General features: G+C 45.5%; 1 protein-coding gene across 1 annotated transcript; it reads left to right on the top strand.

Moving 5' to 3' along the window:
* Positions 1-8,958: 8,958 nt before the first annotated feature.
* BNIP1 (BCL2 interacting protein 1) lies at positions 8,959-28,488 on the top strand. The gene is made up of 6 exons (XM_088475813.1): positions 8,959-9,192; positions 10,975-11,067; positions 11,878-11,969; positions 13,692-13,793; positions 22,279-22,397; positions 26,761-28,488. Exons 1-6 carry the CDS (start codon positions 9,007-9,009, stop codon positions 26,952-26,954), a joined length of 786 nt encoding a protein of 261 aa, XP_088331939.1. The 5' UTR covers positions 8,959-9,006; the 3' UTR covers positions 26,955-28,488.
* The last annotated feature ends 39,914 nt before the right edge of the window (positions 28,489-68,402 follow it).

Raw genomic sequence — 68,402 nt, 5'->3', positions numbered from 1 at the left:
GTCGACGCTCTGTCATTAAAGTGGACCTTCCAGTTTGTGCATCGGTTTCCTCCAGTCTTCCTTCTTCGTCGAGTCATTTGGAAGTTCAAACAAGAGGGAGGAACGGTCCTGCTGATGGCTCCAGCGTGGCCCAGGCAGCATTGGTACTCAGATCTTCAGAGTCTCTCCATCGACACTCCGTTGCAGTTGCCTCAACGTCCGGACCTGTTGTCTCAAGGTCTTTGCCTTTACCCGGACCTGGGTTGTCTGTCTTTGACAGCGTGGCTCTTGAGACCTCCCTCTTAAGGTCCATAAGTTTCTCTGTCTCTGTGGTCAGTACCATGCTCAGAGCACGTAAACCAGCATTTGCTCGAATATATCACAGAATGTGGCATACCTATTTTCAGTGGTGTCGTCCCAGAGGTTATGGCCCTCTGGTATTTAGGATACCTAGGATTTTGGCTTTTCTTCAAGCGGGTTTGGATCTTGGTCTCCGCTTAGCCTCACTGAAGGTGCATGTTTCGGCTCTATCAGTTTGGTTTCAACGTAGGATTGCTCCTCTACCGGATATTCGTACTTTCCTGCAAGGTGTCCTTCGGATTCAGCCTCCCTTTGTCCCTCCCACCTGTGGCTCCTTGGGAATTGGCTGTTGTCCTTAAGGCTCTCCAGAGCCCTCCATTTGAACTGCTGGCTTCAGTAGATCTCAAATGGTTGACAGCTAAGACTGTTTTTCTTCTGGCCATAGCTTCGGGCCAAAAGGGTGTCAGACTTAGGGCCGCTCTCCTGTCGCTCCCAAATTCTGATTTTTCACCAGGACAGGGCGGTTCTTCGGACTCGCCCTGGGTTCCTTCCTAAGGTGGTCTCCACTTTCCACATTAATGAGAAAATGATTGTTCTGGCCTTTCAATCCTCAGATCTCTTGGCAGGTGAGGACTCACTGGCTGTGGTACATGCTCTCAGGATTTATGTGGACCCTACCAGTTTCCTTTGGAAATCAGACTCCTTGTTTGTCCTCTACGGTTTTCACAAGAAGGGATGGGCAGCCAGTAACAGGCATTGGCTAGGTGGATTCGTATGACGATATTTGAGGCTTACACTCAAAAGGGCCTTCCTGTTCCGCCTTCTGTTATTGCTTATTCTACTCGGTCTGTGGGTCCACCATGGGCAGCTCGCCGTGGCGCCTCCGCTGTTCAGCTTTGTAAGGCGGCCACATGGTCTTCTGTCCAGACCTTTTTAAGGTTTTATGCATTTGATACCTTTGCCTCCCAGGATGCTTCCTTTGGGCGCCGAATTCTCTTTTCAGCTCAGGAGCGTCCCCACCCTTAAAGGACTGCTTTGGGACATCCCCATGGTTTCCATGTGGAGCCTATGGACCCTGAAGAAGAAAATTAGAGATATGGTAAGAACTTACCTTTATCTCTTTCTTCGAAGTCCATAGGATCCACAGGGCACCCACCCTGACGCTCCTAGCTTCAGATGGGATTCGCTCTGGTCGCCGGTTTTTCCGTCTCCTTCTATGTGAGAATGTGATTCCTGTGTGTTCCAGACTTCCTTCTCTCTTTCATCCTCCTCCGGCCTTTGGCTTATTACGAACTGAGGTGCCTCTGGCTCGGGGGCGGGGTAAGGGAGAGTGGCCCAGTGCATCCTGGGAGACAAAATTAACTGCGTTTGTGCCCGGATGTCCAAGCCATCACCTACACCCCAAGGTCTCCCTGTGGACCCTATGGACTTTGAAGAAAGATAACAAAGGTAAGTTCTTACCATAGCTCTCATTTTTATCCCGCAGTCGAAGCACAGGAAAATGAAATTACCAGGTAAAGCACTTTTACCCGGTAATTTGTTGAACAACACATGGTTTTTTTCTGTGTGAAAGGGTCAACCCGGGACATAATTACCGGGTCTCCAACCCTGCAAAAACCAGGGTCGGAGACCTGGGATTACATCCCCGGTTGACCCTTTCACACAGAAAAAAACCCTGTGTTTTTCAGCAAATTACCAGGTAAAAGTGCTTTACCCGGTAACTTGTATTTCTGTGTGAAAGGAGTATTAGTAATATCATAGGTCACTTACCACTTTCAGACAGGAGAAGGCAAAAAACCCGGCTTTTACCCGGCATTTGCGTGACGGTTGTTTTGCTGTTCCATGCCTGTACCCCCCTACAGACAGTAGAGCATATTACTGGGTCATACATTTCTACCTGGTAATTTGCTGATCAACACTGGTATTTCTTCTGTCTGAAAGGGTCAGCCCAGGTCTCCGACCATGGTAAATTCCTGGGTCGAAGTGCCGGGACTTTCGACCCGGGTTGACCCTTTAAGACAGAAAAAAAACAAGTGTTGATCAGCAAATTACCGGGTAGAAATGTATGACCCAGTAATTTGGTTTTCTGTCTTAAAGGGGTATTATTAGGATGACCATCCATAGCAGCAAATTATCACTGACAACTTGTGAAGACGTATCATGAATCCCAGGCTAACACTGGCTTCTCAGATATGGAGCAGTGATGTCCACAGAATAATAATGATATATTTATGAATTAATATACAAAATCAAAAATGAGTAATCCGTTATTGTTTACACAGAAATCAGGCAGCTATTTTATGAGCTTAACTGATATGTGTTCACCCCATCAAATCATTAGAGTTAAACTACTAAGGTGCAAAATCATCCTATAAGTCACATAATTGCCATTTTATTAGGTACACCCGGAAATAGTAACGTGATCTAAGTTACTTTTGTTGGAGCCAGGCAGCAGGCTTTCAGCATCTTAGAAACTACTGATCACCTGGTGTTTTCACATACTACAGTAGCAGAAGATCACGCTTGGGATGACCATCAGTGTGATGTTCCATCGATGGCCCAAAAACCATCTATGGTGAACCATTGATGGTTTGCACCCCCTCAATGGCCACAAGCCAATCAATAATGGGGGTGGGGCTAAGCTACGACCTGGCAAGAAAAAAAAACAAAAACATTGGCTCCCAGTCATCCATTGATGGCGGAGAACCATTTGTTCTTGCAAATGATGGCAAAACTAGTTAACATCGGCCTGCTACCATTGATGTTTTGAAAACACTGATGGCCGACGGTCATTCCTAGATCACACTAGCATCAGGTAAGAACTGAAAATATACTGCAGAGTGGGGGCACATGGTCAGCAAAATGGGACAGATTAAGAGTGGAAAATGTTACCTGGTCTGTCAATTTACGATTCCTACTGCGACATGCAGATGGCATGGTCAGAGTTTGGGTGTAAACATGAATCCATCTATTCATGCTGCCTTGTGTCAATGCTTCAGCCTAGTGGTGGTGTAATTGTGTTTTCTTAGCACACATCAGGACTCTTAATACCAATTCAGCTGCATTTAAATATCACAGCCTGAGTGTTGTTGCTAACCATGTGCATCCCTTTATTGCCGCATATAGGATGGTACTGCAGCATCGATACTGGCTGCAGGGTGCCTGCTAACCAGTAGCTAGTGTGGTGGGGCAGCGATGGTTCTTCCCCATGCAACGTCACACTGCACACCCTAGGTACAGCCCTGCTTCTAGCAGGATAACAGCAGGATATGAAGCATGCCTAATCTCAAGATGGTTCTTTGAACATGACAACAAGTTTATTGTACTCTACTGACCTCCATTGTCATCAGATTCCAATTACATAGAGCACCTTCAGGAAGTGGTAGGATGGAGATTTAAAGATATAATAATAATAAACGGTCCGCTGAGGCAAAACTGAATAACCATGCTATTTAACAGCCTAACTCTGGAGATATCAGAGTAATCTCCCGAATTATGCAAATTTATGCAGAATACCGCAGTTCCCATAACACCAACAATCTTATACCCCTTTTACACCAGAGCTAAAACCCGGGTTATTGCAGGGTTAACCCGGGTAGCTCCTTGGTGTAAAACCCCAGGTAACTTGCAGGGTTTAACACGGGAATGACCCGTGAAACCCTGCAGTGTAAACTGCGCGATCTGGGTCGGCGTCGGCTAAATTCCGGGTCTGATCCGGAATTTAGGTATAAAAGCGGTATTATTGTCATCTGAAGATGTTGTTGGCAGGTCTAATCTGTCGCTACCGAGATCTTCTGATCACTCCCTAGCAGGCTGGACCATCCACTCTCTAATGTGTGTGCGCAAGTTCAGTAAAACACTGGGCCTGAACCTGGAAGTTTATTCATTCGACTCTGCAATCAGCCAGCAGAGAAAAAACTCTTGAGGCTCCATTTGAGAACGATCAATAACCCTTTTTGTCACTCACTGAAGGGGTTATGACATCCGTATAATATATAGCAAACTGCAGTAAGAACAACTTACCGCTGTTTGAGACTGTACCATATACACAGTGCTGTGCCATCAGGAATTGAGGGGCCCCCCTGGGTGCAAAGGTGTAGTGTGGAGTGCTGTGTGATTTAACAAAGGAGAACTGTATTTACCGGTGATCCTTAGATTGAACATGGTTATGCTTCCATTCGTCCATGCCTCTTCTGATTGGCAACAAATGGCCATGGTTCTCCTAAAACATTCAGAAGATGAAAAACATGAAGAAGTGGAAGCTGAGCTGAGGGAGAAAGGTGTGGTGCAAGAGGAATGTGAATGGTGGGTGGGGGTAGAGAAGAGGAGGAGGTTTGGATGAGAAGAAAGATTGAGTAATGTGACAATAGGAAAGAAAGTTACAAGGAAGCAAAGATACAAGTGGATTGGGGAGGCACAGACACGGGGAGGGTAGTAGAGTAGGGATGAACTTCAGAAACCTATGGTTAACAACCATCAATGTTCCTGATTCGATGGAAGTACTTTTTCCATCAAATAGTAGGTTTGCGATGGTTGTTTAAAGTCAGCTGCAGACACCTGGAATTGGTGTCCACAGCTCAGCTTATGTGCAAACCTCTGGCTGCTTCTGCATATGCGCACAGTATAATCATCAATGGTTATGATGCAATGGCTAGCATTGCATGTTTTGATGTCAAAAGCCCAGCAACCATTGAATGCCGAGCTTCTGATGTCCATCCCTAGGTTAAAGGCAGAGGCAGTTATGGGGAGTGGAGAAGGAGCAGAATCACCCATGTGGAGGAGAAAGGGGCAGGCACATGTATACTAAGCTACTAAGTATAGACAAACCAAGACAGAGGGTGAGAAAGGGACAGACAAGGGGGTAAATTTACTAAAGGTCGATTTTAAATAATTCTAAATCGATGTTGTGTTTCTGGGGTTAAATCACAAATTTACTAATACATAAAATACCAAATCAAATAGGTGTTATTTAAGGGCACATTTATCATTAAATATTTGCTGCATATTCACCAAAAACTCCCGTTTTCGGGGGGATACCCGCAAATACTAATTATCCCCTAAATGTACTATGGGGGGATCGCAGCAGATATTGGAGATATCTGCTGCGGTCCTTCCATTTTTGACAGCAGCAGCACCCCCATAGGTTTCTACGGGGGATGTAATGCTCTTAGATTTACCAAGCTTCGGAGTACGAAACATTACGGAGTTTGGACCTCGCAGCTACCTCCATCTAAAGATGGCATTGTGCTGCTGTAGCCTATGGGCTACACTTTGCAAAACTAACCAGAACCCTCCCCAGCAATAGCAGCTGCACATGCGTGGTTAGTAGACTGCAATTTAGTCACGAGAGAGGAGTGAATACACATCATCAGCGGTCACTTCACTCCGAGCACATCGCAGGGACGGGCTCCTTACGGAGCCCCTGTCCTTCCATGTGCAATTTAATACATATCAGTGGTATAATTGCATACGTTCATAGATGCTAATATCGCACCCAGATCACATTGAGTATGTGATTATTGATAAATGAGCCCCTTAGCCCCAGAAACACAACACTGATTTCAAATTAAAATCGACCTTTAGTAAATATACCCCTTTCAGTTTGGTGGGGAGGCATCATAGAGCTGTAGATACGGGGTGATATACTGTGCTGCATGTCTCCTGGGCTGTGTGCTTGTGGGTCACAAGAGTCTCGGCTAATGAGAAAGCTGAGTGGGAAGAGGATGGAACATAGTGGAGGAGCGGAGACTTAAGGTACCTACACACATAGCGATATTTTACACGATCAGGCCGATTACGACGCATCAGAACGACAGATCATGTAAAATATGCCCAAATCGTGAGTAAATCATGAGTCCCCACTCACGATCACGCTGGTCGTACATCAAATCGTCAGATCTGCCGTGCTGTAGGGCAGATCTGCCAATCTGGGACCCCATGCCCTGGAGAAAGTCTGGATGAACGATAGATCGTTTAAAGATTTATACACTGCAAACACCAAATCGTGTGCAGAGCTGCCGGGGAGAGTTTTCAAGGGAAATCGTGCACGATGTCGGATCGTGAGCACATCACATGTGTGTAGGCACCTTTAAGGAATATTAGAGATGCTGCGAGTGGAAACGCTAAGCTAGGGGTGAAGGAGGATGTGACGTCTGTGCCCCCCCCCTCCAGCATCGATTATCCAGGCGGCAAAGTACTTCTTATTCACGGGATGTAGTTATGAGACAAGCAGCCTCCGGTCTCAATCCCGCCGCTGGAAGGCCGACAAGGGACTTAAATAATATACAAAATACTGACACCTATCTTAATCCCGACGCCGGAATCCAGGAGGATGACAGCCCGAACGAAGTTAAGTCAGGGGCACCCTTACTGTTAGCTGTGGGGAAGGGGGGGGGGGTGGTGTTATGTTTAGGAAAGTTAGCGGGGTTAGCATTAAGATTTTGGGGGGAAGTTAGGGTTAGGCACTAACGGGGAGGGTTAGGGGGAGAAGGGGGGAGGGTAAGTATACTTACCTGACCCCTGTTGGGATACCAACCATCGGGATGCTGCTGTCGGTATTGTGAAAGGAGGCATCCCGACAGCCGGCATTACATACCGATTCCCTTATTCACATGTCTGTTGGGATTATCAGCGGGCCCCTTACGTCTTTAATCCCTGCACCCCCATAATGGTGGCCCTGGCAGTACGGTCCTTATTGCTGGCAATGGGGACCAAGCAAAAGTTTTTCCGGATATGTCTCTGCCAGGTGGAAGCGCAGCAGTAAGCTGTCAGAAACTCGCAGAGGACACTGCAGAGAAGGACCCCGCTGGACTTCGTTGGACAAGTAGTGATATCTGCAGTTAACCACAGGGTGTGATGGCATACCATATCTGTATTACGCATGGAACACGTCCATTAAGGCGTCAGCCTTAATGATCGTAAATTCATTGCTGTTTGAAGTTTGAGTGGCAGAAATTCAATAGGTTTTGTTAAATTTCAGATCATGTCTAAGAAGCCTTAATGGGACATATGAAACCATAAGTTTTTTTGTCTATAGTATATATATATATAAATATATATATATATATATATATATATAAGTCCCAATACCGGCACTCACTCCTCTCGGAAGGATTAATTGTAGGGGGTGCCCGCTGAATTACCAAAGAAGCTCCGGAATCTTTAGCAGTAGACTATAGCAGCACTCATCCCTCATCAAAAGTAATGCAATTATACAGTGCCCCCCAGTAGTAGTGTCCCTTACACATAAAGACAGACACACACAACACTATACTTACCTGAAGCTCCACTCCTGCGCCCACTGACATCCTACTGCTCCTCCCGCTCAGCACTATGGGATAGACGTCATGACATTGAAATTAATTTTAAATTAAAAGTTTGCTTTTTATAATTTTTTTATAAAATACATAAAGCAGACATTTGACATTTAAAAACCTCCAGTACTTTCATTATGCCCACTAACAGCCTTCTATATGATTCTGCTAAGAAGTTGTCACTCTTTTGGGGTCCTGGATGGATTCCCCACTTTTCATGCCCTTCTCCCAAGTTGTGTGCTATAGAAAATGTGCACACCCTCCCTGCTAGCAGCACGATTCGGCACTTCTAATTTGATTGAGCGTTTCTCAGGAGTGCGCATTCGTGCGAAGTGTGTGAGTACTGAGGGGTCAGTCTAATTAGGTGTGAATTTCGAGTAACAAGTTTGATTCATGAAACTCGCAAGACTTTGCACAAATGCGCGCACCCAAGAATTCTCCAATCAAATTAAAAATGCTTATTCATTGTACTCACAGCCTAGGTTTGCAAATTGACTGCCAAATGCAATGTGAGAGAAGTGCGTGAAAAAGTGGGGAGACCATCCTGGACCCCCCAAAATTGATAACTTTGTTAGCAGGACCGTATAGAAGGCGGTTTGTTACCCAAAAAAATGGCATGTAATTATTGGACTAATAAAGCTAATTGGAAACTTCCAATTGTCTAATTAGACATTAGGGGGGGTGTTCAAGGGCTTCAGCACAGTGGGCGGCATGCACTAACACTTACTGCCGGACATCGCATTAGTACAGATTGAATATGCACTAACATATACGAATCAGTACAGCAAAGGACAGCTCTTCTATAAGAGCTGTCCTTTGCGATCTCTCCTGCACAGTGGACTTCCAGGTTTATGACCAAAGTCCATCTGCGCATGCGGAGAGTGATGAGGCGGCCGCGGGGCATGCTGGGAGGGATCCGAGCCCGGCGGCCAGGAGATTGATGCATACGAAAAATGTGGTAAACGGGGAGTTTACCACATTTTTCGTTTACTGCATCCCGCCCAGTGTCCCGACATTTTAACCTTAAAATAAAAATTTTCCTTTCCATCGCTCACCCTCAGGGAGGTGCGATTGGAAATGACCGATTAAGTTGCTAATTGGATTGCAAAATGAATTCGCTATGCGAATTTGGAGAAAACAGCACCTCGCAATTCGCACCTAATTGAATTGACCCGAGTTTCATGAAACAAACTCACTATTGAAAAAAACTCGCACCTAATTAGATTGAACCTCATATTTACTACTATGCCCTAACTATAATTCATAGGTATCATGAAAGTGAGTTTGGGTGTGTCTAATAAAATGATAAAATTGCCTTAGGGGAAAGCGGCTGCCACTTTGCGTATGATATACGTGAGAAGACTCCAGCGTGTATGAATTTGCGGTGCAGCTCGCAAACAGCACTACTGAGCAGATGTCGTCAGAGGCTGGAGTCATTGTTGTGTCCCACGCCGGGTTCCGTAGCAGCCAGCAGCAGCCGGACGCAGCACAGACAGCCGCAGTAGGAGTTATGGCGGCGGCGTCGAACCGGGATGTACACGTAGCGATCTGTCACCAGGAAATAGTCAGATATGATCTGGAGATCAAAGCGCTGATCCAGGTACACTGGCGGCTCTTGCTCCGTGTCTGGCACATCGCTCAGTGCATACTACAGTATGCTGCCGGCCGCCAGGGGAATAGGAAATTTCAGTCTGAGCCCTGCTAGCTGTATGGTATTATACCAGGGGTGTCAAACTCGTGTCAGTCCTGCTGTGGGACTACATATCCCAGCATGCGCTGCCACAATTTTAGCATGCCATAAGAGCAAAACTGTGGCAGTGCATGCTGGGATGTGTAGTACCACTGCAGCTGGATGGCCAAGTTTGACACCAGTGCACTAATCTTTCCTTATCCAAACCACAGGGTGTGAGTAACAAGGAAAGTATTGTGGAGACTACACTAAAGGTGCATATCCACTAGGCGATTTTAATGAGTGATTGAATGATTACGACATTGTAATCGTTCAATCGCTTATTAATCGTGCACTATAATGTCGGAAACGACCTGCAATGCGTACTCCCACTGGTCGTTTCCGACATCAATCATCGCCTGAACATGCCGGTCAATCTGCCGATAACGACAGATTGGGCATGTTCAGGGATGAGGGAGTGTGCCTGCGCTGAACGACAAATCGTTCAGTGTAGGCACTACTATGGATGTCGTTACCCCATCACTTAGTGGATGTGCACCTTTAGGGCTCACTCACACATAGGGGGCCATTTATCATTGATGACATACTCGATGCAATCTGGGAGCAATATTAGCGCCCACGATCACAGTGCAGGATGCAATTATTATCTCAATGAATGAAATTCCACATGCAGAGACAAGGGCTCCGAAAAGTATCCTGTCCATGCTGTGTGCTCGGAGTCAAGTGACCGCGTCAGCATTCTCTTCATGCCTGTGCCAGGACTACCACACATGCGGTCGTGGCCATTGCTGGGGAGGGCTCCTCCGGAACCAATGACTTGCTCTCTACAATACAATGTTGTAGGAGTCGGACATTTGCAGAGAATATAATTTCGTTATCTTCTCCGTTAATCCTGTCTTACATAGCTGTGATCCTTAAAACATACAGAATTTTTCCTTTCTGCACGATTTATGTGACAGTGTGGCTTGCTAAGTAGTCCCCTTTTGTCTCCATACTGGGCATGTGCAAACAGAAAAAAAAAAATACTCACTTTTTTGCAATTTTAAATTGAACTTACTTCGCAATCCCGTGGAAGGCTAAGGTACAGTGCCATAATTGGGGGAGATCGCAGGAGAAATCTGTGATTTTTCTGCGATTTCCCTCTTGTGAAATAAGGAGAAGCAGTGACGACCCTTTTTTTCTGGCAATAACTCTGCAAACAACATTATCACTGATTGATAATTAGACTCCTGGCTTAGACAGTTTTTATTCTGATGCAATTTTAATTGCATTCTCCAATGCTTGTCTTGCTTTGGATTTTTACCAATAAATATATTGTACTGGTTGCTCGCGTTACCACATGTGAAATAGGTTAAACCATGTTGTAATATTTTAAATGCAGTTTTACAATATTAGAACGCAATGATAAAAATGAGACAAAAAGAAACCATTTATCCTAGTTTAAATGCACAAAAAAATCCCAATGACAGTAGATATGTGTGAATGGAATCTTATTAGAGGGAGGTGCTTTGGTATATGACACATTATTGTTTATTCTTTTGTATTGTATTATGGATTTAGTTAGCGGAGGGTATGTAGCGAATATGTAGAAGATATCATTGCAAGGGTTTATTGTGTCTCTTTAGTGGTGGTAGTTACATTATGTGATTGGCCTTTGATTTATAAGTTGTCTATCTTTAATGATTCTTATAGGATATCAGGGAATGCACAGGCCCAATAGGCACACTGAATGATCTCAATGCTCAAGTAAAGGACAAGTTCCGCCTCCTGAGGCTCAGAATTCAGGTAAGATGTGAATACATGAAGACTGCATTGATGTATTATGGGTTTGCACACTGCATAACAATGACTATTTACTAGAGTTATTGGGATTATGTGAATAAATATAAGGGGAAAACATTTCTAAAAATATTAATTATTCATCAATAGAAATCTTTGTGGGTCAATTCAGTTAGGCACGTCCGCGAGTAAGTGCGGCTATATGCTGCACTTACGGTATCATCGGACTCGTGGATTTTCTATTGAGTCCTTGGGGGGAGGGGGGTCTAGTTGTGTGGCCATTGGTGGTATTTCCACACCGTTACAATGGCAACTCGCCTCCCTTGCGCCTAATTGAATTGACCCCATAATGTTGTGAATATAACAAATTGTAATTTTTATAACCTGTATACATATTATTCAGTTAATAATAATAATGTATTTCCTGATTACAAAAATATAATTTTGGAAACTAGTAGCTCTCTGTCTGACCAGCTGAGTGACACGAAGGAGCAATTAGGAGCAAGTTGCATTGCACATAGTTTAAACATAAGTAATGTGCCGGAGACCAATTTAACTAGAGGACCTGCTGTGAGCATCACGCCTGGGCTTAACTTAAGTCATTTTTGCTTGTAACATCGGTGCTGTGAAGTTAGGTCCTATTAGTCTCCATGGGACTTGTAAGTGCAAGGCCACTGGCACCTCGTTGAATTTCCCTCATGCAATCTAATGGAAAGTACAGTACATTACAAAAGTGAAGACTAATTATTTTGAGTTATAGCTGCTCTTTGCTGGTAAACTGTGACAGTTATGGTTTTTTTATGCTGGTCATGGAAGGATTTGGAGCAGATGGCCAAAGAACAGGATAAGGAGTCTGACAAGGAAGTTTTGTTGAAGGAGATGGAGTGTCACAAGAAGCAGATGCTCAGGTGTGTATATGCTTAGGGCCTTTCATTTGCTTTGATCACCAAATACATAATGGTTTATTTATCATTAAAGAGATTAAGGGCCTGATTCAGACCCACTCGCGAGCGGCTGTCCGCTCGCAAGTGGGTCGATGTTCTGGACTGAGCGTGCGCACGACGGAGGGAGCTCCGTCGTGCGCACGCGCCAGACGCGACGAGCGAAGTAAAGTCCTTCGCTCGTTGTGTCCGATCAAAGGGGGCGTGCTGTCAATGTTGATTGACAGCACGCCCCCTTTGGTAGGCGTGCCGGGGGCGTGCCTCCCTGACGGGGGCGTTCCCATGGGAACGCCTCCCGTCAGAAGCCGGCCCACTGACATCACTAGTGATGTCAGTGGGAGTGATTTTGGCTCTGATAGAGCCAAAATCACTCCGGAGCTTGCGGTTGAAAACCTCAACCGCAGGCTCCGGCTCGCAAATTCGATGGTCGCGATGGTCTCGACCATCGCGGCCATCAAAATGCACGCTCGTATAGCCTGTGGGTGGTGACCCACAGCTATACGAGCGTCCAGAAGGACGCTCCATTTTCATGGAGGCCAGCCCTCATTCAGAGCGTGCGCTCTGCTCAGAGCGTACGGCTCTGAATGAGGGCCTAAGTTCCTAACACCAGTAAAATAAGACAAATGTTGAAGATCACCCTAAAATCTGAAATGACCTTATGTTATCTTGTATAATGTGAAGTGTGCTAAAGTCTGACAATATATTCTTATTTTCACCTGGCATCTCCAGATTTATTGGGAGATGTTTTGTACTGTAAAGTTTTGAAAGGATTCTAATAGATAAATCAATGCATTAATATACACTTACCAATCTGCTGCTCGATGTGTCTGCGCTGACATCACAACGGGACGGGCCTTTAAATTTGCCCACCTAGTTGAGATGTTAGTCACCAGCGGTACCTGTAGCAAGTGTACCAGTGATCGGTGAGTCGCCCGTATTGGCATTGGCTGTGCTGCAGAGCAGATGCGATATGTCTGTGAATGACGACGTTCCCAGACATATCATCTGTACACATCCGCCGATGCACTACAGATATCGCCCATTCAATGGAACGGGCGATATATCTGTGAGTGTGTACCCAGCATTAGAGATGCTCACATCACAATCCGTATCTATATTGTGACAGAGTAGCCACTAGCTCTACATCTATTATGAACCTCATCACAGTCATGTTAAGCTTTTGTGCTGAAGCTGATGTACGTTACCATTGAGAAAAGGTAAATGGAGAATGGGGTCTTTGTGTCACGGAGGGTATGCAGTCGGGAAGCCGGCGGACCTAATCCCGTCAGCAGGCTTCCCGACTGTCATATCCCGTCAAGGGTCTAAAGACAGGCGTCGATATGCCGACGCCTGTCATTAGACATACGCCGGGAGACCGACGCCCGGCATCTCGATCGAAGGGACACCGAGTGCGGATAGCCGCGGGGGGAGGAGGGTTATGTTTAGGGTTCCCGGGGGGGAACTTAGGGTTAGGCACCCCCCCCGGGAGGTTAGGTTTAGGCTAGGGGAAGGGGGGTTAGGGTTAGGCAGTTTTGCATTGTGAAATAATACACAAGCCCAAAAGATTTGTCATGAGAATCACACTGTCTACATTTAGGAAGACAGCGCAAATATAATGTAATCTCATGTAATGTAGGTTAGAAAACCAATTGTTCAAATTGTGTTTAATTACTGTCACATTTATTTCAGTAATCAGACTGTGTGGAGGAAGGCAAATCTGTCCTGTAAGCTGGCCATAGATAACTCAGAAAAGGATGAGCTGCTTGAAGGAGGTGATTCTACCAGGCTGAGGTAATGTTCTTTTCTGCTACATGATGGAAGTGGTACATTATAACATTAGCATGCAGGTACATGGGAATGGCTACACACAACTGGTTTAATGCTTTGCAGTTTCTTATAAATGCAATTCAGGCTCCGCATATAAACACCAGTGTTTAAGGGACCCCTGTGTGTGTGTGTAAAAAGCCTATAAAGGCAACCTGGCTGAAGGATTAACACCAATGATTGCTATTGGCTGTGCTAGTGTGAAGCAGTTACCATCTTGTATTCAAATTAAATGCATATCTAGTGTCATCTATGTAAATAATAAAAGCACAGCTGTATTGTGTACACATCTCACATTTCATCACACATAGTTAATACTCTTGTCAGACATACCGATCTCCAAAATGGAACAGAGCTGATTTCCATCACTGCTAGTGCGCACTTGCCCCGTCATATTGCTGTCCAAAACTGCAGAGAAAACTAATTTAGTGTTCTGGGGCTCTACGAAGATGATTTACATAATAGTGAATCTTCCCAAAACTAGCTGCTGATAATATCATCCTAGAACACACACACTCCCTCATGCCCCCCCTCAAACTTCCTCCAGAGCCTCCAGGCCTTGCGGCCCACAATTACACCATCAGAAACATCCTGCCCCTAGTTGCATGCATATCAGCATTTGTTAACGCCTGTATGCTCTTCCGATGTAGAGCTGGCCAGGCAAAATATTGACGTCTTGGTTTATGACCCGGGAGATCTGATGCGCAAGCTGTGGGGATGAGGGATGAAGGGGGGGAGGTGGAGAAGGACCCCTCTACAGGAAGTTTGCACGAAAAGAAGCCTATAGGTTTCCATAGGCAATGTCATCTATAGATGATGTTGCTTGTTGAGCACAAGCTCTGGATAGTTATGCTTATGGGCACATGGCAGCTCCATATTGTTTCTATGTGGCTTGCTGTGCTGCAGGGCCTCTGCAAACATCGCCGACATCTGCCAGGGGAATCTGTATGAAATACCGACAGTCGGGATCATGGCTGGATCACGACAGGGATAACACACCAACACTTGGTCGGTATGCTAACCCTCCAACTCTCCCTACCCTAACCCTCCATGCCTGGTGCCTGAACCTAACTTCCCCCTCCCCGCACCCTGAACCTGACCCTCCCCCCTTAGTGCCTATCCCTTCCCCAACCTTACTTACCTTCGACATCCTGGCGGTCGGGATGCATGCGCCGGGATTCTGACCGGCGTCTGTATTCTGGCGCCAGTAAAGTAAGCGTCAGAATCCCGACCGCATCCCCTGCCAGGGACCTTTTTAATACATATGGGATCCATATGTATAATTGTAAACCTCCAATAAAGGCAGTTTTCTAAGGTTTTACCACATTATTTAGTAGTGATCCATCCTGCTTCCAGATAACTTTCTATAGCTGAATTCTACCTTACTGCATGAGAATATTAGGCCATTAACTGTTTTGCAAAAGCAATTGAACATCGCAGTTGACTCAAGTATGATGGAAGTCTAATGCTGCCCATCCACTAGCAGACTTTCTACTTCAGGGTCCATAGGGTATCCACAGGATACCTTGGGGTATAGGTGTGACGTCAGTCGCAGGGCACCAAAGAGTTAAGCTTTCAGCCTCCCAGGATGCACTAGGTCCCCCTCCTATACCCCGCCCCCGGGCCAAGGCACCTCAGTTTAGTTTGGTGCCCGGCCGGCGTCGGTGCACCTGTCGGAGTGGGGGCTAGAAGAGCCCCTGAAGCTTTCTTCAGTGCAGCTGTGGCTGCACATCTGGATGTACAGCATGGACAGTCAGTCCTGACGTCCATGCTGTCTTCCCTACAGCCCCGCCGGTACCAGAACGCCGGTACCGATCCGGGGATGCTGGTGAGCATCTGGGGTCACAGCTAGCGGTGACCCCAGATGTTCCGGACCATGGCCGGATCCAAGGGGGACAAAGGTAAGCAGCGGGGTCCCGCGGTGGGTCCCCGCTGGTCACATGGTCCTAAGTCCCCAGGCAGGGGGCTCCCTGGGGACTGGCTGCAGCGTGGAGCCAGGTACTGAACCTGCGCTTTCCACTACCCCCTGGGACAGCGGACCGCAGCAGAGCGGTAGCGCTGCGGCGTCCCAGGGGTTAAATGCATGCCAGGGGAGCGCGCCTTCCCTGTCTCACAGCCGGCGCCTCCCCCGCTGCACACAGCCCTCTCTGCACTGGGCTGACTGGTCCTGTGTCAGCGCTCCTCCCCCAGGCCAGCTTCTCTCTGCTCCTCGGCGGCCATCTTCTCTGCAACGCATGGTGAACGCTAAGCATCGTGGTCTGGGTCCCCCCGCATACCTCTCCTCCGCTGTGGCTCAGGTCTGTGTATGCAGCGCTGTGTCCTACCAGTCCCTGTGTCTGTGTAGTTGAGTGATCAGCGCTGTTAGTGCAGGAATTGTTATTTCTCTGCATTGTATGTGACTGTGCTAGCGCTGCTGCCTGTAACTTTTCTTCTAAACTGTCAGCCTTATTCTGTCCCTGTTCTTTCTGCTAAGCCCTTGCGGTGCGGTGCTGCAGGGTGGTCTCTCGCCTATTTAATACTTAATTGGTGAGAGAGGTCACATACGTGGTGCCATCATGTCTGAAAGTGATTTTCCCCTCCGGCTACAGTGTACCACGTGCAAAGTACCGTTAGCGGAGGGGGAGGGTAGCGCGGAGGGCCTTTGCCGGCAGTGTTTGTCCATGGCGCGGCCTATTACGGTTACAGCACCGGTACAGGAGCCGCCCTGGGCTTGTTTCGCTCAGGCGTTAACAGCTTTAGTGGGCCAGTTAGCTCCGCAGCCCGCGTTTACTCCGATGATTTTGTCCCAGCAGTCTGTGGTGTCGTCACCCATGCAGGGGTTCCCACGACAATTGGTGGTACCCCACAGTCTCCCTATTTCCCCGCTCCCGGGTTCTCAGGAGCCAGCGTGGGTTAACTCCCTGACGAGTTCTGTACAGCACTTGTCGGATGTGTTGCAAGGGGAGTCTGTGATGCGGCCGCATAAACAGCCGGTGGCGTCTCTGTCGGCTCCTTATGAGGATGACGAGGGGACGTCTGATGATGGAGAGATTCTGGATCCTTACGATCAGGAACCTCTCCATACTAAGGACGCTGATGCTAAGTCCAAAGTATATATTCCTGGACTTATTCGGGCGGTCCGCACAGCCTTGGTGATTGAGGACGAAGTTCCCCCAGCGGCTAAATCTAAGTATGCCTTTTTCAAAGATGTGAAGGGCGATGCCACAGTCTTTCCTCTTTCGGGTCAGTTGGTGGACCATTTAGAGGAGGCGTGGAAACAACCTGGCAAAAGATACCAGCCGCAGAGACGCCTGGCGGTGGCTTATCCGTTCGCGGATAATTATTTTGCTAAGTGGGAATCCCCTCCACAGGTGGATTCTCACGTGACCCGTCTTGTCCGTAGTGCCACATTGCCGATGCCATCCATGTCCTCCCTTAAGGATGCTACGGACCACAAGGTAGAAATCTGCCTGAAGTCCGCTTATTCCCTTGCAGGGGGGGCAGCACGGCCGGCTATGGCCATTTGCTGGGTTGCCAGAGCGATGGAGCGCTGGGCGGATTCATTAGAGGCTTCTTTTGAATCCGACTGTCCGGCCGAACAGGCGGAGTTGATTGGCAATCTCCGTGATTCGGCCACCTACATCAACGAGGCGGCTCTAGACATTAGTACTCTGGTGTCTAGAATTTCTTCAGCAGCGGTAGCTGCTCGTCGCATCTTGTGGCTGCGATCCTGGAAGGCGGACGCAGATTCCAAGAAAGGTCTGGAAGCGTTGCCGTTTACCGGAGAAGTTCTCTTCGGTCCGGATCTGGATAAGATTGTGGCCACGCTGGCGGCAGCCAAATCTGCTTGTCTCCCGTCGGCCGCTGCTCCTTCTGGTTCTGGACCATCGTCCTTTCGGTCATCTAGGGCCCAGGGCAGGCCCAAACCACAGTCGTTTCCTCGACAGGCTGGCCCTAAGAAATCGGTCAAGCCCCGGAAACAGGCATGGAGTACCAGACGTCCGGCCCCCAAGCCAGATGACAAGCCTGCGGCCTGACGGTCCGGGCCTCCCTTTGGGGGATCCCAGGGTGGGAGGCCGCCTGCTGCTGTTCTTCCGGTGTTGGTCGTTCACTACGACAGACACTTGGGTTCTGGAGGTGGTCTCCCACGGGTACGCCCTCTCCTTCCGGCACAGACCCCCGACTCGATTCTTCACCACGGGTCTACCATCAGACCGGAACAAGGCTACGGAGCTGCGGAAGGTATTGCACACTATGCTCCAGGCTGGAGTTATAGTGCCTGTTCCATTCTCCCAGAGGGGCCAGGGTTTCTATTCAAATCTATTTTTGGTACAGAAACCCAATGGGTCATATCATCCGATTCTCAACCTCAAAGCACTCAACAAGTCTTTGCGGGTCCCGAAGTTTCGGATGGGGACCCTACGGTCCATCATTCTGGCGCTGGAACCTGGGGACTACATGGTGTCATTGGACATACAGGACGCTTACCTGCATGTCCCTATTCTTTTGCGCCATCAAGAGTTCCTTCGGTTTGCAATCCGCAGCGACCACTTCCAGTTTCGGGCGTTACCTTTTGGCCTGGCGACAGCACCACGTGTTTTCACCAAGGTGATGGCGGTCATGGCGGCTTCTCTGCGGCTGCAAGGAGTCCACATGTTGCCGTACTTGGACGACCTGTTATTGGTGGCAGGATCTCCAGAGCTCCTGTTACACCACTTGGACCTGACCATTGCACTGCTGCAACGGCACGGCTGGCTAATCAACTGGCAGAAGTCCACTCTAATCCCGTCTCGGAGGATTCTGCATCTTGGAGCCTTATTGGACTCGGGACAGCAAAGGATCTTCGTGACGGAGGACAAGATCTCTGCTTTACAGTCAAGGGTGCGCAGTTGTCTGCACAGCCGCCGGGTGTCCTTACACTCGGCGATGAGGTTACTGGGCTCCATGGTGTCGGTGTTCGACATGGTGGAATACGCCCAGTTTCACTCCAGACCTCTGCAGCACCTGATCCTGTCCAAGTGGAACGGGCTGCCTCAGTCTCTGAAGTTCCAGACGATTGTGCTCACCACGGAGGTTCGCCTGTCCCTTGCGTGGTGGTTAAAGACGACCCACCTCAACAAGGGACGTCCGTTCTGGGTTCCAAATTGGGTCCTGTTGACAACGGACGCCAGTCTTCGAGGCTGGGGAGCAGTTTCGGGTCCACACTTGTTCCAGGGCAGGTGGACGCCGACAGAAGCGGAGCTTCCAATAAATATCTTGGAACTCCGTGCGGTCTTCAGTGCTCTCCTGCAGGCACAGCGGTTTCTCCAGGGTCACCCGGTGCAGGTCCAGTCGGACAACGCTACCACCGTGGCCTACATAAACAGGCAAGGAGGAACTCGCAGTCGGGCGGCTCTCGTAGAGGTCTCTCGGATCCTGGTTTGGGCGGAGCGCAATCTTCCGGCCATATCAGCGGTCTTCATCCCGGGAGTGCTAAATTGGGAGGCGGACTTTCTAAGTCGCCAGGACGTTCATCCAGGGGAATGGTCCCTGCACCCGGATGTTTTTCAACTACTGGTGGACAGGTGGGGTCTTCCAGAAATCGACCTCATGGCGTCCCGGCACAACAACAAGTTGCCGGTGTACGGGTCTCGCACAAGAGACGAAGGGGCGTCTCTGGTGGATGCTCTGTCCGTCCGGTGGACGTTCCGGTTCGCATACCTGTTCCCTCCGGTCTCCCTTCTTCCACGGGTAATCCGGAAATTCAAACAGGAAGGAGGGACGCTCCTGTTGATAGCTCCCGCGTGGCCCAGACGGCACTGGTTCTCAGACCTTCAGGGTCTGTCCGTGGACAGTCCTCTGCGGTTGCCGCTACGACCGGACCTTCTGTCTCAGGGTCCTTGCCTTCACCCGGACCTGACTCGGCTGTCTTTGACGGCGTGGCTGTTGAGACGGCCATGCTGAGGTCCCGGGGGTTTTCCAGCTCTGTGGTGCGTACCATGTTACGAGCTCGGAAACCGTCTTCCGCGAGGATATACCATCGCGTGTGGCATACGTTCTTCCAGTGGTGTCGACCGAGAGGTTATGCACCGCGGGAGTTTCGTCTGTCTCGGATTCTCGCCTTCCTGCAAGCGGGACTAGATCATGGGCTTCGCCTTGCTTCTTTGAAGGTACAGGTTTCGGCCCTATCTGTCTGGTTTCACCGTAGGATTGCTACAATCCCGGATGTGCGCACCTTTATGCAAGGTGTTCTCCGTATTCAGCCGCCCTTTGTTCCACCTGTGGCGCCTTGGGATTTGGCTGTGGTCCTGAGGGCTCTTCAAGGACCGCCGTTTGAACCACTGGGCTCAGTGGATATTAAATGGCTAACAGCTAAGACTGTTTTCCTTCTGGCCATTGCTTCGGCCAGACGTGTTTCTGAGTTAGGGGCTCTTTCTTGTAGACCCCCTTTCTTGGTTTTTCATGGGAACAGGGCAGTGCTCCGCACTCGGCCCGAGTTTCTTCCCAAAGTTGTTTCCCAGTTTCATGTTAACGAGGAAATAGTTGTTCCGGCCTTTAACTCACCGGGTCTTTCCGTGGGTGAGGCCTCTTTGGATGTTGTGCGGGCCTTAAGGACTTATGTTGACCGCACTTCTTCGTTTAGGAAGTCGGACGCTTTGTTTGTCCTCTATGGCTTCCGTAAAAAGGGTTGGCCTGCTTCAAAGCAAACTTTGGCAGCCTGGATCCGTATGGCTATTTCTGAAGCTTATCTTCATGAAGGCCTACCGGTCCCTCCGTCTCTGAAGGCTCATTCCACTAGGTCTGTGGGTCCTACGTGGGCAGCTCGACGTGGTGCCTCGGCAGTTCAGATCTGCAAGGCTGCTACGTGATCTTCTGTCCATACCTTCGTGAGGTATTACAGGTTTGACACCTTCGCCTCTCAGGATGCTTCCTTCGGGCGGCGGATTCTCCTTTCTGCACAGGAGCGTCCCCACCCTTAAAGGATACTGCTTTGGGACATCCCCAAGGTATCCTGTGGATACCCTATGGACCCTGAAGTAGAAAATATGAGATATGGTAAGAACTTACCCTTGTTATCTCTATTTCTACGAAGTCCATAGGGTTCCACAGGACTCCCGCCCTGTCGCACCTGTGCTGCAGATGGGCTTTGCTCTGGTCACCGGTTTTCCGTCTCCCTCTGGTGAGAATGTGATTCTTGTATGTGTCCAGATCTTTGTTCTCTCTCTTCCTTCTCGTCCTCCGGCCTATGGCTTGGTAACTAACTGAGGTGCCTTGGCCCGGGGGCGGGGTATAGGAGGGGGACCTAGTGCATCCTGGGAGGCTGAAAGCTTAACTCTTTGGTGCCCTGCGACTGACGTCACACCTATACCCCAAGGTATCCTGTGGAACCCTATGGACTTCGTAGAAATAGAGATAACAAGGGTAAGTTCTTACCATATCTCATATTATTCCCTGAAAGATGAAAGATCAAAAGATCTTCACAAATCGTTCATCAATTCCTGATGATCATTATCGTTCATGTGCATGAACGATTTGTGAACGATTCCACAAAACGACCAAAGACCATAGATCAACCATTTTCAAAGCAGTTGTTGATAAACGTGGGCTGAAATATTTATTTAAATCTATATATTGTTGGTCGTTCTGGCTTTGAAAACGTGCACCGATGCATGAATGATAGCGATGTCCAATAACGACTAATTGACGGGCAAAACAGAACAACGCAAACGACCGGCGGAATCGCTCATCGCTGGTCGTTTAGGACATTTTACTGCACGATTTGCGGACGATTTCCAAGCGATTGAACGATAACGACGGTCGTTATCGCTCAATCGCTAGGTTTAATCGCCTAGTGGATGGGCAGCATAAGAATGTAGAATATTAAATTCAGTCTTTTGGGAAGTCTGAGTAAATGTTTAAACCAAACACACCTGGAAACGCTTTGAAGTTTTCCTGGTGTAAAGCCTCCCACTATGCTTTTGTTACATCTAAAGTAGGTGTAACCACTTATTTATTCAGTAATATTTATTTTCCACAAGCAAATTGGAAGTTGGTGCCTTTGTTTATGAAAGTATTGAGAAAAGCTAAAAACTATTTTACTGTGACTAATCAGTGGAGAAAATAAAAGAAAAGTCTATAAATCATTGTAATGGGTCGTTTGTTTTTGTGCCAGAAAATAAAAATAACAAATACGCTTTTAATAGTTTACATGACATAAATGTTGTCTGTTGTGGACCGTGACATACCTCAATGTCTTATGGATAAAAAGTGGCAAAACAATTTTGCCCAACCTGTCCCTTCCCAATTGTCTATTAATCCTCACTAGAGTAGCAAGCCAGGAGACTGGCCATTGATTACTGCTGATGAGGTTCCATCCTGTTATTAAATTAATAGTTTGTTATTCATGTTTTCTAAAACAACAGCAAATACAGAACTTTTCAAACATGTATTTTACCAGTTGGAACTATTGTCTTTGTTTTTTCCTCTCCGACAGAAAAATAACAAAAGAAAACTTGGCCCAGTCCACAAATAGCATCACTGAGAGCCTGATGAGCGTCAGCCGAATGATGTCCCAACAAGTGCAGCAAAGTGAAGTTACCATGCACACTATAGGTATGAGCAAAGGGAGCAAGTTTTATGGTACCTATGGTTGAAGGTTAAAGAGCATAACACAAAATTATATATACTGCCAAAGTTGAAGATTTCAAAGGGGAAAAAAAAGGTTTCATTTCTGATGCAGACACTATTTAGTAGGGGTGAGCGGGTTCGGATTTCTGAAATCCGAGCCCCCCCGATCCGAGGCCGATCCGAGTCGGGCTCAACTTTTCCCGCCTGACTCGGATCTGAAATCGAGGCAAAACGTCATCATCCCGCCTTCCGGGTCTCGCGGGTTTTGGATCCTATATAAGGTACCCGCGTCGGCGCCATTTTCTCACTTGGCTGTGGACAGTGAAGAGGGAGGGTGGGAGTTAGGGCTGGCTGGGCAGTGTAGTGTAGTGTAGTGCAGTGTAGTGTTGTGCTGTGCTGCTGTTGTCCATAGGGGCTGTGTCCACTACTTCGAAGTCCATAGGGGCTGGCTGTGTTGTGCTGTGCTGCTGTCGTCCATAGGGGCTGTGTCCACTACTTCAAAGTCCATAGGGGCTGGCTGGACTGTGTTGTGCAGTCAGTTGTCCATAGGGGCTGTGTCCACTCCAAAGTCCTGTGCAGTGTCCCAGTCCTAAAGGGGTGCTGTAGTGTTGTCCAGGGGGTGCTCTGTCCGTCAGGGGTGCTCCCCCCAAGTGCTAAAAAAAATATATATTTTTTCTGTGTTTGTGAATTGTGTGCACTGTGCCTGCACGTGAATCAACAAAGGAGCAGTGCCAAGCGTGCGCCTGTGTCCCATAAATAAAGGGCCGGCTGGATTGACCGCTAAAGGGTGCTGTAACCCCCAAAGTACGCTCCAAACAAAATAAAAAAAATATTTTCTGTGTTTGTAAATTGTGTGCACTGTGGCTGCACGTGCATCAACAAAGGAGCAGCGCCAAGTGTGCGCCTGTGTCCCATAAGTAAAGAGCCGGCTGGCTCATTTCTTAAAGGGTGGTGTAACCCACAAAGTGCACTACTCTCCAGCAAAAATAAAAAAATATTTTCTGTGTTTGTGTGCGCCTTAGCCGCACGTATATATCAATATAACATAAATGGAGGACCAAACTTTCTCCAATAAAAATAAAATAGGGAAAGATCAAGAACCACTTCCTCCTAGTGCTGAAGCTGCTGCCACTAGTCATGACATAGACGATAACATGCCATCAACGTCGTCTGCCAAGGCCGATGCTCAATGTCATAGTAGAGGTCACATACAATCCCAAATGACAAAGTTCAGGAAAATGACCTTGAAAAAAACATTTAAATCATCTGAAGAGAAACCTAAACTTGCCAATATGCCATTTACGACACGGAGTGGCAAGGAACGGCTAAGGTCTTTCCCTATGTTCATGACTAGTGGTTCAGCTTCACATGACGATGGAAGCCCTCCTCCCGCTAAAAAAATCAAACGAGTTAAGCTGGCAAAAGCACAGCAAAGAACTGTGTGTTCTAAGAAGATATCACAAATCCCCAAGGAGAGTCCAAGTGTGGTGGCGGTTGCGATGCCTGACCTTCCCAGCACTGGACGGGAAGAGGTGGCTCTTTCCACCATTTGCACGCCCCCTGCAAGTGCTGAAAGGAGCACCCACTTGCTGATATGCAAATTGAAGATGTCACTGTTGAAGTACAACAGGATGAGGATACTGGTGTAGCTGGCACTGAGGAGGAAGTTGGCGAGGAGGATTCTGATGGTGATGTGGTTTGTTTAAATCAGGCTCCGGGGGAGACAGTTGTTGTCCGTGGGATGAAAAAGCCCATCACGGTCATGCCTGGGCAGAAGACCAAACATTCCACCTCTTTGGTCTGGCAATATTTCTATCCAAATCCAGACAACAACTGTCTTGCCATATGTACCATATGTAAAGGTGAAATAAGTAGGGGTAGGGACGTTAACCACCTAGGAACATCCTCCCTTATACGGCACCTGCAGCGCGTTCATAAAAAGTTCCTGCAAGTTCAGAAACTTTGGCTAAGACCGTAAGCAGTCCAGGGACACCTAAATCCCTTTTTCCTGTTTTATCCAAGGAATCGGTGGATGAGGAGAATGAGGACGACATCTTGCCTCCGTAGAGCGAGTTTGTGCAGGGACACATTAATTGCCAGCTTGTTTTGTGGGGGCCCAAACGAACCAATCATTTCAGCCACAGTTGTGTGGCAGACCCTGGCGCTGAAATGATTGGTTTGTTAAAGTGTGCATGTCCTGTTTATACAACATAAGGGTGGGTGGGAGGGCCCAAGGACAATTCCATCTTGCACCTCTTTTTTTTTCTTTGCAGTATGTACTGTTTGGGGCCTAGTTTTTCAAACTGCCATCCTGTCTGCCACTGCAGTGTCACTCCTAGATGGGCCACGTGTTTGTGCCGCCCACTCGTGTCGCTTAGCATAGTCATCCAGCTACCTCGGTGCAATCTTTTGGCCATAAAAACAATATTGTGAGGTGTTCAGAATAGACTGTAAATGAGTGGAAATGAATGTTATTGAGGTTAATAATTGCATAGGAGCAGAAAAACCCACAAATTCTGTGATTTAAGCTGTTTTTATGCTTATTTTCAAAAAAATACAGATCCAAAACACAAAACCCAGAACCCAAAACACGGAAGGGTGGTTTTGGCAAAACCAATCCAGATCCAAAACACGAAGAAAGATCCAGATCCAAAACCAAAACACAAAACACGAAAAGTGGCCGGTGCACACCCCTACTATTTAGCCATGTCCCAAACTTATTTTGGTCCTTAAAGTCCACATTTACTAAATGCATTTGGTAACGTTACAAAGTCTTCAACAGTCATCAACCCCAGAAGCACATTGAGGGGCTGATGCAAAGTTAACCAGAGTAGCGCTTCAAAATGCAGGCGTCAAATCCGCAATTGTATGTGTATGCAAAGTTGCAACTACTGCAGAATACATGCAGCTTGGCACCATCAGCATATGTGCCTTGTTTATGCCATGCATACTTCACACACACTTACGCCAAAGTTTAATGGTGCTTTTACAAAAAGCAAAACGGTTCACTTGTCAACGTCATTACCTGCTGTTTGCACCGTCACTTGACGCCTTTCCTTGTATCTGTCCCAGTCTGCATGCATGAACATGCGCTTGCTGTGCTCAGCCTATGTTTAAACATCCCTTCCCTCCCCTGCATCAGAGTCATCCAAATCTGCATAAATGCATATGCATGACTTCACTTCACTGGGCATTCGCAGAGCAATTACATGCTAAGCTAACTGGCAAAGTATTCACTGTGCAGGCCTTAACAGTCTTCTGACTCTATAGATATCCTCAGCAAATGATGCTCCATTGCTCTGTTCTAGTAGCAGGTTTTCCTCTCATCTCTACTGTCTTCTGTCTTGTCCTCCTTGTTGGTGTATCCCTTTACAGTTAATGATTATCAACAACTGTATGTTCAGACAAAGTAAATGTTCATTTTCATTGTATGTTCTTGTTATTATGTATTTCAAAATGCTTATAGCCGTCACATTCTTATGAGGTTATCAAATCTGACCTTTATTCTCAAGGAAGCCACTACATATTGCCCCAACCCCTCCCTAATATGGCACTATTTTTTTCTCCTGTTATGCTTGTATCCATAACATATTCTACCCAGTAGTGACCAGTATGCCCTGCAGTGCCCAATATATTATACCCAGCAGGCAGTGACCGGTATATTGCCCATCTGCTCTGCTTGCTTTATTGTAACATCATAACGTGTTAGTTCTAAACACATACCATATCCCTACCACTTCTAAGTATGTAGTTTGTATTATGGTCTTCCTTGTTCCAAATTCTATCACATGGCCGTATTGAACTGGTCAGATACCGTACTTTTCAGGGTTGGATTGGCCCACAGGGGTACAGGGGAAATCTCTGGTGGGCCCCACTGCCTGTGGGTCTACACCCCTCCTCCAGGTGTCAGGTTCCAGACCTCAAATTATAGATTGTTACTCTATTAGACGGTCAGTTACCTGGTGGAGCAGGACCACTGATCAGCATGGGGGCTTGGCTCTACAGAAACTACATCAAGATTTGCCTAGTGGTTAGCCAAGCATCTGCGGTGGCTGGCCATACTCCCTCTGGAAGAAGACCACTTCCCTTAAGCATGGGCCCCTATCACTGCATTCCCCCGATGGGCTCTTCATTCCGACACTGATACTGCTAATTGCTTCAAAAGGGTGAGTGTAAGTAAGAACTGGTTAAAACATAACTATACTTGCAAACTAATACACAGACTTATTGCAAGACTTAATCTTAGGTGTACACAGTAAAACAAGATGCTAAGGTGTTTGCTCAAAGTGGTACTGTATCCTACAATACAAAGATTGTAATAATTCTTCTTCTTATTGTCTCTTCTCAGCCACCTCATCCAGAACCATCCAGGAGGCCAATGAAGAATTTAAGTCCATGTCTGGAACCATTCAGCTCGGGCGCAAACTCATTACCAAATATAATCGTCGTGAGCTCACAGACAAACTGCTGATTTTCCTAGCGCTCGCCTTGTTCCTGGCAACCGTGCTCTATATCCTAAAGAAAAGGCTCTTTCCATTTTAGCTGCTGCTCACACGCTTGACCATCTCAAGGACTCTGTACTGTCGTATTAATGGCTGCTGGACTCAGCCTTCACATGGTTTACAGGGATACACTACAGTCCATTTATTTCTCAACAAAAGGAATATAGAGAGCAGCAAAAAACAAAACTTATTCATAAAGATCTGCACAACTGGTCAAGAATACATGTTTGTTCACATGTCAAATTATTTTGACCCATTTTAAATATTAACCAACTTATTGAAAATATCCAAAATGATCAAGAAAGTGCAAATATTACATATAATAATGGAGCTCTGGCAGCCATATCAAATACGAATCCTAAGGTTCATCATCAAAAATGTTTTTTTGCCATGTGTTATACTTTTACCTTTTCACATTTACAGAACTCCTTGTTAACTTGTGTTATTAATGCTTTGTAATACACAAGTGATCATGTGCAGTGGTGTCACTTGGGCGGTGTGGGTCACACCGTGTGACCACCATACAAGGGAGTGACACCAAAATAGCAGAGCTGCTCTCCTATTTTGGTGTCACCACCTTGGATGGTGTAACTGAAGAGTGCTGCAGCGTTGATGGTTTATAATTGAATCATCCACACTGTGCTGGGAGAGGCTGGGTACTTCTTAGCAGCTCCAGGAGCCCTGGACAAGTGCTTAGCATGACAAGGACAGAGCGTGACGCGCGGTCACGTCCCCAAATTGGCACGCAGGGGGCTGGGGCTGTAGGTGTCACCACCCATTGTGACGCCTATGATCGTGTATAGTCTCATGTAAATAATATTTGATATTTAGGGATATCATTCTTGAATATTTGTTGGGAAAACCTTTTGTATATTAAATTGGATAACATACTTATTGCATATTAGAAGGATTTTTGTTGAGGTGACTCATAACTTCCTGAAACATTACATTATTTTATAAATAATGTTATAAATAATTTTCTTAATAAATGGTACTTGTACATTATACATATATTAAGCCCCCCAATATTACATTTGTACAAATAATTTAAAGAACTCCAGTTAAAATATAGTTTTCCCCTAATGAAGCCTTAAAATCTTTTCAGATTCTCAAACTGTTTAAGGGTCTATGTACTAAGCCTTGAAGAGAGATAAGGTGGGTGGAGATAAAGTACCAACCAATCACCTCCTGTCATTTTTCAAACACAGCCTGTACAGTGACAGTAGCTAGTTAGTTGGTACTTCGGGGTTTGTTTACTAAGCCTTGGTTGGAGATAAAGTGAACGGAGATAAAGTACCAGCCAATCAACTCCTAACTGCCTTTTTACAGGCTGTGTTTGAAAAATTACAGTGAGGAGCTGATTGGTTGGACGTTATCTACGTTCACTTTATCTCCATCCAAGGCTTAGTAAATAGTACTTAATTTCCGTCCACTTTCTCTCTCCAAGGCTTAGTACATAGACCCCTTATTGTTTAACTACTGCCATGTCAGCTGCTATAAGAACGTGGAGCCCATCAGAAATGATGTTACTGAATAAATTATATTTACCATTTCGTGAATATGTATTAAATTTTGATCTAAAAAGTAGGATATGACTGTATTACAGTGTATGTGTGGGGGGTTTGGGACTTTTTGTGCAATGCGACCTGGTTTGGTGGGAGGAAACCATACCGCCCAACTTTTCAGACTTAGGATGTGCGCCCAAAAAAGTGATGGGGGCCTAACGAAAATGGGGAAGGGGCCTCGCAGCACCCCCGTTCGCATCACTATGGGGGCAAATGGGTGTGCTGGGCTGCCCCCAGGCTTCCCCCCCACTGTGAATAGCATGGCATCTATTCTCCCCCTGCCTACCCACTGCTCTATTATACAGTGCAACGGTATGTGCTTCCCTCCCCCCCCCCCCCCACCACGGGGCATTGCGGCCAGTGGGTGGGACAGTCCCAGAAAAAACGGGACTGTCCTTCTGAGTGCAGGACAGTTGGGAGGTATGGGAAACTGGTATTGTGCCCAGGCTTCAGACATTAACAGCCACAGTCAGTGAGAGCTGTGAGGACAGGATGGGAGCCTCCCTTCAGCTCTCTAGTAGACATGCGCTCCAGGGCCGGCTCCCTATTCGCACTGGTTCAGTGAGGCAGATCTGAATTGACAGCTGCCTCCCCTGGTCCTTTGTCTCTGCAGTATTTTTGGCTGCAGCGTGGACCCGCTCTCCAGGCAGTTTCTGGCCATCAAAGTGCAGGCTGAGCTCATCGCGGTCTCACCTTTAGATCTCTCTCTGTATTTGCAGTGGAGAGACGTAAATACAATGACTTTTGACCATAAAAATTATTAGAACAATACAAAGAATATATTTATAAGTTCTAAATATCTTCTTTATAATAATTATTAGAATAATACAGTCAAAACTCTGGTGGAGTAAGATAGGTGAGGCTCTGCCTCCCCTGACTGCACATCCCTGGACTGTAATTCACTTCTTATTAAGCTGTTGCTAATTTTACTGTTATTGTGTATAACTTGCTAACAATAGCACTGAATATGACCACTGTCTGCTATATAAAGGTGCCCACACACATAGCGACATTTTACACGATTTCGACGAATCGTGACGACGAATCGGGTAAAAAAAGTACAAATCGTGAGTTTATACTCACGAGCATGATGCCGATGCGCGTCCCCGCTCGTCGTACATCGCATCTTCTGATCTGCCGTGCTGCAGGGCAGATTAGCCAATCTGGGATACAATGCATTGGCTGCAAGATAGATCTTTAGTCAGATTGGACATTTTTGACTCCAAATCGTGATCACGACGGCAAGGGAGCTCCCGTGAAAGTTAATGAGGAAATTGGCCATAAAATCGTATCGTGAGCACATCGGTATATGTGTGGGCACCTTTAGAGTAATAGACCAACCAATAGGCCACACTGCATACTTTGTAATGATAGCTAGGACCTCAATTAGGAAACACATGGTAGAAATGCATCATATAACCAAAACTAACAAATGTGTATCCACTTGTAATGAGCCAATAAGTATTATAATATGGTGGATTTTTTTTCCCAACGATTGGTTACATTTTAAATTTGTGTATTACTTGGATTGAATTTGATTTTTAGGCCAAGAATGACAGTACCATGTACCACTAAACTTAAGGATGTGTCGTTTTGGTGCTCATTCTTCAACCACATTAATTTAGACTTGTCCATTGCTCTGGCTTTCCAGCGGAGTTCCAGGAGTGGATTAATGGCAGTTGGCTGTGACTAAATCCTGATATCACAGAGGTCCCTATGATAGAAGCTCAATGCCAAAGGAGTAAACTTCAGCTTAGCTAAGCAACTGGACTTACGCTTGGGGGTTTAGCGTTGCAAAACAATGAATGTGCTGAATCATGTTTTCTGGATTGGAGCTTGACACTTAAACATCAGATGTCTGCCATGATCAAATCCTCATTCTTTCATCTAAGCAACATAGCCAGAATAAAGCATTTAATTTCCTCAACTTCTATCTCCGTCTCCTGGCAAAAAATGCTTGGCTTACCGACGTTCAAAGCTCTACCTAACCAGGGATCCAGATACCTGACCATTATCAGACATACTATGGTGCTATGTGCTCATATTGTGGACTTGATCAGTCATCTCTTTGCATTCTCCTTTCTACTGTCCCAGCCACATCTCCCACCTCAAACAGTACTGTAAGTGCAGCCTGCTATGTTTGATAACCTATAATTGAACAAAGTCTATCCATGTCGCCTCTTCACTTACAGAGAAGATGGCTCTCTGTAGTAATTTGTTCACTGCTGAAGTAATCAAACAGACCACAATATAGCCAGTTATCCACAATCTAATGATGGAAATTGCAGATCCTGGCTTCTGAACAGACACCTTGAAACCTAAGGTGGCTGAGATATGTGACTATCAAGGTGCTGTAGAAGAGTTGTCTTCTGCTTGCCTTGAATTAGGACATTGAGAATCTCTCCCAATGGGATAGCGCCTGCTTCAATAATGTTCAAGAAACTGTTGAATTTGAGGCTCTCCTGGCATACCTGGAAGCTCTCTTCACCAAGACTCAGGAATTTGCTATCATTGGTGCTATCACTTCCACCTTCTGCTTGTCCATGAGAGAATCTTGCACAGAGTGAAGACACTTGATCAATGCCTCATTATGCTCTGACATCTGGGAATTCCTCTTATCCCCTGATATGATGATCTCCCCTCCACCTCTACTCAGAAAGCTGCTGCCCATATCTGGTCCTCCTTTTGAGAAAAGTCATTGGTCCTATTTCCCGCTGTCTCAGAGACTAAGGGATATATTTACTAAAGCCCAAACTGATGGGAAATTACTGAAAAGCCAAAGTTCAGAATACAATTTAACACCGGTTTACCATTAATGTTTCTAACATCACTGCCAAACCCTCGGATCTGTGCAGGCTTGTTGTTTAAAAAAAAATGTGGGGATTCCTCTCAAATTGATCACCAGCACTGGGCTCTTTTCTTTGTATCCCTTGTGCAGTGGGTACGGAGGTAATATATTAATAATCATGTTTTTTACATGTGGACTACTGGTCTCAGTAAGCCTACCAGGGCATGATGGCATTTGGATTACAAGTGTAGGTATGCCTGGCAGCTGTAAAAAAAATTATAAATGGCAGTACACATACACCAAATGTTTTAATATTTTAGTAAAGGAAAATACCCCTTGTTCACCAACTGATAACAGTACTTGCAAATCGATGGAACAGGTCCTCTGGTTCATGTAGCATCCACGGGTCTTTGCAAAACAAAAACCAAGACTGCTCCCTCCGGGTAGCAGAAATGTCTCTTTTTATGTATAATAAGATGCATTCCTGTTGATATGCTGCTTCTCCTTCCTGTGTGCACTTCCCTTTAGTCGCTCTTTATTTTAGCCTTTCCTACAGGTGCGATGTGCAGAGCAGAGAATGTCTCTAATCTCCGCTCCTAATTCTTTATGTTCTTTCTTTCTGTTTTTAGGTACTCTTTTTTTCTTATGTTAAATTTGGGCTTAAACATTACATAAGCATAATCATGCACTCCAGGGCCCTTTGCTTTCATAAGTTTGTAGAGATTCTTGCAAACTTGTTTGCCTCTTTAAACTGTACAATCTCTACAATGCATGGGGTGTTAAGCTTTTCTGCAGAGTTTTCACCCATTACTCAGTCCTGCAAAATCTGCACTGTAGATCTTGTGATGACAAACCTCCCTTACACACCCTTGTGCTGCTTCTAAGAAACCACCCCAGTGTCCTGGACTGACCACCCAGCAGTCACTCTTATGCTTGTCATGACAGCTGTTTTCCCACCTCTCCATCACTAGTATCTCCATGATGACCTCAAGAAAGGAAGAAAAAAACACAATGAGGGGCGCACCAAATACTATATGTATGCAAACAAACAGCAGCTCACCTAAGGATAGGCTAATCTATGTGTAAACAGAGAAACAAGAACAAAAAGGGAGCGCTAATCTGTGATGCAATAATAAACCTTGATTAGTAAAATAAATTGAAATGATTTAATATCTTGGTGAAATTAATATGAATTTATTACAAAATATCTAAAGAATAATAAACATGATAATGTGCATCGACAATGGTGAAGGAACAATAATGTCAACAATTGAAAGAATAATATTCATAAATAGATGTTGGAATAAATTGTGTTGCTAATCAATCTCATAGTCACAGTTCGTCCCGGCCGGGAAACAAAAAATAAAATGAATATAAAAATATAAAAATGAAGGGTATACTCTTATGCAGCTTGTATCAATGCTGAGTACTCACAAAAATAGTGAAGATTCAGATCAAATGCTGGCAATTCAATGAAATGCTGTGTCTCATACAGAGCTGATCGTGGGGATGATGAACAACTTAGCCCATAAGTGACAAATATGTGCTGTCTGCCACGATGGATGATGACACAGGAAAGCTGATTTGTGTGAAACAGCAAGCCGCCTGGTGGGCCGCGTGTCCCGCAACGTGTGCACCGTCCGTGCTATAGCCCAGCACTGTGGAGCGGTCTCCCACAGCACGTGCACCGGCCATGCAGGTGCTCAGTGTAGGCGGCGGTCGGGCAGCTGTTCCGAGCGGCAGGAGCGGCCGTGATGAATGAATGGTCCTGCCGCATATTAGTACATGTGTGATTTATCCCCAGAAACACAACTTCGATGTTGATCAATTTTGATCTGTTTTTTGTAAGTATTAGTAAATGTGTGATTTAGCCCTACAAACACAACATCGATGTTGATCGATTTTCATTGATTTTAAGTCGATTAAAATCGACCTTTAGTAAATATATGACCAGTGCCTCTCCTACATATTTGTAAAATGTTTTCAATACTCTGCTTGTTCAGTTACCATGACTACTATAGGAGATTTGTATTTGTACCAGAAACTGCTCCCCCCGTCCCCTGCTCTTTATTCTGTTCGGCTTCGCCCCTTCTGTTCAATATTGTAAGAACCTCAATAAACCTGTTGTTTCGAAAAATGTAATAATGAGTGATATGCGGTTGACAATCAGTTCCGCAGATGGAGTGCATTACCAATGTGTTCTGCTGAGTTCATAAACATTAGACCACATTACCTTCTGTGTGTTATGGTTTATAAATGTTATTGTATATTTGATATGTCTTTTATAGTAAAATTCCTGAAAATCCAATGATTTTTTATATATGATTCCTTAAATTAAGTTATTACAACTGCGATCCTGAGTGTTGTATCATTGGCTCCTTCCTTTTGTAGAATTAGGTGCAATATCACATTTTAGACTCTTTGCCAAAATGTCTTCTTTTTTCATTTTTTTTCATAGATTAATACTTATTTGTAGTTTCCAAACACTGAAGTATTCCTAATGTACGTATTATGCTCCCAAACCCATGCTTAATGCTAGGCATAGCATTGTCCAATGTTAAGCATGCACCATACATAGCATTAATGCCAAAATTTAATTTTGGTATCAGATCATATAATGTTCCTCAACTTAATATGTTGGTTTCCCAGATGCTTTCCGACAAACTCTAAGTGCCTGATTCAGAGGCGCTCGCTTCGAATCAGGGCGTTTTTTTGTTTTTTTTCGCCTCTAGGCCGCTCGCAAAGCTGAGGGTGACTGCCCACAGCTTGTGCGAGCGGCCTGGCAATGGTCGCGGTTGTCGCGACTTGCGACGAGACCCTGTGGTAGGGTCTCGGTTCCCGCAAGCCCGAATGGACTTCCTGCTCTATTAGAGCAGGAAGTCCACTACTGACATCACGAGTGATGTCAGTAGGGCCGCCCACAAACGGCAGGCGTTCCTAAGGAAATTTTTGGAAGAATGGAGCTCCACCCTATAATGAATGGAAGTAGTGAGTTATTTACTATGTTGGATACACATATATACAGCTGTATGTAACATGTCTGACTTATTAGAGGAAAATGTTTAGGGAAACTGAGGCCCTCATTCAGAGCCGTACGCTCTGAGCAGAGCGCACGCTCTGCATGAGGGCCGGGCTCCTTTTTCATGGAGCGTCCTCCTGGACGCTCGTATAGCTGTGGGTCACCACCCACAGGCTATACGAGCGTGCATTTTGATGGCCGCGATGGTCGTGACCATCGCGACCATCGAAATTGCGAGCCGGAGCCTGCGGTTGAGGTTTTCAACCGCAAGCTCCGGAGTGATTTTGGCTCTATCAGAGCCAAAATCACTCCCACTGACATCACTAGTGATGTCAGTGGGCCGGCTTCTGACGGGAGGCGTTCCCGTGGGAACGCCCCCGTCAGGGAGGCACGCCCCCGGCACGCCCACCAAAGGGGGCGTGCTGTCAATCAACATTGACAGCACGCCCCCTTTGATCGGACACAACGAGCGAAGGAAAGTCCTTCGCTCGTCGTGTCTGGCGCATGCGCACGACGGAGCTCCCTCCGTCGTGCGCATGCTCAGTGCAGACCATCGACCCACTTGCGAGCGTACAGCCGCTCGCGAGTGGGTCTGAATCAGGCCCTGAGTTTGCATATTTGTTTATTTTTGACCAGATTTTCCAAATCACAATACAATCGACACCTCCTACGGGATTCGGAGTAAACAAAACCAACTTAAATGCGCAGCTATTTATGTCCAACCAAAATCTGTGTTTTTATTTTTTAAGCATGACTCTTCTGGGCGTAACCAGCCTAGCATAGTGTGTGCATTTGTGTCTGATAATTCCCATGTGAGGCACGAATGCAATGTGTACTGCACCTATTGTGGTATCTGGATTAAGGGCCTGATTCAGAGCCGCTCGTAAGCGGCCGCTCGTTCGCTCTGAGCGATGTTCGCACAACTGCGCATGCGTATGGGTCGTAATGCGCATGCGCAAACCAGTCATTGTGTTCGGAAATCGAGCGCTCGCAAAACAGCGAGGGGCTGCTAATTTGATTGACAGAATGTCCCGTTTGTGGGTGGTAACAGGGGAAAGTGCTTGAAAACGGGGGAGTGGACACTTGGTTGTCTTTTAGCCTGAACTGCTCGCAGTGATTGCGGTAGGAAAAACCTACCACAAGCACTGCGAGCAGTTCAGATGCCTTTCGATGTACCCGATTAATTAATAAATACCGGAGATGACGTGTGATGCGAACGGCAAAGGGTCGCCTTTACAAAATAGTGCGCACATTTTTCGTTCGCTCGCTCAGACATAGAGGCGTCAACAAACCGCAATGAGCAAGCGCACAATTTAAATAGCCGGCCCCTTTTTTTGAACGACCGTCCGCAAATAGCGTCCGGGTCTGAATCAGGCCCTAAGATCACTAGTGTCTTGATGGACACTCAATAGACACCAGATTGTCGACATGCAACAGGTCGACGGACAAAAGGTTGACTGAAAAATAGTTGACAATACAAAAGGTCAGAAGGGACAAATTGTCGACAGGCGGGTTACCACCTGCCAGACGGAGAACCACCTGGCAGTCCATACCTCCTGCAGTGGAGACCTGACGGAGGTTGCTGTAGTGGGGAACTGGGGCCGACTGCTTCCCCACTAGACCACTGGGGTATATAACTGGGGACAGTGGTGGCGGCCATGATAAAGGCCCGTGCACCCGGAGGGTTGATACAGCCTAGGGTAGGTAGGCTCTCCCCAGCAACACCTCCCCCAGCCGCCAATCCAGTGCAAGTTTTACACGCATCTTGGTTGCTCCTCCCAGCCTCCTCTGTATAGGAGATGCCCAAAGTACACTTTCAAGTGCACTACTGTAGCTGCAAATCTCAGGAGGTTTGGTCAGTCTCCCTGTATACCTCTCCTTTGGTCGCCAGGTTACACAGAGCTCAATATCCTACTAAGCTTTGTGTTTTTGCTAGTTGATTAAGAGCCCATTGCAAGTATATTGCTTAAATGCATTGTATGTGACTTATGCTAGTTCTGCCGTGTGTTATACTGCCTTTAATTTTTTTTTCTGAAAAAGGCTGTCCGTTATAGCGATCACTGCTATTTCTCCTGTACTTAACATTTACTAGATATTTGTGAAGGTGGTCACATTGCATTGTTACCTTTATTTTTATTTATGACTGTCAGTTATAACTGTTACGAATTCCGCTGCCTACTCCATGTGACACCACAAGAATCCAGCTAGCGAGATCTTCGGCCATTAACAACGGAACTAGGATACGTTCATCGGTACTTAGGCGGCCGCCTGGACTTCTGCTCGAGGTAGTAGCGGCTCACATGGAGATACAGGGGAATTCAATAGGTAAAGAAAGTACAGTTAGGACTGACACAGTTGATGATGATAAGGATATCGATGGTCCAGATGTTGTGAGAGTACAGTTTGTTTTTTTGGACAATAGCTTGGGAGCCGATTGTGTGGCAGCTGTGCCGATGGTGCAGCAATGGTGTGGCAGTGATGCTGAAGGTGCGGCAATAATGCCGATGGTGCAGCTATAGCCATAGATAAACAGTCTAGGGTTACTAAATGGTTCTGAGAGCCGATGGTGCGGCAACTATGCTGATGTTGCAGCGATGGTGCCGATGTTGGGGCAGTTGCCGTAGATAAGCAGTCTATGATTTGATAATGGCTTTGAGAGCCGATGGTGCGGCAAGTGTGCCGATGTTGCAGCGATGGTGCTGATGTTGAGGCAGTTGTCATAGATAAGCAGTCTATGGTTTAATAATGGCTTTGAGAGTCGATGATGCGGCAAGTGTGCCGATGTTGCAGCGATGGTGCCGATGTTGGGGCAATTGCCGTGGATAAACAGTCTATGGTTTGATGATGGCTTTGAGAGCCGATGGTGCGGCAAGTGTGCTGATGTTGCAGCGATGGTGCCGATGTTGGGGCAATTGCCGTAGGATGAACGTTGGCAGCACGGGAGCTGCTAGATGCGGCCAGGAAGCAGTTTGGACATAGGTGGTAGCACGGAAGCTACTTGGAGTGGCCTGGAAGCCGTATGGTGAACGATGGCAGCACGGGAGCTGCTGGATGCGGCCAGGAAGCTGTTTGGAGATTGGTGGTAGCAGGAGAACAGGAATAACCTGACTCTGCAGTCAGGCTGAGGGAACTTACAGACACTCTGTAATGCAGCCTGTGTTGCCCGGTTGACACAAGCAGCTGAGATGGTCTAGGCTGAGGTCTAAACAGCAGACAGGTGGATTCAGATGCTGCAGTAACACATAATGAAGGCACTGAGGTGGAAACACTGAAGGTAACAAGATAAATGCAGACACACAGGACTGTGGTATATTACTGCAGGGCTGAATGGAGACAGGATCCAGATTCAATAACCAAAGTACTCAGTAGACCGGCAAGCACTAGGAACTGAATACAGCAAACATACACTGGTACTGACACAGTATAACCTGCAATGAGATCATGGCTGGGTGTATACTTATGAGATGCAGGATCCAATCAAAGACCATGGAGAGTGATTCCTAATTAAAAGGCATGTGTGCACCTGCTCTGCAAGGAGAGAGCTAGTTAATTAGTGAACACATGAAACAACACAAATACAGACAGACCTGAATGACAGGCAATGAATTGACACAGACAAGACAGGATTTCCAGCTTCCTGCAAAAAGCCAGAACAAGGATAGGACATGATGCAGTATCCCAGGAACTAAGACTGGGAATGCCAACAAGATGATTTGCTAACCGCAAATCCTAACACTATCACTGCTATTGCTCCATTTAACCCTCAACTACCAGGTGTGCACAGGTGTGCTCAGCTGCAATTGAGTGTTTGCTGAAGGGAGATTTGGTCTCTCTCTCTCCTCCCCCCGCCCCCCCAAGGTATATAGCACTGGAACTCTACCAAATTGTTTGCTTGTATAAGTTGATTCAGTGCCCATTTGTAAGTATATTTGTATGCATGGCACTTATTTCCTACCAATGTGTCTGCGATTTATTGCCAATTTGCAATAATATTTATATGCATGTAGATCCTACTAAACTTGTGTTTAGGTCATTCATTTTAATGCCCGTTTGCAAATATATTATATGCATTTTATGTGACTTATGCGAACTCTGCTGTTGAAAAAAAACGTTTGTTTTCTTTTTGGTTTTTCCTAACCCCCCCAACTACCTGGTGTATAGGGGTTAGAGAGTACTTCACATTTATTTTTATCTGTGAAGGAGGTCACATTTGCATTTTTAACCATAAACTTGTTGTAGGTTACTTGCAAACATTTCCCATGTCTCAGGACAAAGGTAAACAGAAGACTGTTGTTCCTGTGCTGGTTTCATGTAAATCAAAGATATGTAGAAAGAAAATGGATGTCTGTTTCTAGGTGCACAAAAATCAGTTAAAACATAACTTTTAATTTATATACAGTAAACATGTTACACAAAAAAAAAATCTGTGAAATATTAAAAAGAAACATTGTTTCTAGACTATAAACAAACATATATAGTGTAGACTAGACAATAGAGAAGTGTTGATAAAACTGGGATCCTGCTGTGTGATAAATATAGTAATGAGAAATGAGTTAAGGGAGAAACTGCAACTTTAAATTCTATGTGTTTGTTGAATAATTACAACGTTAGTATCACCTCGCAGACTCCTAATCATTATACATAGCAAAAAGGATACCCAAGAGTAATTGTCTGTGCTGGATGTAACCATAAGATGAGGAGGAGAAGCAATGGCTCTGTCCAGGGCCGGACTGGCCATCTGGCAAATGCCAGAAGGGCCGATGGTCAGTTGGGCCGGTCTGGTTGTGCGCACTACAGTACGTGCAGCACCGCCTCAGATCCTGAGTCCTCCGCAGCTCTGCCTCCTTCCTGACATGGTGATGCTGTCCTCAGCTCCGCCTCCCTTCCGACACTCTCCTTAGCGCTGTCATCCTTCTAATACTGTCTGTGTGCCTATGCATTACACAGGCAGGAGAATGCTGAAGCAGCATAGCTGTGTGCTGATGGGTCCCGCCGCTGTGCTGTCGCCCACAGCCGCCAGCATTACAATGAGTCACACTGACTCATTGTATGCCGCTGCAACCGCTGCCTTCACACCTCAGGCTCAATAAGTTGAATCATTAAATAAATAATTAATGTGCGTGGCTGGGCACGGCCAGAGGGGGAGGAGTTAACACTCTCTCTTCTCCACAGCTCCTCCCCCCAGAGTGACTCAGTTTACAAGAGTGTGCTCGGCTGGTGGGAGAGGAGGGGCCTCACTCTCCCCTCTCCTCAGCTCCACCCCTTTCCACGTTCCAATCCCAGCTGCCTCTTTTTCTGAGCCTGGCTTGAACTCGGGGATCTAATGTCAGGAGCTCACGTCCGTCCCCGGCGTTAAGTCCAAGGAGGAGCCGCCATTCACGCCCTGCATTTCTGGCAACTGGTAAGTACATTTAAATATCCTGTATGTATCATGCACTGGCTGTCACCCTGTCCCTGTCACTCAGTGGTCATTCTCTCCCTGTCATGTCACCCAATGCTGTCACCCTCTCCCGGTCACTCAGTGCTGTCACCCTATCACGGTCACCCAGTGCTGTCACCCTCTCCCAGTCACCCAATGCTGTCACCCTCTCCCTGTCACTCAGTGCTTTCACCCTATTATGGTCACCCAGTGCTGTCATCCTCTCCCAGTCACCCAGTGCTGTCATCCTCTCCCAGTCACCCAGTGCTGTCGCCCTCTCCCTGTCATCCAGTGCTGTCACCCTCTCCCTGTCACCCACTGGTTGTCTCCCTCTTCCTGAATATGTATCTTAGGGTATAAATGTAGCCTAGTACCCAGGGTGGTCCTGCTGTATAGGGGCCCTATAACACTTCATACATTTTCATGTAGGGGCCTATGTTTGTGTTTTTCATGCAAATCCTATGTGTTTTATTACTTTTATGTGGGTGCTATTGTGTGCTGTTTTTTCTCATGTGGGGGTCTATGTCGGTTTTTGTCAGCTGCGCCCCTTCCCTCTCCCTGAGCGTTTACTTAATAACGCCAGTGGGAGAGTGGAGGGCGGGCTTTTCCGTCGTAGCACTCTTTTGGCTATGGCGCTCCAGGCGATGGCCCTACTAGCCCATGCCTAGAGCCACCACTGGTGGTGTAACGTGAATAAGGGTGCTACTTTGTGGTGTAATGTGACGAAGGTTTAATTGGCGGTACTATTTTTGTGATCACGCCTATTCCCAGTAAAACTACATCTCTTTGGCGTGCACTCTATTTTGCAATGTGTAGGGGAACACATTGCTCTTTATGTACAAGGGGCACCAAAATGTGTACATAGTTACGGCTCTGCTTTGGTGTGCACAGGTGTGTCCTTCTCTGAGCTGAGCACCTGACTCTGTCCTAGTGAATTCTATCTAATCTTCTACAACTGCTAAGCTATTGTTTGCCCAATAGAGAAAATGCTTTCCCTTTTCTTTGGGCTCGATTCAATTCAACGCAAATTGAATAGCGCCGAGAAGGAGCTCCCGCAGCTATTCAATTCAGTGCGATGTTTTGTCAGAAAATGCCGCTTCTCGGACCCCTTGCGCCTTAAACATGGTGTTTAGTCGTGAGAACCAGCATTCTCAGACTAAAGTGCCTGGGATGATGCTGTTTCCCGGCGCTAAGGGCAGAAAACAGCATCACACCTCTAGTTTTGTTGGATTTCTGCTCGCACCCCAGGAGGGATGCGAGAAGAAATCCTTAGTCGGGGCTAACAGCGCGCTGAACTGAATAGGTCCGGGTGCTCCTTCCCAGCGCTATTTAATTTGCTTTGAATTGAATCTAGCCCTTTGTGTGTGACCTACACCAGTGAAGTGCCAGCTTTACCAAACAAAAGCAACCAAATACCAAATGTCTGACTATGGCACATGCTGCAGGATGAGCTCTGTGTGTAGTTTAATACAAAGAACGATGTACACTTGTATGTTGTTAATTATTAATGATGTTTTTAATTATATTTGTAAGAGCATAGACTAAGTAGTAGGTTGAGTCAGGAGTGGTAAGGGGAGGAGTCTACACCTGAGGCCAGATGTTGACGCCGAGGTGGGCCTGTGTGCTTTAAATGCCAGGGCCTAATATTAGTCCCAGTCCGGCCCTGGCTCTGTTTATATTTATTGAAGTCTAGACAGTCCAATTCACTACCTCATTGCTGCATATTTGAAGAATCGTGTGCCCCGGTCATTTACGCGGAGCAAAGGTATGTGTACACACATACCTTTGCTCAGTCCGCATGGATCGGGTATTTTGCGTGTTTGTTATTTTAACCCCTGGATTGCCTACTTGGACAAGTGGACGCGATCGACGCATAGGAGAGGTGAGTATGGATTGTTTATTTCAGGTACACCCCTATGGATTACTTCGGATACTAGGTGAGTATGTGTGAGTGTGCATGTATGTTTAATTAAAATTTTACTTTCACGGTGTGTTTGTTTATATACGTATTTCTTTAGTTGTGGAACTACAAGTGCCAGCGGGCCCGTAATGCCCCGAATGCTGGTATTTGTGGTTCTCCAAATACCAGCATGCAGGGGAGGCTTGCTGGTACTTGTGGTTCTACATCTAAAGACAATATGGAAACTTTATTTTTATACTAACACTATCAACCCGCACCCACGGCCATAGCGTGCCGGGGATAGCCCTGGGCTATCAGTCTAGGCCTGGGGTGCCCTGGAGAGGGGTACCCCTTTATTGGGGGGGTACCCAACTCCCCAGGGATCACCAACCTGGACTGACTAGCGGTCAGGGATAATGCAGGCTTGCCTACCCTCCCGATTTGGCCGGGAACCTCCCGATTTTCGGGTCCCACCCCCGGAAAGGCAGGCAAGCCTCCCGGAAGGCTCTGACCCTCCCTACCTCCCCCCTGAAACAACTAGAAACCCCCGCAGTGGGGGGGCCGGTGACGCGATTCGCGCTGAATCGCGTCATCGTGGCCCCGCCCCCTGCTTCACAACACCGAAAATAACGGCATTGTGAAGAGGGGGCGGAGCCACGATGACGCGAAGGTGCGGTCCCGCCCCCGGCTCCACCCCCAATGAGAAACAACCTGACCGTCCCCGCCCATGGCTCCGTCCCCAATGCCCCCCCCCCCCCCGCGCTGCTACCCGACAATCAGCTCCCTCCCGGCAGGCTGGAGCTGATTGTCGGCAAGTATGGGATAATGCTTTGGCCGGGGAAACCGGTGAAAGGTTCTCCCTGGCTGTGGCATTATCCCCCCCCCGCTAAAAAGAGTTTGGTGCTGGTTTTGGAATTTTCAGGGGACCCCTACTTGTTTTGTCCCCTGATTTTCCAGATCCAGGACAGCTCAACAAAGCCCTGTGCTGGTTCTTAATATACAGGGGTCCCCTACGCATTTTGGCCCCTGTATTTTTAGAACCAGAACAGGCTGTATAAAGCCCGGAGCTGGTTATGCTTTTGGGGAGGGGGTGCACGTTTTTTTTTTTTTTTAAGCACACACAGAAACCATCACGGATCTCACTGATCTGTGATGGCTTCTCTAAAACTCGCACCTTTTAATGCTACTCGCATTAAAAGGTGTCAGTTTACATAGTCCTAAACTCGCAAATGCAGTAGCCTCAAGCTGAAAAGTTCGCAGGCTATTGAATTTGCGAGTTTCAGTACAAACTCGCAGTTTTTAAAAGTGCGAGAAAGTGCGAGTTTGTACTGTTACTAAAACAGACACCCTATTACATTTGGCCCATAGAATTTAAAGTTGCAGTTCCTCTCAACTCATTTCTTATTACTATATTTATCACACAGCGGGATCCCAGTTTTATCAACAATTCTCTATTGTCTAGTCTACACTATATATGTTTGTCTCTAGACTATAAACAATCTGTTTCTTTTTAATATTTAGCTGACTTTTTTTGTGTAACATATGTTTACTGTATATGAATTAAAAGTTATGTTTTAACTGATTTTTGTGCGCCTAGAAACAGATATCCATTTTCTTTCTACATATCTTTGATGTGCTTATTAATGTCTTTAGGCTGCACCCCCAACACAAATATGATATGACAATTGAGATATATCTATTATTAGAAATATATGAGGCTCATCACAATATTTATGTACTAAGACTAATAGCTAGTGCAGGAATCTTCACCTCTTTTTTATTGGTTTCATGTAAATCCTGTCAGTAGGCCTCTCAGGATTTCATACAGGATGGACTATGTGTTGATTATTATACACCACAACAGTCCACCTCATCAGCACCTGTTCAGGGGTCACCTTGAATGTCTTCCTGGTTTCAGGTTATGAGGCAGTTAGTGGACTGCTTATCAGCCCCCACACTGCCTCCCACTTTGAATTTCCCACAGTCGTTACAGCCTGCTATGTTTCCTCTTCCCATACATCCTTCCTGGATGGAGGGTTATGTCCACTAAGTCCAGGATCTGGCTTTTATCATCTACCTAACTGCAGATGTTACAGGAGAATATGGCATCAGCCGTCTAAGCATATAAATGGACTGCACCATCCTCTCAGTCCACCCTTCTTTCAGATTCCTATATATCATCTGATGAGGCAGAGGATATGCAGGTTTCTCCCTCTGGGCCTATCTCGGAGGGGAGGAGCATCATTCATCAGTGGATGTTCCTCTCTAGCAGGGGTGGTTAATTCAATACTCATTATAGAAGATGAAGTACCGTCTCCTAAAGCCTAATAAACTTGATGTTCAGACACCAGAAGGTGATTTATGATGGATTACCTTAATCTGAACAGCTCACTGATCTTATGGGGAAAGCATGGAACACTCCAGTTATCTGTTCCAGATTCCAAAAAAGACTAGTGTCTCTTTACCCTCTCTCACAGGGAGAGTGCATTAGGTGGTGAATCCACGTCCCTGTGGAGATTCTTACGTGATGCCTTGCTAAAAGGTTACTCCTCAGAAAGTTGTTTGCAACTCCCCATCAGATTCTATCTAGGCCCATGCCCTCTAGTTGATCCTGGTTCCTCTAGCTAACCAGGAAGGAGTTAGTACTCAAATTTGTTTTTGATATAGAATCTAAATGGGTCTCATTGCTCTATTCTGAATCGGAAATCTCTCAACAGGTTCATTCATGTGCCAGGTTCCGTATGGAGACCCTACGGTCAATTATGCTGGCAATGGAACCTGGGGATTTCATGGATCCCTGGACATACATGATGCATATCTGCAATATTCCTTCCAGGGGTTTCTAAGTTTTGCTGTTAGTAACATTACCATTGCCCTTTGGTCTGTCCACATCCCCTCGGGTGTTTACCAAGATAATGGAAGTCATGACTGCTCATCTCAGAAGAAGTCAGCATACTGCCATACTTGGACGACCTCCTGATATTGGAGTCTTCAAAGGATTTACAACATCTTCTCCTGCTGACCACTGCCTGTCTACTGGAGCAAGGCTGGATAATCAATTGAAAAAAAAAGTCTTCCCTTTCTCCAATACAGCAGAGTGTACATCTGGGGGAGCTACGGGATTCTCTGGCACAAAGGCTCTTTCTACCAGTGGACAAGATTTTGGCTCTACAATTGTGGGTGTACAAATGGCTCCGCAATCAGAGGGTATCCATTCACTCAGCAATGCAGGTCCTGGGGTCCATGGTATCCACTTTTGACATGGTGGAATATGCCCAGGTCCATTCCAGGCCTCTGCAATGACTGATTCTCTTCCGGTGGAACGGGCAGTATCATCTGATATGGTCCTAGATCCTCTTTCGGGAAGTTATGTTTTCAGCCACCATACTAGGGAAAACTGCTCAGCTGAACAAGGGTCGCCCCCTTTTGGATTCCAGGGTGGGCGCTCCTCACGACGGATGCCGGCCTTTGCGGGTTGGGGCATGGTGACATGCAATCATACCTTTCAGGGAAGATGGACTACTTAGGAAAGTCAATTATCCATAAACATCCTGGAACTTCGATCAGTGTACAAAGCACTCATTCAAGCACAGGATATCCTTAAGGGCAGGCCTATTCAGATCCAACAATGTGACCACAGTAGCCTACCTCAATCATCAGGGAGGCACGCGAAGGCGGTCAGCCATGAAATAAGTTGGAAACATTCTGGTTTGAGCAGAACATCATCTTCCGGCAATACTCAACCCCGGTCCTAAACGAGGAAGTAGATTTCCAAAGTCATCAGGACATACATGCCGGGGAATGGGCTATTCATCCGGATGTCTTTCAGATCCTAGTGGAGAAATGGGGACTCCAAGAAGTTTACCTGATAGTTTCACATCACAATCACAAGGTCCCCAGTTATGGATCCAGAACCAGAGACCCCTCAGCCACCTTCATGGATGCTCTCGCAGTAAGATGGGATTTCAATCTGGCATATCTATTTCCTCCAATCTCGCTACGCCTAAGGATTCATCAGGAAATTCAAGCTGGAGGGCGGCACAGTAATAATGATAGCTCTTGCTTGGCCCAGACGCCTTGGGTTCACCGACCTTCAGAGTCTCTCCATAGACACTCCATGGCCTCTTGCTCTAGGGCTAGACCTGTTAGCTCAGGTCCCTGCCTGCATCCAGACCATCCTTGTCTGTCTTGGACGGCATGGCTCTTGAGTCTTCCATCTTAAGAGCCAAAGGATTTTACTAGCTCTGTAATTCAGACGATGCTTAGGGTACGAAATCCTTCCTCTGACCGCATCTATTACAGCATTTGGCATTCCTATTTTCAATGGTGTTCCCATAAAAAATATGATCCTACAGTTTTTAGGGTCTACCGAGTGCTTGCTTTTCTCAAGGCTGGGTTAGACCTCGGTCTTCGCCTGTCCACTCTGAGAGTTCAAGTTAAAAATCTGCAGTTTGGTTTCAGCGAAGGATTACCCCCTGCCTGATATTAGAACATGTTTGCATGGTGGTCTGAGGGTTCAGCCTCCCTTTATCTGTCCGGTAGCTCTGTGGGATTTGTCTTTGGTTCTCAGGGCTTTAAAGGCTCCTTTGAACCCCTGAACTCAGTAGACCTTAAGTGGTGAACAAAGAAGACCATTTTTCTTCTCGCTATCTTCTCTGCCCGCAGGATCTCTGATTTGGCAGCGCTTTCTGTCACTCCCCCTTTGTGATCTTTCACCAGGATAGAGCTGTTCTTTGTAACAGGGCAACCTTCCTAGGGTAGTATCCCATTTTCATGTAAATTAAAAAATTGTGGTTCCAGTCTTCAGACCTCTTTGTAGGTGAAGCTTCTCTGGATGTTGTATATGCCCTGCGTATCTACGTGGATCGTATCAACTCCTTTAGGAAATCAGACTCTCTTTTTGTGTTGTATGGCTGTCATAAGTGAGGCTGGCCAGCTAACAAACAGACTCTGGCTAGATGGCATTGCATGATGAATTCTCAGGCTTACACACAAGCTGATCTCCCTTTTCCAAACACAGTGACAGCACATTCTATTCAATCTGTAGGACCATCGTGGGTGTTTCGAAGTGGTTCCTCTGCTGAACAATTGTGCAAGGCAGCCATGTGGTCTTCCTTCCACACTTTTCTCAGGTTTTACGCCTGTGATACTTTTTGCCTCTCAGGATGCTTCCTTTGGGCGCCAGATTCTCCTTTTCTGATCAGGAGCGGACCTACCCTTAAGGAAACTGCTTTGGGGCATCCCCAAGGTAATTCCTGTGGCCCCTATGGAACCCAAAGAATAAAATAAGAGTTATGGTATAACATACCTTTGTCAACTCTTTTTCTTCGAGGTCCAAAGGGCACCCAACCTAACGCACCTGGTTGTTATTGGGTAATCTATTTTCTTTTGTATTTCAATGATTCCCTCGTCTTAGAGAGCTTGTTTCTGGTGTACATTGTCCTTCCTTCTCTTTTCTTTCTCCCTCCTGCCTTGGGCTTGGTTACAAACTGGGTGCCTGTAGCCAGGGGTAGGGTATATATATATATATATATATATATATATATAATGTATGTATGTATGTGTATATATATATATATATACATACATACATACATACATACATACATACATACATATATATATATATATACATACCCACTGCATCCTGGGAGTTAAAGCTTGTAACTGTTTGGTGCCTGTATCACCAACCACATACCCCCAAGGTAATTCCTGTGGACCCTATGGACCTCGAAGAAAAAGGGTTAACAAAGGTATGTTGTACCATATTTCTTATTTTTACAATGTTTTTAAGGTTAGGGTTAGGCTGCGGAAGTGGATGGTTAGTTAGGCTAAGGTTAGGTTTAGGTACTTGGGAAAGAGTTAGGGTGAAGATTTGGCTTAAATTTAAAAACAAAACAAAACAAAAAAAAACACATGTTAACCGTTTTCGTATTGACCATATATTGGTCGACTATTTGCACTCTCGACCATATCTGTGTAGACCATTTTTACCTGTCAACATTTTGTCCCTGTCGACCTATTGTCTGTCTACCATCTGTTGTTGATCTATTGAGTGTCAGGTAGGTGGAGGTGTAAATGATGTGGGACAGGTAGGTGGGGGTGTAAATGATGGGGGACAGGTATGTGGAGGTGTAAATGATGTGGGACAGGTGGGGGTGTAAATGATGCTGGACAGGTAGGTGGAGGTGTAAATGATGTGGGACAGATATGTGGAGGTGTAAATGATGTGAGACAGGTATGCGAAGGTGTAAATGATGTAGGACAGGTATGTGGAGGTGTAATGATGTGGGACAGGTATGTGGAGGTGTAAATGATGTGAGACAGGTATGTGAAGGTGTAAATGATGCTGGACAGGTATGTGGAGGTGTAAATGATGTGAGACAGGTATGTGAAGGTGTTAACGATACTCGATCAGAACCTCTATACACACCTTCCTATACCTTCTAATATCCTGCCTATACCTTCTAAGGATGACACTAATTTGCGTAAGCAGTCATACAGTAAATAAAGACTTAAGACCTGGAATCTGTGGTTCCAAAGCACAAATATTATTCAAGTAAAAGTACAGACAGTTACATGCTATTGATCCAGACACAATTCGGCGCAAAAGAATTATACAGACCCAAGTACAGTATACATATGCACAGGGGCTGCTGGTAACTTTCAGCCTGGGGGGCAACACAAGCAAGTGGCCCAGGCTTTCTATTAAAAAAAAAATAATAATGCAATTGTCCAGACCAATGAGTGTCTCTCTCTAGATGCCTAGGTGGGGAGGGAAGATGTGTAAGAGGTGGCCCAGTAGATGTGTACAGGGGGGGAGGGTAGATGTGTGTGTAGATGTGTAGGGAGAGTAGTTGTGTAGGAGGGTAGATGTGTATGGAAAGGATGTATTGCGGGAGGAGGGTTAATGTGCAGGGAGAGGGTAGATATGTGGTATCAGTATGGTTAGAATCCCAACAGCGGCTGGCCGACATGGATGAAAATCCAGATCGTCCCTAAGGTAAGTATTCACTAACCTAATTCCCCCCCTAACCCTCCTTAGGGGTGCCTAACCCTAACCTTCCCCCCAGTGCCTAACCCTAACCCCCCCTTTCCCGCCGCCTAACCCTAAGTTCCCCCCGGGGGTGCCTAACCCTCCCTCCCTCTAGCCTAACCCTAACCTCCGGGGGAGGTGCCTAACCCTAAGTCCCCCCTGGGAGCCCTAAACCTAACCCTCCCCCCCAGCGGCTCTCCGCACTAGGCGCCTGGCATCACTTCAATCGGAATGCCGGGTGCCGGTCTCCCGGCGTTGGTAAAATGACAGGCGTCTAGATTTAGACGCCTGTCATTTAACCCTCGCTGTGATAAAGCAGTCGGGAAGCCGGCCTTCGGGATTACGTCTGCCGGCTTCACAACTGCATACCAGATATGTAGGGGGGAAGAGGGTAGATGTGTATTGGGGAAGATGTGTAGGAGCAAGTGAGGATGTGTAGGGGGCAAGGGTGGATGTGTATGGGAGGAGCAGGGTAGATGTGTTTGGGAGAGGATGTGTAGGAGGGAAGAGGGTGGATTTGTAGTGGGGAGGTGGGAGCATGTGTGGGGTGGAGGAAAGGGATTTGTAGGGGGGAGATGGAAAATGTATAAGGTAGGAAGGTGGATATGTAGAGGTTGAATAAAAATGGCAGGGAAGAGATAGGATTGACAGGAAAGGAGGAGGTAAGAAGGGGATAATAGAGGAGACCGAAAAAGGAGGAACATTGACAGAAGGATGGAGAGGAGAGTGAGGGGAGGAAGAAGACGAGGGGGCAGGTGGGACAAGAGTGTCAAGGTGATTTTAGGGGTAAGAGATGGAAGGACAGGAGCAGACAGGCAGAGGTGATGCAGGAAAGTGAAAGGGCTGCAGTGTTAGATTATGGGTAACAGGGAAACCATCTCGACCCCCATTTCATTTATCACAATATATATATATATATATATATATATTTTGTACTCACAGTCAAATGGCTAGCAGCAGGGGTGCACTCAACATATGTGTGCTTAATCCATGGGGGGGGAGAGATATAGGTAGATAGGTAAAAATACACTGTCACTTACCACACATAGGTGACTGTCACTGATGATGCAGGCGGTGTTGTTCAGAGTCCTCTCTTCTAGTTCTTCTGTCTCATGGGAGGGGAGTGTAGTAGGTGCCAGGCCCAGTGGTACTGCTGCAATTGATGTGCAGAGCGGGCAATGCTGCATTTTGCTGCTTGTGCCTGGTTACTGTTACCCTCACCTCCATCTGCTCCTCCAAGGTAACCATGGTTACAGAGGTGCTGCCGCAGCAGTCAATTCCGGCTTCGGGACGCTGCGCTGGGATCCTGATTATCTCATGGCCCCTCTGTTCCTTTTCACGCTGGGGCCGGTCACTAGACTGTGACGTCGTAGCCCCGGCAATTAGCTGCATCAGGGAGGTGGACCTTAAGCGGAGGGGAGGAAGCAGGAGGGGTCACCTTCCTATGCTACATCCGGACCGCCTCCTCCTGCTGCTTAGTTACAGCCAGCAGCCGGCAGCAGCGTATGAGTCAGCCAGACTCATTATTAGTAACGTATGTCAATGCCCCTGCAGGCCACTATAGTGCCCTGCCCACGCTGCTCTCTTTTTAGGATTAAAAAAAGTGCAGTTACGTCTCCCCCTGGATCCGCCACTGCTCCCGGGTGCCTAACACAACTGGCGGCCCTATAACAGTGAAATCGTAGCGGCCCAGGGGGCAGATGGCACCCCGCCCCCCGGCCCAGCCCGCCACTGCATATGCAGCGCTTCCGGACCAGATGTTAGGCATCAGCAAGAAACCCCTCATCTATCAGCATTCAGCATGAAGACTAAGACCCAGTGTTGGAGCACACATATTTATACCCCCCAGGGATAGACAAAACAATAGAGAAGTTTGTTGCTGATGCCATTGGTTCCCAAGGGGGATACATCTGTTACAGAGCATTTAACAGGCTGATTCAAATAGACACAACCCAGCCTCCAACAACTGAGGGTCCCTAGATTCCCGCCGCATGCATCATCCTAACAGTTGTTAATATAATATACATTTTGTTGCTTGAAGTCTCTGCGGTCCATAAGTTGAGAATGCATGATGCGATCTCCCCACCGATAATACCGGAATACTGTGGAAAGAGTACACATCAGTACGAAACCAAACATGGCTTACTTAGCATGTATAAAACCTTAGTTACCAAATAATCTTTATTTCACAGCATTTATACTAAATAAACAAACTTAAATCTTATACCTTAAAGCTTATGGAAACTTGTATGTAAATATGTAATGTGTGAGTATACGGGGTTTGATATAAAGACTCTAGTTAACTGGGGACAGATGCGTGCGCATGTAGCTACTAAACGGTGCTTTCATATAGGATCTTATGCATTCGCTAATATGCGACTAGTTAACAGCGCAATTGTGCGTATTACTGTGTATATGAGAAATGATTAAAGATGCAATTGCATGGTGCTAATAGTAATCTCGCCATATGTACTTAATTGTGAGTTTATCTAAAATGGCGCTTGGGCGGCCATTCACAAAATGGCGTCTTGCGATTTTTATTTCCAAGATGGCGTCTTGCGGCCAGTTGCAAGATGGCGTCGCCGCGATTCAATTTTATACTGATCTGGTCTCAACCAATTATCCAGCTTCGACAGTCCACCCTTTGATAGCGAACAACATGCTATCACAATCTACTCTTTGAATTTAATTTAGGCTTACATTTACATATTATTTAGTGTTATTGTGGGATGGCACAAGGTGGTTCTTAATCCATCAATAATGTGTCTCTGGGTGGGGACATAAAACTACTGTTATACGCACACCGCGGATCTTGGAAGATCATGTGAAAGGTGTGGGGATGCACCAGTCTTATAAAGGCAGTCTTGAAGGGGAATTGAGACTTTACATTATCTGAGGTATTCTAAAAATAACATTTCAATAATACAGTCTATGCACGTCTAAATATAATACCATCATTTAATGTGTTTCCTAGTTCAGGGTTTTAATGCAGGTCTATATTTACCTCGGTATTCGTATTGTCATTACTGACCACCATCATAGTTTCGTTCTTACATCTTACTTTATTTTTGCATTTTCCACACTTCAACACAATAGGAACACACCGGATACATATGCCAATTATTATGATGACAATTAGTATAAGGATCAAGAATTTGCCTATGCTGGTGATCACTTCCTGGACTCATTCCCCTAGACCTGAGAACCATTTCACTGGGTTCAGCCAAGAAACCCATCCTTCTATTTTTTCCCCTACTTCAGCCACTGAAGCATTATGGTTCTTACGAAACTCCCATTTTAGCTGCAGAATTTCATCCATCTTTCGGTCTATCACCTCCTTGGGGTCGCTGGTATCATTGGAGACATAGGTGCAACATTTTACTCCAAATTAGGTGGCCAATGTTACGCGATACCCTCCAGTAACAGCAGTTAAATAATTCAACACTAGCCTGTGTTGCACCAGTTCTTGTACGCTTGCAATTCTCTCCCTGTATATCTGAATGCGTCATCGTACATCTCGGTGATATTATCTATCAATTTAGCAAGTTCCTGAATATACCTAAAATTTAATGTACCCCGAGCAATCCTGGTGGGATCCAGTGTGACTAAAACTTGAAAGCCAGTTGTCTCACTAATTAACTGAGTGGCTTTATGCACGTCACCAGGTATAATATTTCTTTTACCTCTGTGTTCATATTGTGTGTGAAGATATGGAGATGGCATGTTCTTATGTATACCAAGCATTTCAACATGTGTGAGGGTCATAACTTCTGGGACTACTCTTCCCAGGTAACACAAACCTTCGGAACTTGGGGAGAGCCATTTATACGCTTTTCTTCCACATATGAAATATACATTATCAGGGAGAACATAAGGAATGGTATGCATCATTATCATTAAGCCCATTTCCCTTGCAAAAAATCCTATTTCTGGGTCTTCCATCTGGTACATGCAAGTTTCTGGCTGTATTATTTTAGCACAATAACCATTTGGCACCTTACCAATAATTTCTTTGATGGAACTTAATGTATACCGATACCTAAAATGTTTCCCACCAGACTTAATTGAGCGTAACAGATCATGGTTTATGGACTCATTATCAGCTCTTTGTGAGAAGGTCATCGTCTGATTATTCCCCGTCACTTCCCAACTCCCAGGTTTATTGGGGTTGGTTATGTTTAAACACAAAAGTGATCTATCTACTTGGAATTGATAGAGTTTGAAATGAGGTGGTTTGGATGAGAGGAATTTTCCATCCAATGTTTTCCCTTTTTGTAATTCTAAAATTTCCGTGATATTCAGCGGAAAGGGCACCATCCCTATGTTATGCTGTCCCTGTGGCACGTGAACACACCCAGCAATCAGTTTGATTTAATACTTTGCCTACCATACTACGATAATCCTATAAAGGATACCCACCCCAGTACAGGCTTAATTTTGGTTGGCACCGTTGGATACAGTTCTCATCAACTATGGACCCACAAAGTTCACAAATACAGGAATCTTCAGACTATAAACCTCCACACCGTCCCAGAGTATCCGGAATGATAGCTCTCTTAGCAATAACAGTACTAAGATTGGTCAGACACTCCCCTGATTGACATTGCACTCCTCCTTACTCCATTCCATCAGCACTGCCATCAGCTCCCATTTCCTCGATCGGTCTCCCATCACGGAAACTGGATATTCCCGAACCAGCCAGGATGGTGAACACTCTAAAAGAGCATATGAAAATGAACACAGCAGGCCCATCCATTGTCACAACAAGACCTGCAAGTTTCTTTTAGTTCAGGTATCTCACTACAACCTTTTCAATCCTCCCAGAACAAGCTCGCGAGCAACAGGTAAACACTATCAGCCTTGTCTCCAACTTGTTTCTCCACCGGTTGATTGACCTTTTTGCAATGAGTAGAATGGATCCAGGTATCTCTCTCTGCCACCTTCAAAGATGTAGTACTTGTCAGCAGTACCTGGTACGGACCTTCCCACCAATCAGTCAAACAACCTGAACGCAAGAAATTTCTGATCATAACATATTCTCCTGGTTCAACATCATGACAGTTAGTTTCAGGCATATCATTAGACAACAATTTCAGTTTCTGCTGCTGTTGTTTTAACTGCTTACTCATTGATATAAGATACTTTACAGTTACCTCGTTGTTACCCTTCAGGTCTTCCTGTGGACTTATAATCAAATGAGGTTGCCTTCCGAACAGTATTTCAAATGGGGACAGATTCAGAGGAGGTCTAGGAGTGGTCCTTATGCTATGTAGGACCAAAGGTAATGCTTCTGGCCATCCTAGTCCAGTCTCTGCCATGATTTTACTTAACTTTTTTTTAATAGTTCCGTTCATCCTCTCTACCTTGGCACTGGCTTGTGGTCGGTAGGGGGTATGAAGTCGGCATCACCATCACCTGTGAAATGAGTACCCCTATCACTCTCGATGATTTTAGGGATACCGTACCTGCATACAAATTCCTGAACTATTTTCTTGGCAGTAAACGCAGCAGTATTAGTGGCCGCTGGGTAGGCCTCAACCCAGTTAGAAAATACGTCAGTGCACGCTAATACATACTTCAGGTTCCTGCAGGGTGGTAATTGGATGAAATCAATTTGTATCACCTGGAAAGGTCCATCAGTCGGTGGAATGTTGGATGGTTTGGTAGGGATCGCTTTCCCTATGTTCTTCCTCAAGCAGGTCAGACAGGACATTGCTATCTTTTCTGCTTGTGAAGAAAAACCTTGTGCGCACCAGTATGCTCTCACCAACTTGCACATACCTTGTTTTCCCAGATGAGTCAGACCGTGTGCTGCCTTAGCCAGGCTGGGGTAATATGCCTTGGGGGCTACTGGCTTACCTTGTCCGTCCCTCCAGAGCCCGGAGGACTCTTGCCCACATCCCTTGGACTTCCAGATGGATTTTTCCTGAATTGAACACAAATTTTGCATCTCAATTAATTTCAGCATATCAATTGTTTGGAAAGACATAATTTTTTCAGTGGGAGAAAACATTTTTAACCCTGCTGCCCATTTTGCAGCTTCATCGGCTCTGTTATTGCCCAGTGACACCGGATCATCCTCACATGTATGGGCCTTACATTTAACTACTGCCACTGCTTTGGGCAGTTGGATTGCTTCTAAAAGATATTTTATGTGTCGGGAATGTGCAACTGGTGTGCCTGCTGCTGTCATAAAATTTCTCAGACGCCATAGAGCCCCAAAATCGTGCACAACCCTGAACGCGTACCTCGAGTCAGTGTAAATGTTAGCAGATTTGCCTGCTGCCAGTTCACACGCTCTAGTTAGTGCTACTAACTCTGCCACCTGGGCTGAGTGAGGAGGACCAAGACGTTTAGCTTCTATGATGTCTGTGTCATTTACAACAGCATAACCTGTACATAATTCACCTGTGTCTGTTTGTCTATGACAACTCCCATCCGTATAAAAAGTCACATCCACATTCTCTAAAGGTGTGTCGTGTATGTCAGGTCTAGCAGTAAAGGTCTGATTCAGATATTTCATACAATTGTGCGTATCATTATGTCAGCTGAACTCATCTCCCACCAGCAACTCACCTCCTTCCACCCTTTGTACATCATGTTGTACATATGGTAAATACATTGCTGGATTCAGCGTACTGCAATGTTTAACAGTAATTTTTGCGGGTGCGATTAGTGCTAGTTCCCATTTGGTAAACCTAGCTGAAGAGACGTGTCTGGTTTGAGCTGAGTTCAACAGAGCAGATACAGCATGAGTAGTGTAGACAATCATATCATGACCCAATACTACGTCCTCACTTTTACTCACCAATAGAGCGGTAGCTGCTACACTTCTCAAACAGGTGGGGAGTGATCTTGCCACAGTGTCCAATTGGGCACTGTAGTATGCTATGGGCCTACTGGCATCACCATGTTTTTGTTTAAGGACACCTGCAGCACAACCATCGGCTTCCGTACAATACAAATCAAAAGGTTTTTCATAATCAGGTATTCCCAATGCAGGAGCTTTTGTCAGACTATCCTAAAGATTAAGGAAAGCATGCTCTGATTCCTCTGTGTGTATGACACGATCGGGCTTTGAGGAAGAGACTAATTCCTGTAAAGGTAAGGCCAAAATAGAAAAACCTGGGATCCACATTCTACAGTATCCACACATTCCCAAGAAGGTACGAATTTGCTGTTGATTCTGCGGCAGTGTCATGTTTTGTATGGCCTGGATTCTATCCTTTGTAAGATGTCGTAAACCCTGGGTCAGGCAGTGTCCCAAATATTTTACTCTGGATTGGCATGGCTGTAGTTTGTCCTTAGCCACCTTGTGTCCTGTATGCGAGAGATGAAGCAACAAAAGTTTAGTATCATTCAAACATGACATAAACGAGTCAGAACATAGCAATAAATCATCCACATATTGAATTAGAAAAGATTGTAAACAGTCGTGCAATGCCTGGGAGAAGATACTGGGGCTGTCTATGAAACCTTGGGGTAACCGTGTCCATGTGTATTGTAAACCTCTGTATGTAAATGCGAATAGATACTGACAGTCAGGGTGGAGAGGCACAGAGAAGAAAGCAGAACAGAGGTCAATGACAGTGAAATGGGTTGCATTTGGTGGGATCTGCATTAGAATGACAGCTGGATTTGGCACTACAGGGAATTGGCTCTCTACCACCTTATTAACACCTCTAAGGTCTTGTACTAGCCTATAACCCCTTCCACCACTCTTTTTCACTGGAAAAATGGGACTGTTGGCTATACTAGCTGTATGAACTAAAATTCCCTGTTGCAATAATCGCTCAGTTATTGGAAAAACCCCTAACTCTACCTCCTATTTTAGTGGGTACTGGGGAATTTTTGGAGCTTGCCTTCCGCTTTTTAAATTTACCATTACAGGGCTTACGTTTGCCATTAATCCAGTGTCCTGTCCATCCTTAGTCCAAAGAGAATCTGGAATTTGGGACAACATTTCATTTATCTGAGATGGATTTTCATTTAAACTTGTAGAGTGATACATTATCCTTTGGGGAGTGTCCAACATATCCCGCACCTCGTGTGCAACTCTCTCTGAGATATCTAAAAATACACCATCAGGGGTGCAATATATAACACATCCCATTTTACATAACAGATCTCTAGCCAGCAGGTTAGTAGGAGCCGCAGCAGCCAGAAGGAAAGAATGCCTTGTATGCAACGGCCCAATAGTAACCTCTGTGGACTTAGTTAAAGGATAATGTTCCACTTTACCTGTTACACCCATTGTTGGTACTGTCTCATTGGTCACCTGTAAATTAACGGGAGATTTTATCACTGACCTGGTCGCCTCTGTGTCTACAAGAAAAGGATATTCAGTACCAGCTACATCAACCATCATGACCGGTTCTTCCCTAGTACTTCCCGTTAACCTGACTTTCTGTAGACTACAGGTATGACCTGACCCCTAGTGTTGGCTACCATTCTCCAATAAAGCATTTACGGCCACAATTGGAGCTGGTGCCGGCTGGACATTTGCTAGTCTCTGTGCATATCCCTTATGGGGATATCCCGGTCTTCCCTGATTTGGGGTTCCTGCTCTTTTTACTGTACAGTTTCTACTTAAGTGTCCTGTTTGTTTACAATTAAAACATGTTCATGGATCGGGTGAAGACGTGTTGTTGTGAGGTTTGAGCAGAGGGTAAAGGTGGTGGATATGGGTAAGGATAGGGAGGGTAAGGGTATTGTGGGGGATATGAAGTTTGTGAGTAGTATGGGACCTGTGGTTGTATCGGGTTAGTGGGATAGAGCTATGTTTGTTGTTGCGTGGGGTTAGTGAGGGCATATACCTGTTCAGATGTAAGTGTGTGTGCAGGTGCAAGTGTGTCTGTTGGCTGTGATGTTACCGTCATTCCCTCCAGAGCTTGGATCATGACAGCCAATAGTTTTTCGCTCTGTGCTTCTCTCTTCTTTGAGATGTTTTTATCATGTTCGATGGCGGATTCTATGAGGGCATCTATTGTGAGTCCCTGCCAGCCAGGTTGTGAGGTCTGAACCCGAGTCTTTAAATTCTCTTTCAGACCGTCCATGAGTACCGTGACTATCATTCCCCTGTGGTGAGTGCTATCTTTAATATCTTCTATCCCAGTGTACTGGGTGATAGCCTGCAGAGCCCAATCGCAATAATCTTCTGCAGTTTCACTCTCCTTTTGCTTAATGGTGAAAATTTTATTCCAGTTAACTACTACTGGAAAATATATACCCAATTGAGTTACAATACGGGAAATATTACCTTGGTTTTACTTGGTCTGTTAAGGGAACGTCACCATCCAATACACAATCCGTGATAAATTTTGTCACATCGGTATTGCGTGGTAGACAGGCCCTTAACACCACACGCCAATCTTTATTATTGGGCTCATGTGAACTACCCAAATTTCTCAAAAATCTTTGACATTTGGCTAGTTCCTTTTTGGGATCGGGGAAATCATTTATGATGGAATTTAGTTCTGCTCTTGTCCAAGGACAATGCATTACTACTTCCCTCATGGGCACTATAACGTTCGCATCTGCATTTCCATTTGGAACAGTTATTGTCCGAATGGGATGCAGACCGGTAGCGCTGCTACCTTTGACCTGGTTACCTGGCTGGGGGTTTAATCTACTGCTGCTACGTATGGTATTAACAACTTCCTCTACGGGTGCAGAGGGTGTTAACACTTCCGTTGCTGTTACCGATGGAGATGGCGGCACCACTCGTGATTGTGGTGATGCAGCATCTATCATTTGCACAGCATGGGAAATGGCAGACATTACAATAGGCTCATCATCCACATCATAAACATTTTCTTTATGGTTGCTTAAGAGAGGGTACAAATTGCTTGTTACATTTTTATGGGTATTTTTGGTAACTGTACTTGCACCTCCATCCACATAAGGGGGGGGGGTGAGCGTGAACTGCTGGCAATACTCTCCACAATGCTACCTTGCCGCACGTGCGCGCCATTTTGCGGCTCGCCCGTATTGCAATTTAGCGTTGCCGATGTATTCTATGGCAATGCGCTCGCAACGCTAGTTTGTGTCACTTGCGCATTTTTAAGCCACTCGTCCCATTCATGCTGCCACAGTTTTAAACATTCATAATATTTAACCTTTTTCTCTTGGGAGCGCATCAGACTGATGTGATCCCGGACATTATCTAGTACACTTTTATCAAATCTACCAATTCTGGGAAACGGTCTAACACTCTTCATCGTCATTTTAAACCATACATCACAATACCTTATCGCATAAGTACCGTACTTAGTATGCATAATACGACGACCCGATCTGATCGGTGCCTCCATTAGCAGCACATCATTGTCTAACATCTCTACTGTTTGCGCGGCTCCCATTCTGAGACAAAATCCTACACTTTTCAATAAAGATTTAAACTGGTGAAAGACAATCAAGATACTTTCACTTACCTGTGGACGATTTAAGTCGGCGGCACCCACACACCTGGATAAGATTTGAAAAAGGCAACTTCCACACCCAGATAAGATTTAGTAAGGCAACTTCCACACCTATAGAAGTTTGTATGTCGGCTACTTCCACGCATCTCTCTACAACAAAGACAACATGTACACCTGCTACTGTGTATAGAACGGTAAAGATGCTTACCGAGCAACTAGCACTTAGCCCTTAAAGGTCATACGGTACCTCTAACTGTAGGGAACAAGTTACCCTACCAACAAACACTCACTGTTACACATTTTTTTTTTTCCTGTGCAGAAAAATACACGTTAACCCAGATATTGATAACAATTGAAAAATGTAAACCTCAACGGCTTTATTTAAACACGTGGCAGCACAACCGGAAGTATGTATACGCTATTGTGCGACCAGTCGCATACACAATAATGCAGTTACCACACAACCGTATGACAACTTTTTAGCTGCGTGCGCAAAAGTGCGTCTTTGCTGTGCGCAAACCTGCGACTCAGCCGCGTGCTCAATACTGCGGCACCCCTTTAAACATTAGGTTCTATCAACAAAGGAAAACAAACTTTTTCCTCTCTTGTCCCTGGTTTCTAGTCAGCTTCCTTGATTCACACGGAAACTGATAGCAATCTTTCAGCACAAAGCGGTTGCAGGTAAACCCTGCATGTGGCCACTCCACCCTTTGCTGAGATATCGATAGCCGTATGTACCGTGTGAGTATTTAAGTGACTTCACTACGAGCCCCCAACTAACGATACTCGATCAGAACCTCTATACACACGTTCCTATACCTTCTAATATCCTGCTTATACCTTCTAATACCCTGCCTATACCTTCTAATGATGACGCTAATTTGCGTACGCAGTCATACAGTAAATAAAGACTTAAGACCTGGAATCTGTGGTTCCAAAGCACAAGTATTATTCAAGTAAAAGTACAGTCAGTTACACGCTATTGATCCAGACACAATTCAGCACAAAAGAATTATACAGACAAAAGTACAGTATACATACTCAGCGCTTCCGGACCAGATGTTAGGCATCAGCAAGAAACTCCTCGTCTATCAGCATTCAGCACGAAGACTAAGACCCAGTGTTGGAGCACACATATTTATACCCCCCAGGGATAGACAAAACAATAGAGAAGTTTGTTGCTGATGCCATTGGTTCCCAAGAGGGATACATCTGTTACAGAGCATTTAACAGGCTGATTCAAATAGACACAACCCAGCCTCCAACAACTGAGGGTCCCTAGATTCCCGCCGCATGCATCATCCGAACAGTTGTTAATATACATTTTGTTGCTTGAAGTCTCTGCGGTCTATAAGTTGAGAATGCATGATGCGATCTACCCACCGATAATACCGGAATACTGTGGAAAGAGTACGCATCAGTACGAAACCAAACACGGCTTACTTAGCATGTATAAAACCTTATTTACCAAATAATCTTTATTTCACAGCATTTATACTAAATAAACAAACGTAAATCTTATACCTTAAACCTTATGGAACCTTGTATGTAAATATGTAATGTGTGAGTATACGGGGTTTGATATAAAGACGCTAGTTAACTGGGGACAGATGCGTGCATATTTAGCTACTAAACGGTGTTTTCATATAGGATCTTATGCATTCGCTAATATGCGACTAGTTAACAGCGCAATTGTGCATATTACTGTGTATATGAGAAATGATGAAAGATGCAATCGCATGGTGCTAATAGTAATCTCGTCATATGTACTTAATTGTGAGTTTATCTAAAATGGCGCTTGGGCGGCCATTCGCAAAATGGCGTCTTGCGATTTTTATTTCCAAGATGGCGTCTTGCGGCCAGTCGCAATATGGCGTCGCCGCGATTCAATTTTAAACTGATCTTGTCTCAGCCAATTATCCAGCTTCGACAGTGTAAATGATGCTGCACAGGTTGGTGGAGGTGTAAATGATGCGGGACAGGTATGTGGGGGTGTAAATGATGTGGGACAGGTATGTGGAGGTGTGAATGATGTAGGACAGGTATGTGGAGGTGTAAATGATGTGGGACAGGTATGTGGAGGTGTAAATGATGTAGGTTAGGTATGTGGAGGTGTAAATGATGTAGGTCTGTTATGTGGAGGTGTAAATGATGTAGGACAGGTATGTGGAGGTGTAAATGATGTAGGACAGGTATATGGAGGTATAAATGATGTGGGACAGGTATATGGAGGTGTAAATGATGTGGGACAGGTATGTGGAGGTGTAAATGATGTGGGACAGGTATGTGGAGGTGTGAATGATGTAGGACAGGTATGTGGAGGTGTGAATGATGTGGGACAGGTATGTGGAGGTGTAAATGATGTGGGACAGGTATATGTTGGTGTTGTATTGATGGGAGAGAGGTTTTTGAACTTGTAGATGAGAGTTGAAAGTGTTTATTGAAACTATTTACAAAGTTGTATAAAACACTGGAAAATTACTATACAGACATTTTCTGTTCCCCTAACTGCTGTAAAGACTTTAATTTGATGGGAAACGCTTGCTATTGTTTTTCAACCATTAATAAAAAGTGTAAAAATCAGCCATTTGACACCTTTTTAAACCCTCTTTCCTTATGGCCACTAACAGCCTTCTATATGGTCCTGGTATCTCAGTTATACATTTTTGGGATTCCAGAATGGTTTCCCCACTTTTTCATGCACTTCTCCCAGGTTGTATTTTATAGAAAAATTACACTTCCTCGCTGCAAGTTACGCAAATTGACATTTCTAATTGGATCTCACATTTCTTTGGTGTGCACATTCATGCAATATCTGCTAGTTTTGTGAAACAAACACACATTTGCAAACTCGTACCTAGGGGCATATTCAATTAGCCGTGAAAAGTCCCGTACTTTTCACATGCCAGACTTTTCGCCCACATCGCTGGTCTTCAATGCGAAAAAGTATCGCACTCGTCCCCGATTATCCCCGTTTTCAATTAGAAATCATCGAAAACGGGACCCGGCGAAACTGTAACATGCGAAAAGTACTGTCAGATTTGAGGAAATCACCTGACAACCCCCAAAAGATGCACTGACATTGGGGATCACTATAGATACCCCCGAATAGGCCTGCTGAAGTTATTTGGGGCTCTTAAATGATCTCAATAGCTGCTAATTAGCGTTGTCGAAACCAAATAATTGGGTAAGACAGAATCTGTTTGCCAATCAGGAAAACATGCACGACGCCATCTTGTGAATGGCAGCAAGACTCCATTTTAGAAAAGAAAGCTTACACAGGCGCCATTTTGTCAAAAATACATAGTACACAATCCACAGTGCAAAATTGATAAAAGTAGCAATTTTGCTACTCACAACGCAAAGTTGCTAAAAAGTAGCACGAACAGCTTTTTAGCAATCTTCCCCTAACACCTACCGACGGTGTTTAGCAGACATAAAATAACTTTGCAACACATTAAAATCACCACAGACTTATATTTGAGAAGTAGCAAAGTAGTGGTGTTTTCCCCTGCATTCACATTAACACACGCGATGTAGCAAAAAGTAGCAAATTAGTGGTGTTTTCCCTGCACTTCATGTTAAACATAGGACAACGCAAAATAGCTATTTAGATGCACAGCCAGCTTTTTAGTGACCTTTCCCAAACCCATACTGGCATGCTCGCACTCATACACAGAAGCCTTTCCAACTTAGTGCTGATCGCTAAGTGCCCCACAGACCCTCAAACACACAACACAATTTAGTGTAATTTCTCCCCGCATACACATTTAAAAGCAATGGTCCCACAGCGCGAAAGGAATGATTATTACTTGGTTTAATCACAATGTCAGCATATAAAGAAATGAATGTTTTCTGTAACTATGGCTTAGTAAATGACAATTGGACCGTGTTTGGTGCCGTACTGATTTACTCTGTTCCCACAGCATTCCGGTGGCACCGGTGAGAAGATCAGAACATGCGGCTATGAAATATGAATGTTAGAGAGAATAACTTCTTGAAATGTTGCATGCCATAGTTAGATTAGATTTAATATGCAGCGGGAAGGTGAACACAATCAGGCTGTTAGAGGCTGGCTTGAGTCTTTGCACTGACCTATGAATTGTACCGTAACGGAAGAAGCAAGAAGAGGAACCAATGAGAACCTGCCAACGTATTCTATTGTATTGCTTATCCCAGTACGGGTATATATGTGAGTGCTCTGAAACAAGATGCCAGTCTGCGGTGTTCCTGTTATGCTGTTCAACGAAGGTCTCATTATTGATGCCGGTATCTGGTCCCAGAGTGCACGCGTATGTATTGACTGTACCTTATGACCTAATATTTGTACAATTTATTTTGCGCTCATTGTTAGATATTCAACTGTCTTAGAGTTTTATTAATGGTATACTTAAACACAACGCTAATTAACAACATCTTATGGTTTTAGAAGGTATAGGCAGGTTTTGTCTTAGAGGTTCTAGGCAGGTGAATCTTAGAGGTTTATAGGCAGGAATGTACTAAAGGTTTATTTACGAATCAACAGCGTCTTTGCATAAGTGGTTAAGAATAGCATTTAGCAGGTTTTTTTTGTGAAAATAAGTGATCCCAGCAAATTTTGGGTACATGAAAATGGGTGCTAGCATATTTTAAAGTCGCTAAAGTGAACTTTTAAAAAACTTTAAAAAATCCACCTGCCGCAACCAGATGCAAACGTAAAAACACCTGGGGCATACTTGGGGCCCCCTCCCCGAAGTCTATTTAGCTTGTTTTTAAGTTTGTCCCCCAACTTTGGACTTTTTCACCCCCAAAATGAAAGTACTTTTTGGGGGTGATCTTTTTTTATGCAGTTTACCTTTGGGGGACTATCCCAAGGGTGCAGGGTAGTTTTCCGAAGTTTGCACCCCAAAACCCCAATTCTGCACTTTTTTTCGACATCTATTCATAGGTGAAACTTTTTTGCTGGTTCCAATGCATTGACTGCATTGACCAGCGAAAAGTCTACGGAATTGAATACGGAGGAAATTTTTTGCATGGCGATTTGACGTCACTCGCAAAACTTTATCGCCGAAAACGGCTTTTCACACCTAATTAAATACGGCCCCTAGTAGGATTGAGCCCACTGTGTTTGGTCTATGGCTGACTGTGTGATGCTAATTGCTGCAGAGAGGGGAGTGTGGAGGGTATATAGGTGGAAGACCCTGGTCATGGACTGCGTTGTGCATCTTTACCCAGCACATAACTGCACCTTACTGGGATTTAGATTAGGGGTGGGGTGGGTGTATTTAATGTCTGGGAGAATCATTTTTGCAGATACGAATTGGAGGGAAGGGGTCCCCGAAACCAGAATCTCGCCTATGGCCCCATGGGGGCTTAATCCAGCTCCGAGGCAGGGATGGACATAATACACAGATTTATTAGGCTGCCTTTCATTGATTTGCCCAGTTTGATAAAGTTAGGAAAGCATCTGGCTTTGCGTGATGGTCTCTGTAATCCTAGAGCAAGGTTCAGTGCACCGTAGCTATAAGCTTCTAAACCTATGCCAAACTATAACGCCCAGCAGCACGAGGGTAACATTTGTCCTCCTCTGCCAGTGCTGGTTGGATAACTTGTATGTAAAGGGACTCGCTATTTGCTGTATGTATTCCTGGAGCTGCGTGGTAGCGCTGTGTTAGAGCTGTGAGAGAGAGAGCAGTGATGTCCGCATACAGAGGCCAAATCAGCTAAAGCAAAGACCCCTCGGGCTTATTGATCTTTGTTATCAGGTAGGTGGTGTGGCGGGTTACTCCAGCTGCCCCTGAGGAGTGACATTCAGCAATTTAGGGGCACGAAAATGAAACCTACACATGTTGTGGCCCCCTTGATGCCTTCGCTACTATCTGTCCGTTACCTTACTGTGTGACTAGCTGCTGCCCACGGCTTCGCCCACGTTGAAATTGCAACAATTTTTTTTTATTTTGGGTGTTCTAGTTGTATTGCTTTGCATAGGGGCCCTATCGCCGGAGTGGCCCATGTGACCAGCAGCGCTATAAAGAATTGTAGCAACAGCTTCTTCTCCCACTACTCACACCAATGTCAAAGTGTGCCCTGTACACAGACTGTTATATAGCCTATCCTATTCAACGCGGGCCCAAAGCACCTCTCCCCCCCACTCCTTACTGGCTGCGCGCATGGTGCCCAGGGCCGGCTTGAGGGATTTTCGTGCAGTGTAGCTGCACAGGGCGGCATCAACGTGGCCGGCTCCAGAAGAGATCCCCGCCCTCCATCCAGCCGCTGGTAATGAGGTTTAAGCTTAAGGTGCTGCCGCCCTCATACGGACCGGACCTGCACAGGGTGATAACACTTCCCGGGCCGGCACTGATGGTGCCAGATCTATCTCAGTGATGATGTTAATACATTTTGTTTTTGTTATTGCTCAGCTTTAACTTGACGAATAGAGATGAAACAGTGCCAGTTATTTCTAGAGGTGCATACACACACAACGATTTTTTGAACTATCATTTATCATTCAATCGTTGAAAAAATCGTTCACTTTCTGAGTTAAAACGATGAACGATTATCGTTCATGCGCATTCACGTTTGTAGTTCAGTCAGACTGACCAACTGAACGATTTTCATTAAGGGAATATGCAAAAATCGTTTGTAGTTCAAAAAAATCGTTCATTACACTTTAAAAAATCTGACAGAAAATCGTTCATAAAATCGTTGGTAACAAAATCATTGTGTGTATATGCAGCTTAAGAGTTTCCACTACAAAATTATATAGTTTTCATGAAAATCAGTTCAGTAATTTTTGCACCAACTTGAAACAGACAGACACAACGTTCTTATAATAGTATGGATTAGAATCTTCTATTTAGGCAGTGAGAGGCATGGCATACATATACAGTATACTACCTAGTACATTCTTACAATGCAAAATGCTGGCCAAGGTCAGCTTGTACTATGCACATTTCCAATGTCTCTCTTGAAATTAACTTTTGAAACCCATGTCAGGATGGTGACAGGACAATACTTGCGTATTTGAAAGTAACCATATCCTTTTGAAATTGGGCAAAGATATATATTAATTCAACTCTGTCTGGCCTCCTAATATCATGTAGAGTTTCAGGGAAAAGCACAGCATTGCTCTTGGGTCAAGAAGAGTCCTGTTCAGATGCCAGTATATTGTTCCTTGCCTGGCACATACTGTATTACTTCCAGCTGCTATTATTATGCATGCATTCACAGTCTATGGATTTTGCAGAGTTCTTTCAACATGTCACTCACATTTCACAGAACTGCTTCCTGTTGCAGACATATATAACAATGCCATTTTACACTCCTGACTTTGATGGTCAAGGAACAGCTGCTGGGCTCAGAGTTTGAAGTATTTGTGGCAATGGATTAATTGCAATTAGGCTTTCAATTAGAGACTCTCGCGACCACATGAAAACTATTCACAAGAGGTCAGCCTAAATCACAGGAGCCATGGGATGGATAAAGCAAAACACTGACAAAATAGTCTGGCAGTCTGAAGGCAAGGCGTCCTCTAGGGACTGATCCATCATACTTATGACATGTTATATTGTGTGCTAGAGTAGGACTAGTAATCATCCTTGATCTACACAGGCACCCCAGTACGTCTGTTGTTTCCAAATGGAAGTCACTGCATTCAATAACAACAAGCTGGAAAGAGACAGTTATGCTTCATTCACATTACAATGCTGGGTCTCACCCAGTTATGTGCACGAGCCCATCCCGACTGAGACACCTTTCAGACTGGCGGCCCGACCCGGCTTATTGCCGGGACGATGATGTCACCACCATCACGTGCAGAGCTGGCACTTGGAGATGAGATCATCTCCAAGTGCCGGCTCTTCCTATGCTGTGAACGGGACCCGGGCTGCATCGACTAGGGTTACCCCACTCACACTGCATCACAAGCCGGGTTGAACAAGAGTTCAACCCTGCTTGATACCAGGCTCGACCCAGCTTATTTCCATCTGGCCCTATCACACTGCTGAGTAACCTGGGTTGTATTATTGCAGCAAGTGTGAAAGGTGTATAACTAGTAATTACTGTTGCAAAAGGGCTCCGCTATACATCAGGATCTGTCTGACTAGGCTTACATCAGGAAAGACTATTATGTTTTCATCTAAAAATTACCGCACACCCTGCACCCATTATAGATACGACCCTGGCTGTGGTGTTTAATCATACTTACACATGGTTAAAAAGATGTCAGTTTGCATGTGGAAGTCCTGGCATGGAACAACTAGGAACAGTGCTTTTTGTTGTGGATGTACTCAGGGGTATGCAGTACCAACACCTTTTCTGTATGTGTAATCTTTCCTTTTTTATAACTATTTCTAGAAGCAGCAATTAAATAATTCAAGACATAAATAAAATACAATTAGTATCTGCACACTTATACATACAGTAGTATGGAAGCTACTACAAATCTTTTAACTTTATGTGAGTCCCAGTGCCAGCATCCCAACCACTGGAAGCCCATAGGTAAGCAGCGCAGTTGGGAGGAGGTTTAGGGTTAGGCACTAGGGGGAGGTTTAGGGTTAGGCACTAAGGGAGGAGGGTTAGGTTTAGGGTGCAGGGAGGGGGAGGTTAGATTTAGGCACTAAGGGGGGGAGGTTAGGGTCAGGCACCGGGGAGGGAGTGTTAGGGTAGGGAGAGGGGGAGGGTTAGAATACTGACCAACAAGTGTCTGACTGAAGGGTTCCCGAGCGCCGGTATCCCTTACCCATCCATTTCAAACAGCCTGTAGAGTGACAGTTAAGTTCTGATTGGTTGGCACTTTGGGGTCTACCAACCAATCAGCTCCTAACCTACATTATTTCTCTCTAAGGCTTATTACATAGACCCCTGATCTCTCTCCAATGCATGATGGATCTCCCCCCCCAAGAATCTATGCAATCTGGCTTGACCATTTGCAATGCATAATACTCATATATAAAATGCACATTTCCCTATTGTAAGCTTTCAAGCAGGGCCCTCAAACCTCTCTGTCTCACTGTTATTACCCAGTCTTGTTTTATTATTATTTTGTTCCCAATTGTAAATTGTAATGGAATATGATAGCGCTATATAAATATTAATAAATAAATATTATACTAATGGAGGATTGTAGAATGCATCTAGTATCTTAAGAAAGTTTAACACTCAATGTAGAAAGTTCCACATTAGATTGAGTGGTGTCTGACTATACAGAAGTGAGGTTGAGCTGTTGCTGCCTCATCTCTTGTCTCCCTACAGTCCCAGGGAGCTCCACAATACTGGTGAGTGTTAACTATAAAAATGATTACATTAAACAAAGAAGATCTTCTTTGTATTATTCTAATTATTTTTATGTAGCCATATTGAT

Source organism: Taudactylus pleione, unplaced genomic scaffold, assembly GCF_031769625.1.
Source record: "Taudactylus pleione unplaced genomic scaffold, aTauple2 ptg000178l, whole genome shotgun sequence".
Taxonomy (NCBI): Eukaryota; Metazoa; Chordata; class Amphibia; order Anura; family Myobatrachidae; genus Taudactylus; species Taudactylus pleione.
The sequence above is the reverse complement of the archived record's forward strand: the minus strand, read 5'-3'. Positions and strand labels throughout refer to the sequence as shown.

Excerpts from the sequence above, each read along its gene's own strand:
- BNIP1 (XM_088475813.1), top strand. The coding sequence starts at position 9,007 with ATGTCGTCAGAGGCTGGAGTCATTGTTGTGTCCCACGCCGGGTTCCGT. Across the intron at positions 11,068-11,877 it reads TCCTGAGGCTCAGAATTCAG|GATTTGGAGCAGATGGCCAA; the intron begins GTAAGATGTGAA and ends TGGTCATGGAAG. Across the intron at positions 11,970-13,691 it reads CACAAGAAGCAGATGCTCAG|TAATCAGACTGTGTGGAGGA; the intron begins GTGTGTATATGC and ends CATTTATTTCAG.